Raw genomic sequence first — 72,089 nt, 5'->3', positions numbered from 1 at the left:
TATTGTTATAATGCAACTTGAATAAAAAGTTTAATACACTTTTTTTTTTTAAAGAATTTATTTGTTTCTTTGGATTAGGATTGACAACAACGGTAACACCTCACTGATGTTTACAATGAAGCAAAGAAAAGACTGGAAAATAGATTTGCCAAAGATACTAATGTGGTTATGAGCAGTTTTAATTTTATACACAACAGCAAAAATTAGACAAATCAGTGGATGATTCTGTTTCTAGGCTGAAGAAATTTTGGATCAAATGTCCGTTTGGTGGAATGGCTGATGAGCTGATGCGTCACCAGTTAATTGTACATTATAGAAGCAAGAAAGGCTTTGGGCAGCTAAAAATCACTTTTTAAAGGACGTCATTGTAATTGTAATTGTAACAGTATTTATTGAGCGCGGTTGCTGCCCGCAGGCGTCCAAGCGCTGGATAGAGGGAAAGTGACTGAGGGAGCTTAAGGTACATAGGATTGAACAAACAACAGTGTCTTTAGGTTTTTCCGGAATGCAAGAAGGTCAGGGTTGGAGCGGAGTGTGATGGGAAGAGCATTCCATAGCCTAGCGGTGTTCAAAGAAAACAGCCTGCCTCCAGACCTAGCTCGCTTCACCCTAGGTACAACGGCCAGGAATGCCTCCGAAGACCGGAGGTTCCTTTTAGGATGGTAGGGGGTAACCAAGCCAGTGTTTATGGCAGGTCCCGTCTTCCAAAAGGTGCGATGTGCCAAGCATAGCGCCTTGAAGGACACTCTCTGCTTCACTGGCAGCCAGTGGAGGCTCTTCAGAGCAGGTCTGGCCGACTGGGTCCGTGGAATTTTCAGCAAAGTGCGTGCTGCACAGTTCTGAACAATTTGCAATTTCCTGAGGGTCATCTCCGGGGCCCCCAAGTATAAAGCGTTATTTGAGTCCAGGCGAGATTGAATCAGACCTTGGACTGCCACCTTTTTGGCCTCTAGGGGAAGTAACGGGAGCACCTTCCTCAGAATTCTGAGTAGGCCAAGGCAGGTGGCGGACAGCTTCTTGGCCTGGGTGGAGAAGGAAAGTTTGTTATCTAGCCATACTCCCAGGCTTTTAACACTTTCTTTGTGAGTGGGCGGGGGACCCAGGGCACTGGGCCATAGGGAGGTGAAAGACACAGGAGAAGTTGGTCCCAGGAGCATGAGCTCCGTCTTTTCACCATTCAGCTTAAGGGAGGAGTTGGTCATCCATCCCTTCACGTCCACTAGGCAGTTTAACAGGTCTGCTGCGGAGTGAGTATTGTTCTCCGTTGCCAGCGAGACCACAAGCTGGGTGTCGTCGGCATATGACACGATTTTAATGTCATACGGTTCGACAACACCCGCCAGCGGCCTCATGTAGACGTTGAACAACACAGGGCTCAAGGAAGAGCCCTGTGGCACTCCGCAGCTCAAGGGTTTCCTGGAGGATACTGTCTTTCCATCGAAGATCTGAAACGACCTCCCAGACAGAAAGGACTCGAACCACCTTAAGGCGTCACCTGAGACCCCGATGTTATAGAGACGGTCTAGCAAGGTGGTATGGCTGACCGTATCGAAGGCGGCACTTAGGTCAAGGAGGATCACTGCCACTGATCCTCCCTGGTCTAGTATCCTTCTGGTTTCTTCGGTGACTGCCAATAAGGCGGTTTCAGTACCATGCTTTGGTCTGAAGCCTGTCTGGGAAGTATGTAGTAGAGAGTGGTCCTCTAGGAACTGGACCAGCTGCGCGTTTATGTGTTTCTCTAACACCTTGCTAACCCAAGGGAGAAGTGAAATGGGGCGATAACTGGCGTGGTCGTCTGGGTCTAGGCTGGGTTTTTTTAGCAGTGCCCGCACCATGGCCTGTTTCCAAGCCATGGGGACTGAACAAGCAGATATGGAGGTGTTGAGGAGGTCTAGAATTGCGGGCAGGGTGGTTTTGCTGGCTCCCATAAGGATCTCTGGGGGGGCAGGATCACAAGGGGAACCCGACTTGACTTGTTGGGCCACCTTGCTTAAGGTGTCCAGATCCAGAGGATGGAAGTACTCAAGGGAGGGCTGGTCTGGGTGAGGGGGCGGTCTAGGGGGAGGTGAGATGCTCGAGTCCAGGGATGTGGCTGCGATAGGGAATGTAGAGTAAATTTTTTGAACCTTTTCGTAGAAGAAGTCCGCGAGCTCGTTGCATTGGTCCTGGGTTTTAATGGGTGGAGGGGCCGTATTGACATTGGAGCACTGTTTTATAATTTGAAAGATTTCTTTTGGCTTGGATTTTGCTTCTAATATTTTCTCGGAGTAATGGGTTGCCTGGGCTGACCTGATTGCTTCTTTGTAGGATCTGATCGCCTCTTTGTAGGCAGTCTTCTTATCTGGGAGGAAGTCTAGGCGCCAAGCTCTCTCTCGTTGTCTGCAAATGCGTTTTGATTGTCTTAGAGAGTCGGAAAACCAGGGAGCGGATTTCTGTGATCTCTTCGCGAAGGACTTACGATGCGGAAGGATCGCGTCTAGCGAATGAGTGATCCAGCTCACATAGTGGGTGTTTGCCACGTTGGGGTCTGGACAGGGTAGCGGGCGCGTGGAGTCTAGGTTGTTCATCCAGAGCTCTAGTGGGAGTTTTGACCAGTTCCTCCTGGTGGTGGTTTGGGGAGGTAGCTGGGGGGTCTTGTGTTTTACCCAGGAGAAAGGAATTAAGAAATGGTCTGACCATGGGAGGGGGATGGGTGGATCCACAGTTAGATTCAGACAGTTACTGAATATGGGGTCGAGTAAATTGCCTTTATCATGGGTCGGGGCAGCAACCAGTTGGAGCAGTTGGAGAGCTTCCAGGTCCTCTTGTAGTTCGTGAGCAATGTGGTCTGAGGGGGAGTTAAAGTGAAGGTTGAAATCACCCAAGATTGTGTGATTGGCAGAGGAAAGGATTCTTTGCGTTGTAATTTCTGGAAGAGACCTGTGAAACTCTTTTGCAGGCTCGGGGGGGCGATAGATTAGGGTGCCAGAAAAAGTGCTGTTGGCATGAAACTCTATACAGAATTCTGCACTCTCGCACTCAGGGATGGTTCCTGCTGTAAAACGGCATCGGTACTGGTCTTTTAAGATGATCGCCTACCTCCGCCTCTCCCTAGCGGTCTATCCACTCTGAGGATATAATATCCTACGGGTAAGGCTTTTACCACGTCTGGCTCGGAGTGGGCAGTGAGCCACGTTTCTGTTAGGAATACCGCGTCCGCTCTTTCCTCCTCCAACAGCATGGAGATCTGTGTGCTGTGTTTAGGTAGGGAGCGGCAGTTGAGCGCGTACATACGGTACGTTAGAGCCGCGGTCAAGGGGGTTTCGTAGAAAGAGTGTTTGCACCCTGAACATCGGGCAGGTAGCTCTGTGGGTCTGAAGGTATGAGGGCACTGGGGAGTGATAGTCCTGCCTATGCTATGTAAGGTCGTCGAGCTGTAGATTCTGCTCTGGATAAGGCAGGAGCCAGGGGTCATGGCCCCGGGTCCCGGCTGGTCGCGGACGGGCGCAGACGGGCTTGCCTTAGGCGCGCCTTCGGCGCGCAAACGGCGCTCCCGCTGCGCTCGTCCGCTGCGCTTCCTGTGGATGCACATATTTGACCAGAGGGGGGTGTGGCCTAAGTGGGCGTGGTCAGCGTGCACGCCTCGTCTGATGGCGGCCGCTGGGGCTGATGAGGAGCGTCAACAGCGTTTAGAGCAGCTGTGCGCTAATTTCCATCAAGTCCTGGCGTTGGTGCAGTTTAAAAGCAGCACGTTTAAGTGACACCACACAATTGTAAAAGTAAGCTTTTGTATTTAAAAACAATCAAGTATTTCTCAACACTCGTACCTCCAGCTCCCGGCTTTCCGCCTCAGGAACTGGGTCAACAGTCTGCCGGTGCGCTGGAGCTCAGCATTTATATAGTGCGATCGAGGGGGCGTGGCCTAAGTGGGCGTGGTCAGCGTGCACGCCTCGTCTGATGGCGGCCGCTGGGGCTGATGAGGAGCGTCAACAGCGTTTAGAGCAGCTGTGCGCTAATTTCCATCAAGTCCTGGCGTTGGTGCAGTTTAAAAGCCGCACGTTTAAGTGACACCACACAATTGTAAAAGTAAGCTTTTGTATTTAAAAACAATCAAGTATTTCTCAACACTCGTACCTCCAGCTCCCGGCTTTCCGCCTCAGGAACTGGGTCAACAGTCTGCCGGTGCGCTGGAGCTCAGCGTTTATATAGTGCGATCGAGGGGGCGTGGCCTAAGTGGGCGTGGTCAGCGTGCACGCCTCGTCTGATGGCGGCCGCTGGGGCTGATGAGGAGCGTCAACAGCGTTTAGAGCAGCTGTGCGCTAATTTCCATCAAGTCCTGGCGTTGGTGCAGTTTAAAAGCAGCACGTTTAAGTGACACCACACAATTGTAAAAGTAAGCTTTTGTATTTAAAAACAATCAAGTATTTCTCAACACTCGTACCTCCAGCTCCCGGCTTTCCGCCTCAGGAACTGGGTCAACAGTCTGCCGGTGCGCTGGAGCTCAGCGTTTATATAGTGCGATCGAGGGGGCGTGGCCTAAGTGGGCGTGGTCAGCGTGCACGCCTCGTCTGATGGCGGCCGCTGGGGCTGATGAGGAGCGTCAACAGCGTTTAGAGCAGCTGTGCGCTAATTTCCATCAAGTCCTGGCGTTGGTGCAGTTTAAAAGCAGCACGTTTAAGTGACACCACACAATTGTAAAAGTAAGCTTTTGTATTTAAAAACAATCAAGTATTTCTCAACACTCGTACCTCCAGCTCCCGGCTTTCCGCCTCAGGAACTGGGTCAACAGTTGAACTAGCTAAAGTAGTTTAGTACTCAGAATTCTAAATGAAGGAGATGGAGAAAAGAAACAACAGGTCTGGGGAAGTTACTTTCATAGAGAAAGATGGTGCAGACCTTATGGTAGCAACGAATCATTATAATGTCTCTATCAAAACTGTAGTTTCTCACAAGCTGTGTAATAAATGTTGCACTAGGTGTGGGAGTAACTTTCATAACTCAAAGTTTAAAGCATATTTCACTGTGGGAAAAGACTGCAGATAATTTGGTCGCGAAGATCACTTTGTGCGAATGTCTTAAATTAATCTCAAACCTAAAGTTGCTGTGATACAAGACGGCAAAGAGGATGTGAGTGTGATGTGTGAAAAGGAAGACAGAATGCTATGTGTTCATGACATTAAAAAAAAAATACTGGAAGACTTTTTAGGCCAAAAGCGGATTTCAGAATCAAAGGTAGAACTATTCAGCTAATGGTAGATTTGGGCTAACTTTATATTATAATACCTAAAAGTATGTTTTTGCAGGAGTGGCCAAATGTTTGTTTACTACCAAAAGATACAAATCCTGTAGGGTATCAAGGAGAAAAAATGTATAATATTGGGTACATGTTCACTAAACTTTAGTTTCAAGACAGACTAATTGAAGGAAAGTTACATGTGGCAGAAAATGGACCTCCAATTTTTGGGAACGATCTCCACATGATTATTAATCCACGGGCTCCAATCCATGTTATAGTAGTTGATGACATTTCTGTGGACGGATTTATTGAATGTGCCAAACTGTGTTTTGCTGACAGATTGGGAGAATAGAAGGGGAATGTGCATACGATTCAACTGAAACCTGATGCAGTCCCAGTCCAACATAAATTAAGGAGGGTACCCATTGTTGCTAAGAGTGAGGTTAAAAAAAACGTTATGATGTGTTGAGTTAGGGAGTCATTGAGCTGATAGAGGCCTCTGATTGGTTTTCTCTTCTTGTAATTACAGAGAAATCAGTAGTAGTGGTCAGAAAGGTATTAACTCAGGTCCATGCCAGTGGTGTATGCTTCTGGGAGGGAGGCCAAGTCTGCAGCTTGGGGAATGGAGTATTTTTGTATGTATGTTTGGGTTATTCAAATAATACTTCACACATAACAACCCTTTGTTTAAGATACTTTTACCAGGGGGTACAGAGATGGGGTATGCACGATTGGCGCAGTTAGCATCTCACTTCAGGAGTATTGCTACTTCATTGAATATATTCAAGGCTGGAGTAACATTCAAGCTGATTGATTGTCGTGTTTGCCATTAGATTGGCAAACAGTGGCTAAGATTAATGTGAAATGTGGAGAAAAGAATGTGCTGTGGCAAGTGTTGAAGATGTGTTTGATTGCACTCAGGGTGCTGTGTCAAAGGAAAAGTGGTCTCAAGGAAAGGTGGATGATGCCAATATGAGGGACGTTGCTCTTTTAAGAAGGGAAGCAGGAGGAAGAGTTTGGTGAGTGTGCAGGTTTAGCCGGATGTAAAATTGTGGGTGAGTTGGCTGGAAATCAAACAGTAGATTTGTAGAACGCTTCTCGTCACCCATGAGGGTATCAAGGTACTGACAGGGTCCAGCTGATTTGCCGAACAGCCAGGTCTTCATGGACTTTCAGAACTCTGGAAGAGATGGGGAGGTTCAGAGAAAAAAATGGTAGTTTGTCCTGTGTCTTTGCTGCTAGGTAGAAGGAGCGACCTAAGCAGCTGCTACGGCAGAGAATGGAATTGGAGCAGAGGTGTCTGGTGGGAAGATGGAAGTTCATGCGGTGGCTCAAGTAGGCGGGTCTGCATTTGTGTAGGGCCTTGTATGCATGGGCCAAAAGCTTGAACTGGCATCTTTTCTGTACAGGGAGGCAGTGCAGTTCGCTGAGGTAGGGGGTGATATGGGCTATTCAAGGGAGATCTAAGACGAGCCTGGCTGTCGCGTTCTGTATGGTCTGTAGTTTGAGGAGGTGAGCTACGATCCCTGCGTAGAAAGCATTGCCGTGGAGATGAGGTCCTGGGTGATGGTGCGTCCTGAGCTTTGGGGTCGTTATTTGAAAATCTTATGGAGGATGAAAAGCAGGAGGAGAAGACGGAGTTAACCTGAGTTGTTATGGTTAGCTTGTTGTCCAGAATGATGCCTAGGTTCCCAGCGTGGTCAGTAGGGGTACGAGTAGGTCAGAGTTCTGAAAGCCACCAGGATGCTTCCCATTGGGGGCTTTCCTTTCTGAAGATCAGTACCTTTGTCTTATCCATGTGGAGCTTCAGGCATTTGTCGTTCATCCAGTTGGAAAAGTCTGTCATGCAGTGGTGGAAGTTGGTCTTGGTGGTGTCTTTGGAGAGGGAGAGGATGAGTTGTGTGTCATTGGTGTAGAATATGATGTTGAGTACATGGGCTTGATAATGCTAGCCAGAGGTGTCATATAAGTGTTGGAGGGGGTGGGGCAGAATGAGGATCTTTGTGGCACTCCACAGATGATTTCCTTAGGCGCTGAGGTGAAGGCGGACTTTTTACATTCTTCCGGTGAGGAAAGAGCGAATCATCCGACAGCAGCTCCTTGGATCCCTTTTTTGTGCAGCCTTGTGATCAGTGTGAGGTGGGAGACCATATCGAAAGATGCTGAGAGGTCTAGGATAACAGCTGCTGTCTCTCCTCGGTCAAGTAGGGCTCAGTTGTCATTGGTAGCCGCTATGAGGGTTGTCTGTGTACTGTGGTTGGGAGGAGTCAAGTAGAAGGTTCTGTTCCAGATATGAGGAGAGTTGTTGGTTGATGGCTTTTTCTAATATTTTGGCTGGCAATGGGAGCAGTAGTTGTTGGGGTCTACTGATGGTTTCTTTAGTAGGGTGTTCACTTCTGCAGGTTTCCAATCTTTGGGGAAGGTGGCCATGGCAAATGAGGTGTTGAAAAGGTGGTGAGTACATGGCTGATTCTGGCTTCGCCTAGGCTGAAGATATGATGGGGCATGGGTTGGTTGGGGCCTCTGAGTGGACTGAGTTCATGATGGAGGCAGCGTCCTGTGGAACAAGCTGGCTCCATTCGGTTAGTCAGAAGTCTGTGGTGGTAGCGGAGTTGGTCTATTGCTTGAAGAAGTCGGCGCCATGGGCTGGGGTTTGAAGTTTCTGTAGATGTTGGTGATCTTGTTGTGGAAGCAGTTTGCAAAGTTGTTGCAGAGTTCCTGTGAGGGGGTAATGTTGTTAGTTACAGCTGGAGATTAGAGAACCTTTTGATGATGCTGAAGATTTCTTTGTTGTTATTGGAGCTTGATTAGATGCATCAGGCTAAGGGGTTTTTCCTGTAATTCCCTCAACTGTCTGTAGTTGAGGTTGAGGGCTATCTTGAAGGCGGTCTTGTCGTATGTGTCCTTGATGGTGCACTACCTCCTTTCCAGTTGTTTACAGTGTTGTTTAGCAGTTCTGACGTCTTCAGTGTACCAGCTAGCCTGCGAGGTGGACCTTCTGTGGATGTCTTTTCCAATGGGAGGGATGCTGTCAGTACATTTGGTGATCCAATTATTTACATTCTGGTCTATTTTGTTGGAGGAAATGGAGTGGGTGGTGCTGAAGGCATTGATCCATGTATCCTTTGAGACTTTTCCTCAAGATATAACCAGCTGGGATGAAATCTTTATTGAGCAATGAGGATGAAGATCAGTCTCCCAGAGAGGACAGGTTAGAGAAAATTTGTGTGGAAGATTATATAAAAGTAAGGTCGGACTAGGTGGAAGATGGTTTTAAAATGTTTTGTGGACCTTTCAAGATCAAATAGATGCATCAATATTTGGCAGTGTTGGAGAATGATGAACAGTGGAATTGGAGAAAAGAGGCACAGTATGGTGAGGCACGTCATGTGAAGGTTGGAGAGGAGGATGGTTGTATTAGCTTTGTGTTAATGGAGGATGATGCTGTACTGGGTAGGTGTAGTAGAGAGCGCCCCAGAGCAATTGGGTTTGGGAATAATGTGGGTAGAGAAGAAAATGGAAGAGGTGAAAGCCGCGAGGAGCAGCTGGAGATGGTGCTTGTAAAGCTAACACATGAACAAAGAAGGACACATAGATTTTGCAGGGCTCCTGAATATTTGAAATATTATGTCAAATGATTTTATATTTTTATTTTGTATTATTACTTCTTTATTACTGTATTTTTGTTTCATATCGTCTTGGTTTATAAGGGGAAAAGATGTTATAACCTGAGCTGGAGTAGGTTCATTCAAACTCAAGAATGTTATTTATGCCATATGGAATGGTATTGGATTATGCCTTGCGGGGGAGTACCACACGAGTCAGTTGGTGGAGGACTACGTTGAGGCTGCTTCCTTGAAAGAAACTTAAGTGTTCATACTACATATTGTGGAGAGGTTGTTCACAAGAGTTGTCAGCACTGATGTTCTAACTGCTGGGACCGTATTGGGGAGAGTGGGGCTGGTTCAGGACAGGCATGATACAGTTCTTTTAGCAAAGCTTTTCCTTCAAATTTCAAAGGCTGCACTAAATATTAAGTGTTCTCGAAAAAAGAGAAACGATGTACCATTTTTGAGCTGCTATGCTTCTGGTTTTAGTCTGTATAATCCCAAGCAAGTTCTCCAACCCTTTCACTGTGTCTAGTGCACATGTTACTTTTTTAGATCGTTGACTGGTGGGCGGAGGGAGTACATGGATTTGGTGATTAAAGAACATACTATGGAAATGGTGCATCTGTATGAATAATGTTACCTTGTGCTTTTTTCTGTGTCATACCTCAGTCTTCTTTTCTTGAGTGAAAGCAGGTGGCCAAATGTAAGTTTCTGAGACAGATTACTAATGGCTGCCAGTGGTAAGTCTTCAATGCCCCCATGAAGACAAAATTTCTCCCTCTACCAAACTGGTCATCCAAGGAATAAAGGTGCTTCTAGATGCTGTGCACTGGTACAATAGTATAACACTGTGGATAGTAGTACAAAATATCATGCACTTATTCAACTGATAATCTGTTTCGGCTGCATTAACAAAAGTTAATTAAAAGCGAGTTAAAATACCTAATACAACTTACAGTGTGTCTTGCTATGATCAAGTAGATGTAACTTGTACATGGAAAGTTACTGCCAAACTGAGAAATTCCTTCATATCGCAATTTAGTAATAACCAAAGGACCTAGATCTAAAGAAAACCAAATTTGTAGGTGGTACAAAACAAAGATCACCGAACAGCCTTCTACTAAATGAAAACACAGTCTTCCAAAAACGGCATAATTTTCCCTAATTCCCAGTTAATGTTGGTGGATTCTTTAAGCAGTGCATCCGCAGTTGCTGATCTCTGTGAGCGATTCATAAGCCGTCAGTATGCAACCCTGAGGTAAGGCTGCAACCAAGGACATCCTAGCTGGAAATCGGGAGCTGAAGAGGCCGCCGAGGAGGAAAGGTATAGGCTTGGGAAGCAAAATATCCCCATCCCCTGAGAAACAGTGTCTCATCCTAGGCACAAGTAAAAAAAAAAAAAGAAATGGGGGGACTAACCAAGTTAGCAAGTGACATCATGGCATGACATCACTGTGTGTGACATCACAGAAAGTAATAACCTATGCCTCACAGGAAGCAACATCAGATCTTAACACCCTAGACATAAGTTTAGCAGTTCCATCACGGGTACATCTGAGCGCATTACAAGATTTATCAAGTGAGATTTTGCGTTGGGGTTGTGTAAAAAAAGTGACGAAACCCCAAAACAAAATCTGTGCCTCAATATCTTATAGGGTTAAAGCACCTGCTGCATAGATCTCTGTGTTCCCAGTAAATGTCAGGGAATAGTAATACTGTAAGATAACTGTGAAAGTTAACGCATTTGCTGGAGACATCTGTGGTTTGGCTACTCCCAGTTTTGAATCAAAGTAGCATAGAGGGTTAATGTGTTGCTTGCAAAGCACATCATGTAACATGCAGATGACACATTTTTATTTTTATGTATCTGAGTAAGTGGGTTACTGCTTTCAATACAAAGATCCATTTGTTACTCGCAGTTCATAAATTGTAATCCTTATAATATAGCACAGTGAACTGTGAAGGGCATGTGACTCCTACATCTTTTAACCCTCACTGTCTCATATAACACATCCTGTACATTGATTTACACACATACGCGTCATTGTCAATGTATGTTTACGTATAATGTAAAGTGCTCTGACACACTGCATTGGGATGATTAGTGCTATAAACTATAAAAGAAATAAAACAAAATAGTGGTATTAAAATTATTTGTGTAAATACTGCGAGAGACCAACATATTTGACATTCGTACAGTGCATGCATATTTCTTATGTGGGACCAAACAAAGTCAAAAGCAAGCCTCTTGAGTCCCTGTGAAGTGGCCTTTGTTTTCCTCCATTAATTACATTTAGGTGTGATGTTTCAGATAGCTCCTAGTCAGGATACTGGGAAAAAAGGAGGCCTGATGGCCCCTTAACTTCAGCCTTTGTCATGGACCAGCAGGAATTTAAAATAGGAAAGCCCCCTCCCTGGCTGCACCTTAGTGTTGTGAAGGAAAGCAGAGTATGCGCAGTCGCTGCTGAATGTGACATGGTGTCTGAAGCCTACACCGGAAGAATTCAGCATACTTTGGTAGGGCCCAACTTCTTGGCAGGGTGGACGGCATGCACCCTGTTGAAAATAGTAGGACAACGCTATTGTAAAACTACCCATGACTGGTGCCCTGGGCTCATACTTCAGTTAGGAGCAAACCACACTTAAGAAGCAGTTGATGCCGAGTGACACCGCATTGTCAACAATAGGGTTGCCACCTGCCTGAGCTACGACTAGAAGATAGGATCAGCTGCTGCTGACGTGGTAGCCACACTTGCTCCTACACAGCAGCGCTTAGGAACATGCTGCAAAACCAGCTTCTGAAAAGCAGTGGGCGAAGGAGTCAAGTCGCGCACCATAGTAACACGGTAAAGTCGCGAGACTTCTATTTGCAGGTTTATATAGCGCGAACATGACTCGAAGGTATCAGAGAGCGTTACATGCACACCACTTGCATTACAGATGGACACATTCATTACTAAGCACAGGGCGATTAAGTGATTTGACCAGCATCACAGTATGTTTGAGCTGCCCCTCAGACTTCAAAGGAACGCGTACGTTAAGCGGCTTAGGTCGGATAGGTGTCGATAGCGGAAGTCTATTTTCTGTAGCAGCGGCGCTGAGTACAGTCCGGGTGGCTGTCGTCGGCGGAAGTTTTACTCTCCAACTCCGCGCTGTATGCGTGAGTGCTGGAAGCGGCCACAGGAAGCGACACTCTTGTGACGAAGGCCAGGCGGAAGTCTGCTCACAAGAGTTGCGGTGCAGGGGGTTGAAGTGGTGGTGGGGGATACTGTAAGAGACGCACGATTAATACCGGGTGGCATTCGTTGGCGTCAGTCTTTTAACACCGGTATCGTTTGCATGCCCGAGTCAAAGGGATTCCTTGCTGACAGAAACGGACAGAAGACTGGATGCAAAGCAGGTAAATTTTTTGCCAGTGGTAGCCCTGTCAAGAAGGGAGGAACCTAGGGTGGTCACGCGCCAGAAAAGAAACCGCAGTTAGCTCTCCCACACAACACTGCAACAGGCCAGATCTTAGCAGCGGCTGCACTGATGTGAGGGAGTGCTCTGCACCGCACCGTATGGGCCGAGCCGATGTCTGTGTTATGCGGTGCATGCTGAGCAAGTGACTACGCCGGCTTCTCCTGGGGGTCTGTCACAGGTCAGCTGTGTGACTGTGACATATCAATCATTTGCCCTTGCTCCTCCGGTGGTATGTATAATTGTTTGCACTCATGGCAATATGTAAGTAAGTCTCTCTCTGGACACCTCATGAACTGTGCCACTGCTCTTTAATACCAAACATCCCAATCCGAGAGGTGTACTTAAACCAACACAGCTCAGCTCACCCACCGCCACCCAATGGTCGGCCTATCATTCCAAACCCCATTAGGACTGCCTGAAGAAACTTTTGTCCTTGTACATTCCATCATATACACTGGAGACACACAGAACGAGTCAGGACCACAACATTTTTACACAATGCAGAATTACAACTTTTCAACCCCACTTTTTAAAAAATAATTTAGGAGTTTTAGCAGTGCTCTAATTAATCTAGAACCGCAGTTAGAAAATGTTTTGGAGTTAAAGTAGTACATTTGCTTCCTAGCTCAACAAAACCATTTGATGGTTCTCATGGCACAATTTATGCCAAGATTCTGCAACGTGAAAGTCTGTTACTTCTTGATTTCCCGGAGTAAAGAGTTTTCATACCACATAATTCTTATTACAAACAACATATACATTCTGGGTTGTTTTTCAATCAAACACACACAAATGTAATGGGAGGAATGGTTGCAGTAAGTCTAACCACTGGCAATCTCTCAGGGTAGCTCTCCAACTCACCGTTCTGGTGCTCACGGCCACCTCAGTTTAAACCCAGCCATGTGCAAATCAGCCTTGACCCTGCTTTAACATGAATAATCCAGCCCTAACAGCCAGAACCGGAACACAAGAAATGTAAGACCAGTTTCGTCCTGATTGGTGCTCTTCAGTCGGGTGTAGTTTAGTTCCAGTGGCACACTGTGCAGGGGACGCACATCTGGGCATAGCCTTCCATTTAGGGCATTACATCAAACACACAAAGGGTGAGGAAATATGGCGGGTACAAACTGATGGGGCATGGTGGGATAAAGAATGTTGGGTTGGAATGCGACCAGAGTGATAGCTAGTGGTTAGACACACGCAAGCGTTTCTCCCATCACCTTTTGTGTGTTTGCTGTATGTTTTTCAATCAAAGAGCACAAAGGAGTGTTTCCACTATAGTGCATTTGATCATTTCCTGTAAAAAAGTGTCTACTGAATCTTACAGATGTTTGTGTCTCCTGCACAATATGTGAGGCTTGATTTTTCTGCAGCCTAATTAAGAAAGCTGATCGATCAAGTAAATAAAGTAAGGACCTCACCAGCAGCATGTGTAACACCAGGCTGAGCCCTCATCCGACTTGCTAAACGCCTCCCAAGGATCCCCATCATCTATGATATTGCACATAACCTGACTAGCCGAACAGCACACACCTTCCTCCATTCAAAGAAGAAAAGAGGAATGGACCACATAAAGTGAATAATCAATCAATCAATAATCTTTATTCTTGATCATCAAAGATACAAATATATAACAATTGTTTAAAAATAAAATTTTTCAATACACTAGACAAGTTCATTTACAATTGAGTTTTGAACAGAAAAAAGCCCATGGGTGGAACATTAAGGAAAACAAGAATTAATAAACCAGTATCTTAAGGATCATACAGTACCCCCCACTTTCAGAATGCGAGACCGAACATGCCACATGGCCGTTAGATACTTTGCCACAGCGAAAACAGTCGGGGGTGACAGGTCAGTTTTAAGGATTCTGAATGCAGGGCGGTAGTTCCTAAAGCCCATGTTCTTAAGGATAGGCAAGAGCCAGTACCTCCTTGCTCTTCGATAGGCTTTGCAAAAAAGGGCCACGTGCAAATCACTCTCCCGGGAATGTATACAGGCAGGGCACTGGTCTGTTGTAGAAGTGCAGGACCAGGAACTGGTAAAGGCCCTCAGAGGTAGGGAACCATACCTCCACTGTAAGTAAAGTTTTCTTGTCAACACAGGACCCATACCATCTAATACAGTTTCCAAATGATAAGAATCTTTCAGTTGAATAAATGTATGGGTCAAAGATCCCGCACGTGTATTTGCTATGTCAGTGGTCAACTTTGATTGAAAGTAGAGTTGTGTAAGTGCCTTTCGAGAGATCCTCCTACTGGAATTAGCAGGGTCAGTCCATAGTTCCGGGAGGCCTAAACCTTCACAGGTGCTCCTTATATGTTTTAGCCAGGGAATGTTGTTGGCATTTGGTGAGGCCAGGAACTCCTGGAGCTCGCATCTGTAGTCGCTGAGGTCCTGGCTACTCCATATTCGTCGCCAGAAAGCTAGGGGCTTCAAACTTAAGACCTCAGCGATTGGCCTTAGACCTAGATATAATCTCAGGGGAAACAGTGGGGTGCTAGAGGGAAGGGCCACTAGTTGCCTGAGAAATTTATTCTCTGTTGTTGTTAGATTTTTTGCAGGAACATGGCCCCAAAGCTCCGCCCCATAGACAACTGATCCCGAGCCAAAGATTTATAAATCTGTATTATTGGGCCTAGTGGGCGATATATGGATTTGCCCATCATCCTTGAGATGCCCCCCACTTTCTGTGTTAGTTTCAGGTTTGCCTTAGTCGTGTGTGAACTCCAAGTCATCTTCTCGTTCAGGGTTACCCCAAGGTATTCAAATGTGGAGACCCTCTCCAGTCGCACCGTACCCAGCAGAGGGTTTGGGCGTGATGAGGGGGTAGGGTTTAGAATCATAAACTTTGTCTTGGAGGCGTTAATTTCTAAGCCCCTCTCAGTACAAAATTCCAAGAACCCATCCACTATCCTTTGGATACCCATGGGGGATTTGGACAGCAGCAGGGTGTCATCCGCAAACATTATGGCGGGCACCCTGCTGCCATTCAATTTGGGGGCATCAATGTCTTTGAGCTTAGACAGATGAGCGACTACCCCGTTGACAAAGAGGCAGAACAGGGTAGGCGCAAGTACACAACCCTGCCTCACCCCCCTGTCAACGGGGAATCTTTCAGTTAAACCCCCCGCCCTGCCACATCTGACCCTCGCAAAGTTATCCTGGTGCAGTTTGATCAAAATAGCCAGGATCTCTGGTGGAACACCCAGGTCACACAGAACGCTCCAAAGTTTGGATCTGGGCACCAAGTCGAAGGCGGCCCGCAGGTCCACAAATACTGTGTACAAGCTGCCGCCCTCGACAAATGCTGTCCTCCAATAAATAAGATTGAGGCGGAAAATTTGATCCGTGGTGGAGACACCTTTCCTAAAGCCTGCCTGGTAGGGACTCATGACAGCAGCTTCGTCTATCCAGTTCTGTAAACGATCTAAAATGAGCCTCCCGAAGAGTTTCTGCGACACGTCTATTAGGCTGATGGGCCTGTAGTTGGATGGGAGCAGGGGCGAGCCTTTTTTAAAGATCGGGACCACCTCTGCGCCAAGCCAAGTACAGGGGACCTCCATGCCCCCTAGAATCGCATTGAATAACATCAGGAGATAAGGGGCCCATATGTCCGGCTCCTGTTTGTAAAGATCGCCAGGAAGGCCGTCCAGACCGGGCGCCTTTCCCGTTGACAAGCCTATTATGGCCGCCCGGACTTCTCTAAGTGAGAAAGGGTCCCCTTCCACAGAGTGTGTCGATGAAATTGTTTCAGAACTCCCGTGGCCTGGCTCCTCTGTATACAGAGACTGGAAATGTTCCTGCCAAGCCTTTGCAGCAATATTTGGCTCTATTGCCGGGGCAAGTTCCCCGGAGCCTAGGTTGACAGTTCGCCAGAACTTCCGTGAGTCCATAGACGCTAGGGAGCTGGCAAGTTCCTCCCACTTGTTCTGCTCCCAATCTGTTTTTGCATTGACGATCAGCTTTTTAAATTCGCGTCGCCTAGCTCGGATTTCCAGCCTATTTTTACCGTTCTTAATACTCAATAATAGTTCACTCCTGGCTTTGCGGCACGCCGCGTTGTACCATGTGCACTGATTCCTTCCACCCCCCCTCCGTGGGCCATTAATAAATAAGTCTATAGACAGACTCTTTACGACTTCCTCATGGTTCAACCAGATTTGGTTATGGGTATCCCCTCTGGTTGGTTCATCATTTAAAAACGCCATGTTCTCTAAAATAGGGATAACATTTTTATAAAACTGCGGGAGCTTGGTTGAACTTGCTGCGATTTTTTCCCACTTGATTCTTCTCCTATTGCTTTCGAGGACTAGATCGGGATTTGTTTTGGATGGTTCTAATTCCCCGAGATCTAGTCCAGGATGGAGAAAATCCAATTCCAGGGCATTATGGTCACTGTCTTCTCTGTCGGTGACCCTGAAATCTATGACATGTGTCCAAGATGATAATTGCACTAGAATATAATCTAATCTTGATTCGCTGCCTTTGCGGTTGAACGTGGGTTTGCTCGGAGTGTCAGAATTGGTTCGCCCATTGCAAGCCCTAACCCATATCTCAGAGTTAAGGCTGTAATCTGTACTGCCAGTGGAGTCCAAGCTTTGGGCGGTGGGGATACTAACGGTGATACTCGCCATCTTATCTCTTCCTCTAAGAGATCCCCGTCTAGGAGACCTGGCAGGGGCTCAAAATGAGAATTCAAGTCCCCACCCACTAAAAAAGGGAGACCCTTGGGAAGTTCGGACAATAGATCCGCTAGTTCATCGATGGTGGATGACTCCTGTGAGATGGTAACCGGTCTCGAGTATACATTTACCAGCGCTAGTCTACAGCTACGAGACCATTCCAGTAGAACCACAAGTATGTCTTCTGATGCTACTGGAAAGCGCGTAGCTTTACATCCCAGGTGGACTGCAACCCAGGTTTCAAGTCCACCGGATGGGCGTCCCCTTCCTCGCCATTTCGCGGGAATGGAGAACACAGCGAATCCCTGCCTAGCGTGTTCCTCCCTCTCCCAAGTCTCCTGGAACATGCATAGGTCTTTGGAGTCGGTGTATTCAGTCCATTCCTGGTGTTCAGATTTGTTTCCCAAACCTGCCACGTTCCATGACAATATTTTAAGCATGGGTGGCCTATCATTCATGATGGTGGTTATTGTGCGGGCGTTCTCTTTATTGCTAGTCACGATCTCTAAGCATGTTGGGGGGATGGTTTCGTCCCCCACAATCTGACCTGCTCTGGCGATGGGGATGGTCAAGAACCCATGATGTTCTAGACTATAGGGAAGCTTTATTCCAAGGCTAGTTCGATACGCAGACTCCCGCGTTGGTTTGTGTCCTGGTTTGCCAATGGAATCACTCCAGCCCTCTTGATGTTTGGGGGTATTGGACGAGTTTGCTTCTAAGCTAGTTTCGTCCACAACCTCCCATGCTAGAGGGTTGGACTTCCTGCCTGTGGGAATAGGTAGTCAATCTATCATATCTAATTGACTATACCTATTATGTGTTGGAAAATAAAATTGCTGGCATTGCTGAAGGGGTTTCCGGGGATAATAGTTTTGCCCACCTGCACCCCACTTGACACTTTTCCTTCGGCAGACTTCCCATCCTCCATCGTCCAGGTTGGAGGTATAGTGGGCTAGCTCCTGTCTTTGAGGCATAAGTGGTTCTCTCCTTCCTCTTGACAGCCCTCCATCCAATCTATCGAAATATGTATGTTGTTCTTGGGTTTCCGAATGCCCTTGTTGTAGAAATCGAGGGTAATGGTGATTTTCCCCTCTTTTGGGGTCTCCCCACCCGGGTGGTCTTAGTGGCTGATCCTCCCAATTCTCATCCTCTCTGCCATGTACTATGGGAGGGTAAAAGAAAGAGAGGGGTAGAGATTGGACAGAGGTCACTTCTTGCTCTGGGATCCATCCACATATGTGCTGGACAGTCCTGCGGTGCTTAAAATTGACTATAATACAGTCACCGTTTATAGATTTAATAGTGTTACCCAGCCATGAAACCCTTCGTACCATGAGAACAGGGCTCAATACACCTTCAGGAAGTGGTCTATGTGTACAAAGCCAGTTTATGACCTTGTTTTTGAGAGAAGCAGTAGATTCTTCGGGGGCGGAATTCAATTCTGGTACCCCCGCCAGGATGACAGTGTAAGGGGCTGCTTCTGGTGGAAGGTGTATTGGTCCAGGGTCTAGTCTCTTGCTCACACCCCCCGTCGGAAACTCCCCCTTTTTCGTGCATTGGTTGAGGCACAGTCACTCAGCCCTGCAGGATTTACCCTGTTTTGGAGGGGAGAGGAGTGAATCGAGTGTGCTACATGATTTTGTGGGACGTTTACCTTCGGCTGAGTGTTAGTACTTGGGGGTGGAGTAGATGATACCTGGTGCACTATATGTATAGCATTTTTAGTGCCGTTTGCGGGCTGAGAGGGTCCCCTTTTTGTTGACCTGTCTGGAGCCTCAGTCCCACCATTATTCATTATTTTCTGGCTATCAGCTAGTTGGACTGATGATTTTTCTATGGCCGTGAGCCTAGCTTCTATTTTAATAAGCCTTTTTTCCAGAGGACTTAGGAGGTTACTTATAAGAGTGCCTATGTCTGCCAGGGTGACATCCTCCTCATTATTATCGGGGAGGTTTGCATTAATTTGAATACTTGCCCCCCCCGGTAGATTGGGGCTCGGGGTCTTAGTTCTGCCTTTTTGCGTCGTTTCCCTAACATTTGGGCATGGAGTCTTTTGCAGGGGATTCAGGGGGGGATTTGAGTGATTTAACTCTCTCTTGTTCCTGTTCGTGTTCCCTCCTCTTTTTTTCGGGATAGCTCCCTCTCTAGTGTCCTTTCGATGCGTCGTTTTAGGGCTTGTGGAGTTATCATTGTCAAGATCTGGGGTAGGATTTAAAATAGGCATGGGGTGGGGTTGTGCAGGGGGGAGAGTTAACATACTACAATCAGCAAAATCATTAAAATCCTTCCTATTTGACTGGGAAATACAGATTGATATGTCCATTGCCTCAGAGGGATTTGTTGAGCCATCCACCCCTGTGTCCAACATAGGGAAATCTGTGCTTACCACGGGTGACTTTGCCAGAGCCAGAGGGCCCATGGATGATCTCCGCACCCAGTCCAGTTCTTGGGATATTCGTCTTTCTAGAAGCGTTATATCCTCGATTAGCAGAGACCCAGCTTTCACGAAATAATTGTCCAATGTTCCCTTTGATGTAGGTTCACGGGCCATAGCACTTTTGCTCCTTGTTTCTCTTGAGGACATTTCTAGGAATGAGCGCGAGTGATAGACCTCACACTTCGCCACAGTTTGTCACAATTTTTGGAAGACCCAAGGGGTAGGCCCGGGCCCGGCCTCTCCTGTCCTCGAACGGCCTCAAACGGCCCGCTCTTTGCCCGGTCTTCGCCCCGCGCTTCGTTCCGCGCGCGTTCCGCTAGCGCGAGTGCGGTCGGCGAAATATGAATGGAAAAGGGAAAAAGGACTTCGGGGGGAGTGGCCGAGAAGAGGACCCAGCTGCGGCGATGTTGCTCCGGCCGCGGGTAAAGCTGGTCCTCGCAGTCCCGCCCTCCCGTTAAAATGCAGGTTTAAAACTGATGGCGTGGAGGGAGGAATCCGCAGCAGTCAGGGCACACAGATTGTTCCTGCAATTGGAGCTTTATACTCCGAGCGGCTCCCGCGCAGCGGGGGCCGCGAGTCGTGGCGTCGATCCGGGGGAGGGGCCGAGAAGAGGACCCAGCTGCGGCGATGTTGCTCCGGCCGCGGGTAAAGCTGGTCCTCGCAGTCCCGCCCTCCCGTTAAAATGCAGGTTTAAAACTGATGGCGTGGAGGGAGGAATCCGCAGCAGTCAGGGCACACAGATTGTTCCTGCAATTGGAGCTTTATACTCCGAGCGGCTCCCGCGCAGCGGGGGCCGCGAGTCGTGGCGTCGATCCGGGGGAGGGGCCGAGAAGAGGACCCAGCTGCGGCGATGTTGCTCCGGCCGCGGGTAAAGCTGGTCCTCGCAGTCCCGCCCTCCCGTTAAAATGCAGGTTTAAAACTAATGGCGTGGAGGGAGGAATCCGCAGCAGTCAGGGCATAATCAACTTAAGTACACTTTAACCTCCCACTCAACCTACAATATGACTAAACAGATGCTTACATATAAGCATGTATACAACGCCAAAGCAACACTGAAAAAGCTCATCCAGAACAACTAGACAGACTACAATTGCACAGACTAAAGAGGTACACTGTACTACATACACCTTTTTCTCAACCTCCACACCAACATGAAATCGCTATGTTACAAATACACATTGGTCTCACACTCCATCACCAGTCTGCGCCAGTTGGCCAGGCCAACACTTCATGTTGAGAGTGCCTGTAAACCAATAGAAATGTAACAGCATGCAGATAACTTGCCAAAAGGTTTATCAACCTGCAACCACTGTATTATCTTTCAGATGTGACAGTGAACAGTGTCTTTCAACACCATATATATATAACTTCTGTGAAAACATGACAGTAATGGATGTCTGCCATTCACTGCCATACTGTAACGCTTGAAAACGTGACAGTGTTTGGAGTCTTTTAACTCCACACATAATGTGTCTTGCAAATTTCCCAATATTTGCAACAGGCTTTTTTTCATTTTACCCACGCTCTACCACACATAGTATTTGATTCATCCTCGTCGCCATTGTCGCGAAGTGTATTGATGGGAAGAACAAGCAGGCATATTGCTAGTTTAGGAGAGGGAATAATTGTATTGAATTGTATAGAGGGATGACTCCCAACAGGAGCAGATATAGTAAAACATTTTGTTGCATTCATATCAAGAATTTTCAATCCTGTAAAGGGCACATATGCAAGGGTTATGCTTCTTTCTTTACTGACTCAGAGTAGCCAGTTCAGCTTCAACAGTAATAAGTCTGCAAATTACATGAACACAAAGTATAAACATTTCCATCTAACAGAACAAGCATTTTCAATGCAATAGGTCTCGCATTTGCGAGAGTTTAAGCTATTGACATTGCAAATGACAATGCTTTTTATTTATCTGTTTTAAAAACACATAAATAAAAGGCATTGGCATTTACAATGCCAATAGGTCAAACTCTCGTAATTGCGAGACCTATTGCATTGCAAATGTTTGTTAATGTTTATTTCCCTCAAATTACCACAAACATTATTTATGTACTCTAAAGTCCATATGTAATGTAACTGATTCTATGGTAAAGCACTCTGACGCCTTCGGTTAAAGTTTGCGCTATATAAAAACACATAAGAAAAAATCCTTGGGAGGCCCCAGCCTGTCCTCGTTGTCCTCCCTGCTGTACACTGCATTTTCATTTACTGTTCCTTGCGTACATTCCCATCACTCTGTCGGACTCCTTCATATACCAAGCATTTCCAATGCAATAGGTCTCACGTTTGCGAAAGATTGAGCTTTTGGCATTTTAACCCCTTCAGCGCTCATGACGGAACCACTCCGTCATGAGCCACGGGTGCCGTGTGCTCATGACGGAGTGGTTCCGTCATGCTGCGGCCGTTGGCCGCCGCTCCTCCCACGCTGCGCTGATTCCCCGCCTGTGCGGGCGATTAGCGCAGTGGGCGGAGTCATGACGGAACCACTCCGTCATGAGCACAGCGCCACCGCGCTGCCACCAAACCCCCCCCCCCCCCCCCCAGCGCTGCGGCGGAATTCCTGCCGCAGCCAAGGGGTTAAAAGGTGATGCCTTTTATTTACGTATTGGTTTTCAAAACAGATAAATAAAAGGCATTGTCATTTACAATGACATTCGCTTAAACTCTCGCATATGCAAGACATTTTTCATTGCAAATACAAGCACTTGCAATGCAATAGGTATCAATCAATCAAAATAAGCTTTATTCGATTGTAGAAAAAACAATCATAAAAGCTCAATAAAAAACAATTACAGAAGCAATTATTACAACAATTTCATAGCAATTCAATTTCACAGTTTTTATAAAATTACCATTTAATAAAACTCTACTAAAACGAACAGGACCCCCTTATGCCAAATATAAAATACGAGCTAATGCTGGATCAGATCAGTTGTAAAGTTCATGCAAAAAAACAATTGTTAATATGAAGAATTAATACCCATATCACCGGTCACCAACCAACCTTCTCTGCTCCTTACTATCTCCTCACAATCTTATCCTGATTCGGAGCACTCTTTTAATGTACACAGCAATCCTCCAGGCAATATGTGCATTTTCTAGGCATTGCAAACGAGTTAGCGCTATACGACACTGTCTTAAACCATACGCCCTTAATACAAGTACAAGTAATGCTTTTCTTTGTGTCGCATAAAATTTACAGAAAAACATCATATGTAATGTTGTCTGAGTTGATTGGGAATCACACGGGCAGGCTAGTAAATTGTGCGACCAGTCATTCATTGTAGGAAATAACAATAGTCTATGAATGGATCCTAACCTGAATCTAAAAAGCAGCATTCTATCTAACCCACTAGATACAAAAGACAGGTATGGCTCCATCCCTCCAGTTGTGAGTGTTAACTGATGTTTCAACAAACTGGGTTTCGCAAGCTCACCTGATGCTCTCTCTTCAGCTAGGTACACAAGGCCCCTAGATTTCAACTCCTTTCTAGAGATACCAATCGTTGAACTGGGCTTTGAATAAAACTCTGAGTTACCTAATAGTGAAAACAAGCATTTGCAATGCAATAGGTCTCGCAGTTACACGAGTTAAAGCTATTGGCATTGTAAATTACAATGCCTTTTATTTATGTTTTTAAAACGAAAACAAAAATAAAAGGCATTGTTATTTGCAATGTCAATAGCTCAAAGTCACGTAAATGTGAGACCTATTGCATTGCAAATGCTTGTTTATAGGGTAGTCAAAGAATCTATTTAGTTGCCCATAAATAGTGATTTACAGTTGAGGGCCACCTTATTGACATCCAGAACGTCACCTAATTTGGTCACAAGATTGTCCCCGTTTGAGATGTTACGGGGTAGGAAGCCAGGGGCTAAACTTATGCAGTGGTGGTTGACTAAATAGTATGATCCAGTGAAGTTGGTTGAAATTTTAAGTAGAGCGGTAAGAGTAGACCGAGGTAGAATATGGAACTTCAGTCCAATTTCTGTGTGTAAGGTGTTTCGGTGAAATTAAATTGATTGACAGACGTGGTGAATGGCATCACGTGCTTATGACGATTATGGCAAAGTGGTGGATGACAGTAGTACCAGGTAGGGAATATAGGTGGAGTGAGTCTAGGGATGCTGGTGAGCTAGTTGCAGACCCCAGTGGTGTGAGTGATGGTTTAGGACTACAAGTAGTGTTGAACTTGAAGGAGTGCGAGATGCCTAGAACACATGGTACGATTCAAAGTACTAGTGTCGAGGAAACCAGTTGATCACTATACAATCAAGGAAAAACAAGATGTGGAGGTGTGGAAAAGTACCCAAGTAAAGAACAATCCCAAGAAATTGAAGGATTGTGTGCAGTATTAAGGAATCCTTTATATGCATATTAATTTCTTTAGATTGTATTTGTAAATAGTCATATTCAGAATTCTTTTTGTTTCTACAGGGGAAGGCGTGTAGTGTTCCTAAAGGAATGTTGGTGGATGGCAGCGGTTTTGGGGGTTACGTGAGGCTTCTCGGCAGGGGCAGTTATCAGCTGTTGGGAGCTAGCCGGGTGAGCGTCAAGCGGTCTACCCTAAACAGACTTAATTTACCCCACATTGTAGGGACCACTTTTTTGCTACACTATCCACTGAATGAGGTTAAACAGAACCTAGTGTGAACGGGGGTCAGCGTGCTCATTTTGAAATTGCACTCTAGCTGTTGAGCTAGGCTATGTGAAGCAGGAGATTTTACGACAAACTACGTGTTTATCCCATCACAACACTTCTATCCCACCTACTGGGGTTGGCTCAGATTGTTAGTCTGTCATATTTGAGGAACTCAGGGGCATATTATCAAGATAGGCGATAAAATTATCGCCGCTTTAGGTTAGATGTCCTTCACATCTAACATGGGCTTCAATTGGAATTCCATAGAGCATAATATCAAGCCCATTTTCGCCGTTTTAGCAGCAGTTTTCTGCCGCTAAAGCGGCGATAATTTTATCGCCTGTCTTGATAATATGCCCCTAAATATGTTGCCCCTCTACCTCTAGAATATTCTCTGTCCGTGTTTTCTGTCAACATAACACATACTTGAGATTCCTGCCCACTCTTGGGACTCATCTTAAATACTCACTCACAAGAAGTGTAGTCTTAGGCCAGGCAATCTCAACACGAGCTTGTCTCCATATTGGGACTTAGAAGAGCCAACCTGCCGTTCTTGTCACTTCAAATAGAAACCCCATGTGGGGCCGCTGTTAAATCGCTCTATCACACCTTTCTCGCAGCTAAAGATTTTTCTTTGAGCTATTTAACTTGGGAAACCGCATACCTTGTCTCGCACAGCCTATACTTGGCTTTATCAGTCTCCAGGGCCTTCTTGGATTCCTGTTCTTTAGGTTTTAGGGGTTCCCCCCTCATGAGCTGGCCTCGCTCTAAACTGAAGAGTCTGCAGTCACAAGACAAGGAGTCTTTCACTTCACATTCTAGTTAAAGCAGTATCTATTTTGAAAATGTTGTTCAAAACAGGCACACTGAAGACCTATACCCTTCCGCTCCGTTTAAAAGCAACCTATGCGGATTCCTGGAAACACTTAAGGTTGCTATCATATTGCGAATTTGGAGACACTTTAAGTATGTCCCCAAATTACCTATCGGTCTCTCGGCACCTATGAAATTCTCAGGTTAACGCTCAAGCTGCTGGACAGTTTATTGTCCCCTCACGCGGGAAACAGTTCAAGGCCTCGCAAACGTGCAATTTTCTTGACTGTAAATAAACACCACTTGTCACTAGCAGCCGGCTTTCTCTAGACTCTTAGTTGGAAAGATTAATCCGTATGTGCTGCGTTTAGTATGCACTCAAAATGGCATGCTTACTGTTTATTAAGCAATTCACCAACGACCCCTTTGAAAAGTTTGACTTGCTCACGAAACGGACGCCGAAATACTAATCCGCTGATGAAACGGTAATAACCACCGGTTAAGAGAGGTTGAATCACTGCTCAGCCTTTCGTTCTTCAAAAGAAGTTTACACTTCGAAAACTGGTTCACATGCGTAGTATGCATTTAATCTGTTTTTAAAATGTTTCCCTACGTTTGAGAGTATCAGATTTTGAGACTGTCAGATATTAAGTAAAATTAAATTACAAACGCTTGATCTATATTAAAAAAAAATAATAATTAAAACAAGAAATCCTAAATTGAGGCAATAATTCTCCATAGAAAATAACACACAAATAACTACACACAGCTCCCCTTAAATTCAATAAAGCGAACACCACTAGAACTCAGTTTAGCATTAACTGGAAGTACTAAATATCGTAACAAGACAAAAACATTAAACAGTTCCATTTTCTTGCAAAATTAGGAAAGGCCCAGCAGGCTCCTTCATAGGGACACAAAGAATTAACAGTAGGCGTCCATTATAATATATATTATAATTATATATATAATATATATATATATATTTTTTTTCTTGTAGCCAAATGCACGATATATCCTCCCAGTTCAGTTAGAGGTTCACAAACAAGTGCCTTACCTCCTGCCCGGAGGTCGTAAAACCTGAATTCCTCTGCTTTTCTTTGAACTTCAACCAATTTCAACAAGCAAAGACAAAGAAAACGGAAAATACACGCAAATTTTATAGTGATTGACAGACTTGGGGACCAAACTAGAAGTTTCTTAGTGTTTGTGCTTCCCCGCGAATCCTGCGATTGGTTACAATAAATGCCCGTCCAGGAAAAGAAATCCCACCTGTGCTGAAAGAGACCGCCCCCTCTCCCGGAAGTGATTGTTCGGCCTTGCGTGGGCTGTCGCTCTAGGCAGGGGCGTGTTTAAATACTCACTCCCGTGCTGTAAATCTAGATAATTTCCGTCGCCAAGAACCTCTGCTCTATGGGTTGGATAATAAGATTACGAGGCCGACGCAGTCTACAGAGGAGACCTGTGACTGGTTGGCAAATAGAGGTCTCCGCGTTTTCTTTCGGGCCTTCGTCGTTTTTAGGTGTCGGACCGTGGGTAAGTGGACAAAAAGGGGGACGTTTCAGTTTGCTTCACGAGGTCCCTTGATTATACGCTGCTCACAGTGCAATGGGAGGCATACACTGCACAAATACCAATTACAATTATTTTAATAGATGTCAAGACCCCCAACGCTTTTTTTATGTTTATGTGTAAACAGTGGGGTTTGCGGATCCATATGGCCTCTGCTGCAACTGATTAGACGCACTGATGCTGCAGGAGTTTTTAATGGTTTTCTCATACATGGGATTTTGCAATCTCTGTATAAAACAAGCGCGTCCACAGGCCCCGATCGCTGCGCGTGCCCCGGTCTGTCTCCCTTGAGAGGCATCACGGCAAAACAAGCGCGTCTCAGAAGCGCGTCCACAGACCCCGATCGCTGCGCGTGCCCCGGTCTGTCTCCCTTCAGAGGCATCACGGCAACAATAGTTCTCGTTGGCGGCAGCGCTTTGCGCTGCAACGCCAGCGAGACCTAAAAAGGACTCCACATACTTCAGCCAGGGGATCATACGAACCCCATCAAGTCTCATTACATCCGACATAATAGTTCTGTTCAGTGCCGTCTGTTCCTTTGTCCATATCCTGTGCCAGAGGAGTATGGGTTCTATTTTAATAAGATCCGTTACATAAGCAAGACCCAAAACTTCATGGCAGGCAAAGGTAGACTTGCTTTCAGGAGCCGACAAGATAAAGCGCAGGAAGGCATTTTCCACCAATTGTATCTGAGGTGTATTCATGAACCCCCATACCCCTGCGCCATATATGGCCACTGAGAGACATTTGGCCGTATAAATTTGTAGGATCTCACCTGGTGGCTTACGCCCCAGTTTCCTACAAAAAGTGCGCTAGTGGTTCTCATAAATGCAAGCTTTTTTCGCAGTTATGGATTTTGTCCAGGTATCATCATCATCATTAAATAGAATACCCAAATATGAAAAACTTGTCATTTGGGATACCTTATTGCCTTCCAGAAAAATATCCCTTAATAGGCCTCTATACTTCTTATTTCCACAATTCATAATAAAGGTTTTAAAAACATTAATAGATAAGCCCAGATTCTTCATAAAAACATTAAAACTATCTAAATTCCTTTGTAAACCATTTTGCGTGAATGCCATCAGAACTGCGTCGTCCGCATACAGTAAGGTAGGTATCTGGTGACCACCTACTCGTGGGAAATCTTGACCGCTCTTAAGCAGCTCATCTCCTAGTGCATTTATATACAGGTAGAAAAGGAGGGGGCATTTTAAATGGTGATGCCTTTTATTTACGTATTGGTTTTCAAAACAGATAAATAAAAGGCATTGTCGTTTACAATGACACTAGCTTAAACTCTCGCATATGCGAGACCTTTTGCATTGCAAATAAAAGCACTTGCAATGCAATAGGTATCACATTTGCGAGTGTTTAAGCTACTAGCATTTTAAAAGACACTGATTTTTATTTATGTTTTAAAAACCAAAACATAAATAAACTGCATTGCCATTTCAATGCCAATAGCTCAAACTCGCATAAACAGCTAGACCTATTGCATTGCAAATGCTTATTTTTTTTGCATGCCTGGTCACTTTCTGGCGTTACTAGATTCGTCATTTCTGCAAGCCATTCTTCCATGTGCCAGTGTCTCAAACCGTGTTTTTTGCACAGCAAGCATTTGCTTTTGTGTCTTACATTTTCCACGGTAACACATTCACTTCATTGAGACAGCGTTTCTTTAAGATCTTATCCTGCAGTCAAATAATTGGTCAAATGATTACAAACTGAAATATTGTGTTCCGTACCTGATCTCATTACACTATACGGACACAACTATTTGCAGAATATTCATTAGTAAGCAAAGCCGTCAAGATAGCAAATCAACTAAACATTGAAAAAAATCCCTGGTAACGTAGTAGAAAGTGCTTATTCCCCATCACCTGCATACCAAACACACCTTGCAGTCAATGGATCTTAAGCAGAATAGAATTAACCCGTGCTGGTGGCTCGAGAGTGGCGTGAAATCCCTTGTTAAATGTGTAGAGGTGTGGGAGTACCGGTGTGCAGTTTTTGTGGAATGCGCTTTTGTCTCACAGAAGTGTGGTAGTGTGAAGAACATCTCTGAGGCCTGTTCTTCGTTTCTTAAACGACTCTAAATTATCATACCGCGTCATCATGGAATCCATCCGCCGTTAAGTATAATCTTCCTCAGAGCTTTAAATGGGCCGGGACTGAGTACCGCCACTTTTTTTTTATTTTGAGAGGGAGAGTACCGGCACTTCTGAAGACTAAGATGGAAAGTACCAGCACATCTTAGAATCAACCTGCACTTCTTCTATTTTTCCATTTCAAGCCCTGGTCTTCCTTTGTGTGTGCGCGTGGAGTTATGCCCGTTTTCTGTGGCCTTGTCAAGTGAATACCACCCTTCAGCCTTCTACTTGGCAAATATATATATATACAACGGTTTCATTTCTAACAGAAATAGCAGTTTGTGTACTTTATCGCGAATTGCTTTTTCATAATCATGCCGTACAAGACATCGTTGGGAGCATTTGTAAAGGAGAGGCACCAAAACAAAATGCCTTTTATTTCTTCTGCTGTCCGTGTTGATATTGGCCTACATGTCTTCCTCAAATGAAACATTCCAATACAAAGCAGTTCCTTTAATTTTTCTGGGCTCGGTTTCTTTTTATGGCATCTCACGCTGTGCAGGAAGGTCAGGGTAAGGAAAGAGCGAAGAAAACGAGATGCGGGAGCTGCTGGTGTGCGCGCGCGGTTGCGAGCAGCAGCATATGTTTCCAATCATCGAGCCCGTGTCTGGGCACGATAATTGGACACATATGCTGCTGCTGCGTGTATCAGACACCAATAGGCCATGGGCGGAGCAATGCGCCCGCCTTTGGCCAATTGCGTGCTGTCTTTGTAAAAAAGACACACGCAAAGACCAATAGTGTGGCCCAAAAGGAAAAGCACGCGCACAAGCTTGTGCGATTCCTAGTTCAGTTTCCAAACTCCCTACAAGAGGTCTCTCGCTGCGCGAGCAGTGCTGCGCACTGCAGCGCTAATCGCAAGACCTAAAAAATGCACAAAACCTTTAAACTTGCCTGCGTCTTAATTTTTTTTTCTTTTAATTCTTGCCTGTATTTGAGTTTGAGTTTCCCCAAAACGCCAAGAGCTAATTCTGTTGGTTGGAGGGGGTTTAGTGGATGTAGTCAGTCGGCGCTCATGCCATGCATAAGTCTGCGCCCGGACAGGGGCCAGCCACTCTACTTGTAAGCTTGTCTATTCTGCAGGTGAGGTTATGATTCTTTCATCGGGCGGGTAGCGACTTGACCCTTACATTTTAATACTCAACACATTAGGAACTATTAACCCAAACTTTGCACCCTTACAAGTGCCCCCTCCGCCATTAGTGATTCCCATTGAAAAGGCATTGGAGCCTAAGCAGAGGCGAATTAACATTCCTACTGTGGTGCAGCACAAGGAGAACTCAAAATCATTTTAACATCACATATCTTAATACTCGACCATTTGTAAAACACCAACTATGAGAATTACTCATATCTGAGTCCCCTGATAGTCTACTGATAACAGAAACATGGCTAAATGATGATTCTGTACCAGATGTTCTTGCTTCCCTCCCTGAAAATTATTACTTGATTAATTCCAACAGACATTAGGATAAAAAGGGAGGTGGTGTGGCAGCTATTATAAAAAAGCACCTGATTTTTAACAAACTTACCAGTACCCACGGTGGACAACCTACTTATAAAATCGGTATCTCCAGCATCCCCCTACTAATCATCCTCCTGTACAGACCCCCTGGCCGTATGCTTCAATTTCCCAAATGTTTAGTTGAATCTCCAGCCCCACTGCTATTTGATTATGAAGATATTTTACTTCTAAGAAACTTAAATTATTGGGTGGATGAGGAAGCAGGGGGCCATACTGCTAAAGAATTAGCAGGCATTCTCCAGCATTAACCTTACTCAACGTGAATGAGGCTACACATGAGAGGGGTCACATCTTAGAGCAAGTTTGGTCATCTAATTCTATCATCTCAGACCTCACAGTCTTACCCTGCACATTGTCAGACCATCACTTTATTAGATTTTCACTGAAGGATTCCTATTGGTGTAAATCTCTCCCTCGCGAAGCGCCCTTTCTAGAAATTGGAATATAATAAATATGAAGTAATTCTGTGATACCTTGGCACTTCATCTACCCACCTCATGTGAGAACTTAAAACAATTTGAGGAGGCACTAACATTCTGCTTGACATCTGCCAGTGATACGCATACCCCTGACTAGAGATAAAAACAATCTCGATGCCATCAAGCCTTCAAATGGTTTTTGGAGACTTTAAAGCTCACTAAATTGGAACTTCGACAAGCCGAACGAAAATGGAGAAATTGCTACACGTCTGAACTGAGAAAAACGTATGTTCAGCGCTTGAAATAACTACAAAAAATCAATCTTACAGGAAAAAACGTTTTCTCTAATAAAATGATGGTATTTGAAAATAAAACCAATGTTATATTTGAAATAGTTAAGAAATTATCAAATCCTGACAGAATACTTACACCAGTGGTCCCTTCTCAAGAGCTATGTAATGCATTGAACTCCTTCTTTATAGCTAAAATAAAGATGATCAAAGTTAAACTTCATCCTAGCTCTTCGTATTTGGCTACTCCACCTGAAGATAGTAACCCTTTGGTTCTATCTGACTTTCTGGAAATAAGCAAAGACCGCTTTCAGGAACTACTAGTAAAAGATAAATCTGGTTCTTCCAATGACATCTGTACCCGTAAGATTAAAAAAGTAATCTTTTCCCACTTCCCAGATCTATCAGTCTCCTTCCTCAATGAATCCCTTACACATGGGAAGATCTCCTCCCCGTTTAAGAAGGCGGTGGTACCCCCCCCCCCCCCCCCTTCAAAAAAATGTTGGGTACAATCTTAACAATCTAAAAAAACTATAGGCCTTTTTCTTTAATACTTTCCTGGCAAAAATACCTGAGGCACATTTGGCCCAACATCTCGGTTCCTTTTTGGAGTAGTCTGCCTTTTTTGATCATCATCAGGCATGATTCCGTCCTGTTCATTCAACTGAGGCAGTCATCCTATTAGTCCATGATGATTTAAGGGACGGAGTGGACAAAGATATTACTCAGGTGCTGGTCCTTTTGGATCTTTCCGCAGCTTTTGACATGGTTGACCATTCCATTCTGATCGACCGTGTTGGAGCTTCCAGTTTGCATAATACTGCCCATGAGTGGATGAAGTCCTTTATGGAAAACCCCAGCCAGGTAGTCTGTCTCTTCCCTTTTTGTTCGTCGAATGTTCAACTGGGATGTGGAGTACCCCAGGGTTCTTCCCTTTCTTCTATCCTTTTTAATCTTCATATTCGGCCTCTGATACACACTCTTGAGCAAAGAAATGTGAGGATCTACAACTATGCTGATGACATGCAGCTGACCTTCACAATTGAATCAAATTTTTTTTTCAAAGCACCTTGGGTTATATACGGGATTGGATGGACAATAATCAATTGAAACTGAACGTGGATAAAACTGAGTTCGTGATGATAAAGAATAAACATCAACTTTGAAACCTGCTTTTTGGCCATCAGAGGTGTGGACTCCTCCTTCCCGCAAAAAAGAGGTGAAAAGTCTTGGCATCTTCATAGATGACGATTTAACCAAGGAGTGCTCCACTTTCTCGCATTTGTGATTTACTAAGAAGCCTCAGATAAGTGCAGTGACCTCACCTTGCTTTCAGCAGCTTTGGAAAGTAAAGAAAATAAGAAGGAACTTAACTTTTGAGGCGATCGTCCAAATCATAATCGCCTTAGTAATGTCCTGTATTGATTTTGACAATGCTGTATATATGGGTCTTCCCTTTGGCCTGGTGCACAGATTGAAGATTATACAAAATCAGGCAGCTAGGCTGATATTTCATCAGCCAAGATACTGTCATATCAAACTCCCTGAGAAATAACTGCACAGGCTTCCAGTACTCCAGAGGTCCTTTTTTAAAACAGCGTGCCTTATTTTTAAAGCTTTTCACTGAAATCTTCAAACATTCAGCCCTATATTCCTAACTGCCAGCTTAGATCAGCACACCTCAACCTACTGGCTGTTCCCAGAAGCAAAAGAAAGAGATTAGGAAGAGCCAGGGTTTCTGTGGTTGCTTCTCATACATGGAAAGCTTTCCCACTTGAACTACGAGAATTTCAGGGAAAAATTGAAAACTCAGTTGTTCAAACAAGCCTATGTATAAATTGATATGCAGTGACCGCTTTCTACCTCAGCACCAAGCGATCTTTCTGGTATACGTGTGCTCAATTAATAAACATTCACATAATAGAACAGTCATCACTCACCATTAATCCTAATAAGTGTAGACATCGTATTGACTGCCTCTTTCTTTGCAGTGATCGGTCCTTAATGCCCAATCAATAACATAACTTCAAACTGTCCAAGGCACCCGGCAAATCCACCATTCCCACGTCATCCACAGATTCATTCTTGCTTCTGTTTGTTCCTTGCAACAGAAAAAGCACAAGATATACTCTGTTTCTTAATTGTACATCACACAAGGCAATACATTATAAACATCTTTAGAATACCATAACATCTGATCATTGTCCACATCATTTCACTTTGTGGGATAATCCGTACCTCATTGTCCTTAATAGAATTGAAAATTGTTTACGCAAATACTAGAATTATTTTTTTCTTTGATAATACCAGAGTCTCGATTATGCTTGCTCAACGCCTTCCCAACACTACTTAAGTGACATAAACAATGTATTTAAAACTGAACTGTTTAAAAGTTGACATCAAAGGCAAATTGGGGACCATCATAATGCCTTCAAGCCTACACCCCATGCATAAGAAGCTCTTAGGGCTGAATGAGCTCCAAACGTATCCACCTCAATACCTACATCAGACATAAGCCATTTTACCACCCCCCTTGAAATCATGTATGGAGTCACTGGTCGAAATGGCATTGAAGGGCAATAAGCAATTGCCTTTTAGAATAAGATCTAAACTCTGGTACAGTCTTCATATGCTTTCGGACATTGAACTACAAACATCTTTGGGGTATCTGGGGTATGAAATGAATTTACAATGTGTCTTGGATTGTCTAGAAATCTGGATAGTAACTCCTTCATGAGAAAATGCTCTAATAATTCCAAGACTTTTTACATCAGACACTAGTCTACATGAGATCAAGCATACCTGCATTGTAAAATTAATCAAACGTTGTTTGTGGGACAAATGGTGATTATCCAGCCTTCTTTCAAGAAATCTCAAAATAGCATTTACATCCCAAAGACTATAATATTTAGGAACAGGTGGATTAGATAATACGATACATTTCATTACCTTACATACTATTGGATGTAAACGTACTAGTTTGCCAGCCGCTGGCAAGTGAGCTGCAGATAAATCTGAAAGCAGAATGAAAATTATCTACTGACCTGTAACACAATGCTCCTGCAGCTAATTGAGACAAAAAAAATAATCACACATTTTCTATCCACTTCCAAGGGATCCACACATTGTTCGTTGCAACAACCGGCCCATCTCTTCCAGATCGAAGAATATTGTTTCGGTCAGGGCCACTGAATTATGTGGCAGTGGATGGCTGAATTATGTGGCAGTGGATGGCTAAATTATGCGGCAGGGTTAAGTAAATTATGCCTAGAAACGAGGAAGAGGGCCCCTGTTAAGACTGATACCAAAGCAGAAAACCGGGGACAAACTGAACAACAAAGCGAAACAAGCATTGGCATAGCCAATAGGTCTCGCCTTTGGGACGTTATAAGTGTTTAGCCATGCAACAGTTGCATAACTAAATACTTATAAGGTCCCAAAAGCGAGACCTATTGGCTATGCAAAGCGGCCGCGAAAGTGAAAGTGATCGCGATCCGATCACGATCAAATATCAAAGCGGCCGAGCGGCCGTAAGTGAAAGTAATCCCGGTAAAACGCGGCGCGCGCGCCCGCGCACATGTACTGTAGCTCTAGGCTGGCCTGGTAGCACTTTTTGGAGCCCTCTCAATAAGTCTCGCCAGACCAGCGCATGCGCTGGGTCAGGCGAGACCTAAAAAGGACCTACCTGGTCTATTTTATTGGTCTAATATCTCACCGCACCTTAGGGACGATAAAAAAAAAATTGGTCATCTTGGAGTCATAGTATATGTATGTATGTGTGTGTGTGTGTGTGTGTATATATATATATATATATGTCCTCCAACTGTATATCCCTTTGCTTGGAGACGCACTCAATGAACCAAGCAGGACGCCATCATTTCTAACGAAGTCCTTTATTTAAAGCACAAAGGGCATCTTGTTTACTTGCCCCCTGGTGGGCGGGCTCCGGTGCCAATCACAAGGCATGCTGGGACTTGAAGTGTTTTCACATGTTAATCATCCCCTCCAGTGGGATTCCACCATGTCCCGTTCATTTTGTTACTAAATACGCGCCAGTGGGTCTTTGAAAGAGAAAATGGTTGCCAATGTCGCTCAAAACTTGTCACTCTGCCCACCAGGGGGCAGGTAAATGCTGTTTAAAAATGGAGACTTGACTTCAACATGAATCCGCCGTAATCCTGCCTTGCCAGTGATCAAGGTGCAGGAGCACTGAAACGCGTAGGGCAACGAGGGCAACGAAAGCAGTTTTGAAACAAGATGCCGGTTGTGCTTTAAGTAAAGGACTTCGTTAGAAATGATGGCGTAGTGCTTGGTTCATTGAGTGCGTCTCCAAGCAAAGGGATATACAGTTGGAGGACATATATATATATATATATATATATATATATATATATATATATATATATATATATATATATATATATATATTAGATTCTAATAACTCAGAAACATCAACAAAAATCAGTTTCAATATCAATTTTTTAATCAAAAAATACTATTTATTGTAATTGTATTCATATAAGTGTAGGCGCACATAAATATATACGCTGTTGGCATCAAATCGCCAAATATCACACACATGTACATCAAAGGACTTGTTCTTTGATGTATATGGGTTTGAGATATTTGGCGATTTGATGCCAACAGTGTGTTTATATATATGTATGTGTACCAATGTTTCTTTGCTTGCAAGAACCTCCGCATTCCCTCCCATATGTGACTCCTCTTAGATGAACTTCCATCCTGAGAGTGTTGTGATCATAGCCCATCTACAGCTTGTTTCGTCTGAGTGCTGGAAGAAGTATATTCTATCCAGGTTTTGGAATCTCTTACCCTGCCTGACTGGTCACACGTCCCACACCAGTAGGTCTGAGCAGTAGCCAGATCCGGAGCACAACGTCATGGTCTAGGTATATTGTCTGCCCATTCTTCCTTGTGAGCTCACTTAACACTTGCACTTAAGGCCCATAGTTCATCTTGATCCCCCTATCCCATTTACCAGCAAGATTTCATGCCTGACTACAGTCCTTGTATTGCTGTTGTTGCCATGTATAGGTCCAAGATGCTTGTGTTATTGGTCCCCAAAGTAATGCTAACCCAAAACTAGTAGGCATCCCTGGTCTTGGTTACTGAACCAGTTTTTTGGGGGCAACACAATCCTAACTAATAATTCAATAGATACAGACTTTTAAAAGTATAAATCTTAGTTGTTTGCTTGCCAGAAATACCCATGGACCTGCAGAGTTGCAATTCAACAGTGAGCAGTAGATCCCAGGATATCTGTACTAGAAATTAAGGTCTCCTAGGGGGACGGAATAAAAACTCAAAAACAAATATCAGAGACTGAGGAATAGTCCTCATTAATTAGGTTTATTAAGTGCAATACACATTTTATATTTTGTTAGTTTTATTGCTTACAGATTGAACTTGTCTTTGAAAGATTAAAATAAATACATGATCATACAAAATAAAACCACTGAAATTCACCATTTATGGCTGGGTAAACTAGCAATAACTCGCGCCTACCACAGGCAATGCTTATGACCTTACAAATGACATCACTTATAACATATTGAATGACATCATTGATGACCTCACAAACGACATCGTTGACATCACTGACCTCAACTATGACAGTGTTGATGGCATTAGGCTGAAGTATATTTTTTATATTTTTTTCAATGAAAGGAAAAAAGGGGCCTACAGCCATGAGGAATAGGGGTTCTTAAGGCTATGGATATTTGGGTTGACTGAAGGCCAAAGTATGTGATCATTGGGAGTTGCCTGCTCACAAATGTTTCTATGGAAGACCTGGTGAAAGCCAGCCGCAGCTGCCCACAACCAAAGGCTCTGTGTAAAGATCGACTCCAATGCAAAATGTGAAGATGGATATCTTTTATTGTAGTAGAAAGATGCAGGTACCTCCAGCTCAGCTTCACAGCCTCAACCACTCTTTTCCTTCAAAGAGTAACCGGTCTAACATTCCATTCCTAATGAGATAACTCCACACATCTCCCCTTAAATACAGTGAAGAAAATGTTACCCCTTTAACAGTATATAGAAGCCCACAAAACATTAATCATTAAGAACTGGCTGGGGAGCACGACATTTACAAACATTCCCAGTACTCCAAGCAGAACCATCGGTTAAGATGAGAATATTTTTCTTCACAGTTCTCACCTGCATTGGTTTAGAAAATTTGCTGTATCCTTTAGTGACAATTCCTCCTCTTTTTACAACCACCCAGTCTCCATCCTTTATAACAGGAACCTTTACACCATTCCTAGCATTTTAATACCTCGTTGCAGCCAACTGTCGCTGGGCCACACAATTTTCCACAGCAGCCCAATCAGCCCATACACAATATTTATCTTTTAGCCATCCAGGGACTTCCATCACACCAGGCTAACGCCCCTTAAGAGAAACAAATGGCGAGACCCCAGACACCGAGTGCGGTGTCACCCTATATGACCACACTAGCTTCTTGAGTTCTTCACCCCATAACAGCCCATTGGAAACTTAGAGTTGAATTTTTTCGACTATTAAGCGGTTAATTCTCTCAATTAAGCCATTTGCTTGAGGCCTGAACATGGCAACCCTTTTGTGCAGCATTTTCCTTTATACCAGTTGTACCCCATTGTCGGATTCCGAAATCTTAGGAATCTCTTCGTTCAAGAACATTCTTTCCATGAATGCAATCACCCTCTCAGTATTAATACAATCAGTAGTTTTGACCACAAACCATTTGGAGTGGTAGTCTACCAGAACCCTCAAGTACTTACTGCGTGATCCAAGTTTAGAAATTGGACCCAAGAAATCAATTGCCACCCTTTTCTCATGGACGCTTGGGAAATGCCACACATGCTAGAGGGGGTTGCCTTACTACTTTAGTGTTATCAGCTTCAGCACACGCATGGCATTCCTTCACCTCTTCCTCAATGTCACCATCCATGCCGGGCCACCAATATGACTGCCACACTCTTTTTTTTTTTTTTTTTTTTTTAAGTCCTGTTTCTTCCCAAATGGCCCTCATGAGCAATGTGCACAATTCTCTTCCTAAGTCCAACCGGTGGTACCAACTGGCTCCTTCTCAATAATCTCCCTTCACACACACTCAACTCAGCTTCCACGTGATGGTAACCTTTAAAGCGAACATCTTCAGTGAGATCCTCCTTCCATCCTTCTGATACACATCTTACGATGTGTTGTAAGACATCATCATTTGACATGGCACTCGTCCATTCCTATTTGTCAAACGCTGCTTCTTCACTACCGCCCTTAATCACCACCTCAACAGCATCATCCACATCTGCATCAATCTCATCCACCAGCATACTTGATAAGTAATCAGCTACAACATTCTTTAAACCTCTGACATACTCGACCACAAAACTATACACAAGAACTGACAACATCCACCTGGAAATTCTGGGAGTAACAGCACCCTCCATACCCCTTAAATAAATGAACAAGAGGTTTGTGATCTGTGCAGACTTTAAATGGCAATCCCCAAACAAAATGCTAGGGCCTCTTTTTCAAATGCGGAATATGATAATTCCGCATCTCGAAGCCTCCTAGATGCAAATCCGATAATTTTCACACACTTGGGTCAGGACTGCGCCGATCCTGACTGCACTGGCATCAGTTGTAATAAAGGTTTTAGGTTTGACATTGAAATGACCAAGGGTCGGGGCCCGCACAAAACTACTCAGAACCTCATTGAACGCTCTGTCACAGATGTCATTCCATTCAAACACAACACCTTTCTTCATCAGCAGCCTCAGAGGTTCAACTATTTCTGTGAACCCTTTCACAAACTTTGAGCAATACTCTGCTAAGCCAAGAAAGGACTTTAACTGCTCCTTGTTATGAGGAGTTGAAGCATCTTTGATGACCGAAACAATACTTTACTTGGGCTTTGTTAGACTTGGCATCATTGGCGTGTGTCCCCCCTTCCATTTTTTTGCTGTTGCCTCGTATGTTTTTGCTGGTCTAGATGCTTTGGGCACTATGCCACTGCTGTTCAGTGCCAAAGTGCAAGTGCTCCCATTGTAAATTGTTGTTATGGATTAGTGATTCTATGATTGGTTTATTTGATTCACTTTTCAGACCCTAGTACAGTGCACTACGCCTGCCCAGGGCTTATTAATCAAATGCTGCTGGTGGGCCTGCAGCACGAATTGTGTCACGCACGGAAGCAGCTCGTAAAATGCGGCTCAGGCCTGCCAACGCAGTGCCTGCGTGCAGTCCGGGACTGCCGTGTCGACGTGGCAAGTGTACACACTTGCCAGTCCCAAAACCTTCCCTTTTCTCCATGTTAGTCACCCCTAATGCAGGGTGCATTGTATGTGAAAGGTAGGACATGCCTGATGTGCATGGCGTGTCCTGATAGTGAAATACTGCCAATTTCGTTTTTCATTTTTGCAAGGCTATCTGTTCCCATTGGACAGAATGGGTTGTTTCTTTATAACATTTTATAAACCTAACTGACCCTGGAAACAAGATGGAAAAGAAAAGTTTAGTTGCTTGAACTCAGAATATTAAAATTAGTGTTTTAGTGAGGGTGGTTTTTACATTCTGTGTTTGAAAATACCACTTTTAGAAAGTGGGTATTTTCTTGCCTAACCATCCAGTGTGCCTCTGCTAGGTTTGTGAATTGCATGTCTAGCTTTTAGATGACAGGGGGCTAGAGAGGGCTGTGGCTCCAGAAGTCAGGGCTGGGCTGAATGGACCTAGGATGCATTTAGAGTAGGGGGAGGAGATTCCCTTTTCACCTGAATGGGCCTGGTCTACCTTCAACAATACTGTCTCCACCTCCTGCAAGGAAGCTGCACCAGTGAGGACAGAACTGGTTTTGGCTGGGCACGGACACTCTCTGCCTTCAGAGTACAAAGGATTTGTGTGTTAAAAAGTGGGACCCAGGCCCCAGATTTTAGATCACTTCTGGGAAATCAAGAGGAAACCTTTGCCAAGGCGAAGAGCCAGAGAAGCCTAGGAGGAATACTGCCCCTGTGCTGTTTGCTGTCTGGGGTTGGCCTGCAGTGGCTGCTTGCTGCCAAGGAAAGGAGAAGAAGGACTTTGCTGTTTTGCTTTGTCACCTGCTTGAAGAAAAGACCTCCAAGGGCTTGAAACTGAGCTTGCCTCCTGTTCTGAAGTCTCAGGAACACAAAGACTTCACCCCTTCTGTCTGCCTGCATCTGGAACTGCTGTTTCAGCTGCTATAGAAGGAAATTGCAACGCCGGTGAGCGACGCCATAACCTGCACCGAAGCCCTGAGTGCTGCTCCGTCTTGCGGCCTAGGCCTGACGGCCGCTGCTGTGCCACATCGACTCTGAAGCCGACTTCATCATTGCAGAACCAATCCTCGGTGTGGGTGACCGCGAATCCATCCACATTGCGACATTGTAAGGAACAGTGGTTTCGGCGCCATCGTGATGTCACCTCACCAATGCAGAAAGGAACAGTCGTCTCAACTCCCCTGCGCTGCAGTTAGGAACAGAGTCTACACCTCCCCTGGGGTCGTAAGAACACACACCGCGCTGCGCCAACAAAGCCGCACCTCCCCGACGCTGTGAACTGTCTTTGCTTTCATCAATACCAAGGTACTGTTCTTTGTGGATCTGCTTGACTCTGGGTCCGACGCTGCGCACTTCGCGGTCGGCGCCGTACTTTGGGATTTCCACCGGTCACCACGTCTTTATAACTGCAAGTGGAGTTTATTTAAGTGACTAACCTATTTTTGAAGCTAACTTGACAACTGTACTGTGGATTTTTGTTGTTTGGTCTTGTTTAGATAAAGATTATTTATTTTTCTAAACTGGTGTGGTGTCCAGTTGTAGTAGTGTTTTCACTTTATTACTGTATGTGTTCACATATGCTTTACATACTGCCTCTGAGATAAGTCTGTCTGCTCGTGCCAAGCTACCAAGGGGGTGAGCAGGGGTTATTTTAGGAGTGTATCCCCCTTACCCTGACTAGAAGCAAGGGCCCCTATTTGGACAACGGTACCTACCTCTGCCAACTAGAGACCACCATTTCTAACAGGCTAGATACCAGCACTACATATTTCGTGCCCCAGATATTTTACACAGCTTTTCTTTAATTGGCACTTTTCTTTTTTTATGGTCAATCCATTACTCTCCATTCACCTCAGAACCTCATTCATTACCACATCATGATGTACATTGTCCTTCCCCACAACCAACACATTATCTTGGAAACACAGGACATCGTCCATACCAACAAAAAGTTGTTGCATCACCCTTTGAAACACCGCTGAGGCAGATGCTAAGCCATACGGCATCCTACAGTACAGAAATGCACCCAGCGGTGTAACAAACAAAGTGAGGTATCTTGATCCCTCATCTAAAGCAATCTGGTGATGTGCTGCAGACATGTCGATCACACTAAAGATAGCACCCCTACCCATGGCCGTTAACATCTCAGAGATATTGGGTGGAGGATTGCCTATCTACCCGAATATTCTTATTCAGGCCACACAAATCAACACATTAGCAAATCTTACCTCCATTCTTGGGTGCAACTACTATGGGAGCCAACCACTCTGAGGCCTCAATGGGCTCTATAATCCCTTGCCCTAACAACTTTTTGAGCTCATCTTGGAGAGGGCCCCTAATAAAATACAGTAAATTCCTTACTTTATGTATCACTGGCACCGCATTTTTCTTTAAGATACTTGTATGTGAGAAATTCTTGATCTTACCCACCCTATCAGAGAAAACCTCAGACTACTTCTCCATTATAGTTGTCTCATACATCGTATCGATGTCATGCACTATAGTACACATAACTGTCTCATTAGCATTGGGATTGAGCATTATACCGAGATCCTTTTGATGACGCCACCCTAGTAAGTTGGAGCCTTGTTTTGTTAAATATACTCAACCATACACCTTCTTACCATTAAAGGAAATCGCCATCCACTTGGGTCCTAAGATATCAATTGTTTTACCACCATAACCAACAGCCTTGATATCAGACTTGGTCCAAGACTCAATATCACTCTCAGTTCCCCACGTCTTGGAATACATTTCCTTGGACAATAGCGTATACAAACTTACCGAGTCAACCAGCATCATGACATCACGCTCGTCCAAATTTATTATACAGTGAGGTTTCTCTAACTTGGTTGTACTTTCTCTAATAATGCTACAATCCAAGACAGTATGGTTGCAGCATGGTTCACCAGAAACACCGGAACCATCTACACACAACATCAACTCATGAACACCCTCACATGTATCATCCACTTCCTGTACCAAATTAAGTTCTGGTCCTGCAAACTTTGGCAAGATGCCCTCTCTTACCACACGCTCTACATAATACATTGTTGGCCATACATTTGACACTGGAAGCTATGTGCCCTGGAGTAACACAGCAATAGCATTTATTTACTCTTGCATTAATCCCTGGAGTAGCAGTGGTTGCTCGAGGAATATCATTAAATTTGTTAGAAGGCTTAATTTGGAATTTCATAGTTTGTTTCATTGTCGCACACATGAACAATTGAAATCTGTTGAAAAATAATCTGAGCTATATTCTGCGAATGTGATGCTAGGGCAAGGATTTATTTCAAGGAGATTGGGTCACACTTTGGGGCATGGTATATTACAGCTCTGATGAAAGGCCTATCAAATAATACATATGACAAGTCTGGAGGAATGATCAGTACTACTCATGCCTCCTCTTCTAGTGGTTCTATTTTTGTGTAGGAGTTTAAAAGCTGGGTGTTGCAAAGTCATCCTGTACCCTGGGCATCCCCTAACTTTTTTGGTGACTGATACTGGTGGTAACTGACCCTGACTGTCCCTGGGCTGTGTCTAACCAGGCCCAGTGCAATGCTGAAAAGACACTTAGAATACAGTAAAAACACCTACACACACTAGGGTACCCTATGGGTTAAGGTACCCCTATGATTGGCATAACCTCCCTATAATGCCCTAGTACACAATAGGGCAGAGGGGTTGAAACTACCTTTATGTCCCTAATATATAATAGGGTGTGGCAGTTTAGTGGCCAGCAGCCCTTTCTGCACTTGCATGTGTGCACTGTTGAAGCCTGGGGGTACGTTTAAAAGCCACCATGTGTTGCAGGGCTGATTTTAAAAATGCAGATTGTGCCCAAACTCGACTTTGGTGTTTGGGGCATTTCAAAAATGATAAAGTGTTTCCCAAAATCAACTTTTGTGCTAAAAGCACCGTGGAATGAGAATCTGCAATATTTTGAAATATTCAGAACCCCTTAAGTCTCTCCTAGGTATCCCAGGGGTGTGGGGCGCTGTAGATTTAGACAGGGTCTTTATAATAGATGTTTTTATAAACCCTGGTGTTGGAAAATGGTCATTTTTCCTATTGCAGATCCCCAGCCACATAGGTTAACATGGCAAGAAGTTATTAAATAATAACTAAACGTGCAGGAGGTCATACAAATATAATTCAAGGACTGCTTAGAATGGTATTGATAAATACAGCAATAGGCTAATGTTGAATTTATCCTCAAATGTACAGACAAGAATTTATAAGACCTTCTTTTCTGTAAGCTTAAATTCAGCCTTCCAGTGGTCTGTCTCGCTTTGTCAGAGTTAAGTGGATTAACTAGGCTCCTTTGATAAGGTTATAAGTAGTCCAGGGCACCATCCTGGGTTCTGCTACATAGGAATGCTATGGCAGGCGTAGGGTTCACAAAACATCATCTTCACAGAGAGGAGGGGGGACAGACAGTGTAGATCGGATCCAGTTACAGCCCTACCCTTTGAACCCAGCCAGATGGCAGGCTTAAGGCTGGAATTTCCAAATGCAAGGGGGAGGGAGCATATGTAGATGAGCCATCCTGTATGCGCTATAGGTTTTCAGGGCTCGAAAAATACACTCGCATTTGCTAGGCAGATTTAATTAGGAGGAGCTATTTTTAGGTCCTACTCGCCCTTACTGGCAAGTAGGAAGACAAATTGACTTTTGACCTCTGCCCCTGAAATCAGAGCAAATATGACAAGATAGCAAGATTTAAAGGCATCTTTATTGCTCACAAAATGAATGCAATAAAAATGCCTTTAATTCTTGTTAACTTGTAACATTTGATCGGCTTTCAGAGACCGATGTCAAGTGCAGTTAGGTCAAGTAGATATTTCAATTTACTAGACCTGCAGGTCTAGAGAAATCTTTATGATCTTTCAAGCCCTGGTTTCGATGTGCTATATAGTGCTAAATCTTTAAGAAATTCATATCTCCAGTTCCCTACATTGGACTTGTTTTGTTTTGGTGTTACTTTTAAAGATACAATATTTCCTATTTTTATAAATTGGTGTTGGATTTTTATTGTGTGTTGTGTCTTAATTATTTACTGAATTGGTGTTTTGCTTTACATACCTCTTTGAAGATCAGCCTGCCTGCTTGCTGCCAAACTTGAGCATGGGAATCATTATCTAAGACCTTTCCCGAGCCCTATATTGTGTTAGTGGTCTATTGCCAGTGGTAGATAGATATTTACCACTACTATTAACCCACTTTCCAACGCAGGGGGAATGAGATCGACCAAGATATTCTGTATAAGCTATTTCTTGTGAGAGCAAACGATTGGCATCCCTCTTCAGCTTTGTGTGCTATTGTGTGGAGGTTATATTATTGGGTAGATTGTGAGATAATGAAGCCATTTATTCCATTGATTGGTTAGTTACCTGCTGGGAGTTTGGGCTAGAGAGTAATTGGGTTTAAGTCTCTGCATTGCAGGTTTCTGGCAAGATTGCAATCTACATTGTTATGGATGAGGTTCAGGGTGGTGGTGCTATTTTTAGCAATCAAGCAGTTTTTGTTTTGCTTTGATTGTGGACTGGTGTACAGATGTAGAGTAAAATATGCTGTGCCTGCAGTAGGGTGAGGATGGGATGTAATTTTGTGGTATTCAGGATGATAAAGATAGGAAATCTAGAATGTGATCAGGGTTTTCGATGCAGGTGTGTGGAATTTATTAAAATATCTACTTTCCAAGAGATGAGATGCCTCAGAAATATAATTGTTCTGTTGTGGTGTAGAGGTGAAGGACGACAAGATGCAAGTTCAGGTAAGAGGTTTATTCTTAACACCTCGTCCAACAGCAATGGCACAGCAACTGTCAACTCTCAGAATTCTGTCACATGAAGGGTCTACTGTAAGAGTTCTGACAGTGACTTCATCAGAGATGAGGTTCCACGCCACACTTCTCCCTCTCATACAACAAAGAGCACTGCAGTGCATAATAAATAAATATGAACAGGTAACAAATATGAAATATACAAAGTTAAGCATCTGAAGACATGTAAAACAAAGTCATTAAAACAAGAAGCAAATCTTACACAACAAAATCCTTGAAATAAGCAGGTTTCCTGATCTCCCTAACGCTTCTCCTGTGAACTGGGGTAGCACTCCTAGAAGAACCCTGCGAACCTGAATCACAGACCCAACTTACTCCCGGTTGGGAGTTAAAATTTGAGCTGTCAGAAAAAACGTGGTTGTCGTATAACAGCAACCCTACTCTTGTTCCAAATGCGACCATCATGTGTCTTAATGGCATTCTTGAAACATTTGATTACTTGTAACTCTCTAGGGAATTTTTGACCAATCAGCACACCCACTAGGTGCTTTAATTTTGACAAAATCACCCACACCGACTTCAACATTTCTCACACACTTGTGGGAGTCAAGATCTTCTTTCCTCTTGCGTTGAATGGAAATCTCTTTCTCTCTCCATTCACCAGGGGTATTGTCAATGCAGCCTTTGCTCCAGCACGTCTAACCAGGACATACACACGTAGACGGGGGATCTTCCTTTGAACAATTCAAAAGGAGTCTTCCCGGTGGAGCCATGCGGTGAAAAACGATAGCCTAACAGTCTACTTGACAACTCTTTCTTCCAATCCAAACCATTCACTCTTGCTAGTTGAATGCGTTCCTTTAAAGTTTTAATGACTCTCTCAATGGCACCATTAGTCTCTGGGTGATAAAGAGACGATTTTTTGTGAACAATTCCACACCTCTGCAAATACGAGACTGTCTCACGAGAGCAGAATTGTACCCCATTGTCCGTAAGTAGGTACCTGGGAAAACTCTCTCTCTTAAACACACCCTCTAAAAACCTGATCACTGCCGAAGATTAAGTATCCTGCACACATGATACTTCAACCCACCTGGAGTACAAGTCCATCAGGACAATGACATAGGGAGTAGCATGTTCAGTTCTTATGGGCCCCCAAATATCCATCGCAACTTCTTCCCAAGTACGTTTGTGCAGTGTTCTGCATACCATAGACAACTGACTAGTTTTAAGCCCCTTGTCACAGACTATACATTCAACGCAATCTCTTATCAAACACTCAACATCATGATCGAGTGAAGGCCACCAAAAATTTCTCCGAAGCCTCCCTTTAGCCTGAACAATACTCATGTGATCCTCATGGGCTAAATGTAATATTTTACCTCTTAACTTCTCTGGAGGGATTAGTCTTGTGCCTCCTAACAAAAACCCTTTGGCCAAAGCAAGTTCATCCACAATCTTCTCCCATCCTCCTACACAATCCTTTAGCTGGGCTTTACACCTCATTCCCAAACTGATTATATCCCTAATCTTACACAAGGTCACATCATTCTAAAGTTCAGTTAACCACTCCTGTTCACCAATGGATCCTTCAGTCACTTCACACACACACTGACTTCTTCCTCCTCGTCCAGTACTTCGCTACCATCAGGCTGTGAATTTTCAATGTCCACAAGCCTAGATAGGCAGTCAGCAGACTAGTTGCTCGCTCCTGCAACATACGGGATAGTAAAAGACAAGTCTTGCAACCCCACAACCCATCTCCGCATGCGAGATGATATCGAATCAAGTCCCTTCTTGGCGATAACCTCAACTAAGGGTTTATGATCAGTCTGTACGCCAAATTTGATACCCTATAGAAATTGGTAAAATCTCCTAATGGACCAAAACACCGCTAACGACTCGCTCAATTACAGAATAGTTGCGTTCTGCGTCCCTGAGAGTTCTCGAGATGCATGCAATGAGGTTTTCCTTGCCATCTCTTGTTTGAATGAGCAGTGCACCCAACCCTTTTCCGCTTGCATCGCACACACTTTTTGTCACAGATGAAGCCTCAAAGGACTGCAGTGAAGGTGCATTACTCAACTCCTGCTTTACATCTGAGCATTCCTGGGAACATTCAACACCCCACACAAAATCAGTAATTTTTTTTTAACAGTTTCCTCATGTTAAATGTTTTGCTAGCAAAGTCTTTTATGAAACGGCTATAATACTCAACCATTCCCAGAAAAGATGAAAGTTCCTCATTGGTTTTAGGTTCTTTCAGGGCTCCTATTGTGTCCACTAGTTCTTTATTGGGTCTAATCCCTGTAGAAGTAACTTTTTGTATCCTAAATAGCTTACTTCACCGATGCCAAACCTGCACTTCTCAGCTTTTTGTCAAACCTGCCAGTTGAAGCTTCTGTAACGCCTGGCGAACACGCAGGTCGTGCTCTTCAATATCAGATCCAAAAACAATTATGGCCTCTTGATAGCACTTTACTTTTTACGGCTGATCTTTCAAAATGACCGACCTAATCCTCTGAAAGACTGCAGCAGCAGAAATTAAGCCAAATGGCATCCTTTTAAAATGAAAAATGCCAAAAGGAGTAGGAAAGGCGGTCAGATCCTGCGAGCTCTCATGTAATTCGACCTGGTGATAGGCCGACGTAAGATCTAATGTGCTAAATACCTTAGCACCAGTAAAGGTTGTGATCATTTCCTCAATGTTGGGCAACGGGAATCTGTCAACCACTACCTCTTTGTTTAGCGCCCTCAAGTCCACGCAAAGGCGAATGTCTCCATTGCCCTTGCGAGCAACGACAATGGGAGCCAACCAATCTGTAGCTTCAACTCCTTCAATGACCCCACACTCTACCAACCTCTTGAGTTCATTGTCCACTGCCTTTTGCAAATGCATGGGAATCCTTCTTACCTTTGCCCCAACAGGGGTTGCGTGGTCTCTTAGTCTGATCTTGTGTTTGTAACCAACCAACTTGCCAAGTTTGTTTTGGAACACGACATCGAACTCCTTGACAAACTTGTTTTGGTTACATTCAATCTCATCAACTTGTACTTGTGGGGTTTTACTTGGATGCAATCTGACACCCAACTCCTTCCGCTGGCTCCAACCTAAAAGATCATCACCTTTACATGAAACATAAATTTTACCACAAGTGCTTTTCCCACACACACCTATGGTAGCTTCAAAATATCCTAACATTTCAATCCTGCTCCCACCATAGCCTCCAGGTTGTAAGTCTATTTTAGTGAGTGACTTATTACCTGGAAACAACCTCAACAACATTTGCTTAAAGATAATCGTGATGTGAGAACAAGAATCAAATTTCATCAAGGTCTCTTTGCCATCAATGGTAACAACTTCAGAAGGGAATATCTTTTTGGACTCCTTAACTTGTAACACAATCTCCTGACACGGTTCCTTGTTCCCACCCTTGTTGTATCTTTTATGTCTGTTCCTACAACATTTACTGAAATGACCCTTGATACCACAGGAGTTGCAAACCTGGGATAAAGCGGGACAGAATTCATCATTGGCCTTATGGCCTACAAACCCACAGCTGTAGCAAGTACCAATGAGATTCTATTCCCTTATCCTGGCACCTTTGACCTCAGAGGTCTGTTTCGCCTCTGGAACACTTAGAGACTTATCCGCAGTAATCACTGTGACATTTTCTGTTCCTGAATCATGAGAATTATGTACTTCATACCCTGCCTTTAGCTCACCCACACACTTCATCATGTTCTCAACTTGTTTTGCGACAATGAGAACCTCATCAAGAGGTGGCTCATCTTTCATCCAAAGTTCCTCCCGTAATTTGTCACTGTTGCACCGCAGCACAAACTGATCTCTAATCCTCTCTTCTATCACCCCCCCAAATTTGCATTTTGAGCCCAACTTCCTCAAAGCAGTCACAAACTCCTCCACCTACTCATCCTAACCCTGACACCTCAAACTAAAATCTTTCTAACATGGTGCTTACATGTGGCAAATAATGTCGATCTAACTTTGCAATGGCAATTTCATACTCATTAAATCACGTGCTTCAGAGTGCAGGAGCTCAGGTAAATTTTCCAACACGTCCTGGCCCTCCGCCCCCAAACAATGTAAAAGCAATGCATGTTTGCGTTCAGCACTCAAACTAGTGCCACAAACCCGAGCATAATTCCAAAATACTTTTTTCCACTTTGACCCCCCAATTAATGGTTCACCTGGAGAAGACAGAAAAAAGGGTGGATATTTAACGTTTTGCATTTGTATGACTTTCTGAATTCTAAATTGTGCTTGGTGAAATATTGATAAAGTAAGATGCTACTATCATAAAATCTAGTGCAGGATGCCACCACATGTTAACAAAGCTAAACATTTTGAATCATGGATGTGCAATTAGTAATTCCAGAGACAAGGATAATGAATTAATAACAGCCCATTATGAACACGAGAAATAAAAAGGAAGTCTATGTCTCCTGAATATTCCTTGCATCCGACGATTTGGTTGACCTTTTTTTTTTTTGTATGAAAAAACAATGATAAATTCAAGTTTTGACGTTTTTTAACTAGGATTGTAAACCTCCAAAAAAACCTGGAGAGCGAAGAAGACGTTCCTCCGCCATTCCTACATAAGAGGCTGAACTGAGAGGCGGTGCAAACCCAATAAACAAGCCATCACAAACTCTAAAAAAATAAATAAAAAAAAATCAAGCCAGACTAGAGTTGGAGGGCGAATAGCAGTTCCTCCGAACCCAACCGCCTGATCGCTCTAGTTGACAAGTAAAATGAGACAAACCCTTCTTGCGAGCTGACGCATGCGAAGAGCGGCAAAAAAAATGAGTAGCGAGTTAGAGGGCGAATGGTCGTTCCTCCAAACTCCCTTTGCTCAACTTAAGAATGAAAGTGAAACAGCAGGGGCTAGAGGGCGTATAGCCGTTCCTCTGAGCCGAGGGGTAACAAAAGTTCACTTACCTCACAGCGACGTTGGTACCGCTAAGGAAAGCGCGTACCTTACTTCCAACAGCAGCGTTCGGATCTCGCAGGACTGCGCAGACTCCCAAGCAGGGGCAGACTCTCAGAGTCTGAGACACCCCAACAACTTGACTCCCTGGACCAAACCTGAAGAAAAGGAAAGATCGGGTTCCCTTAGGTGAAGAGTCTTGCCAGGAACAACCTCCAGCTCCGTTTTCCAAATTTGACAGCGGTGATACAGAGCTGCCTCTCGCCTTGTTGAGGTGTTTTATAGTGATCTGCACAGCGTGGCTCCAGATCCCGTCCAGCGTCGTCAGAAATTGTGGTGTAGTGGTGAAGGACGACAAGATGCCAGTTCAGGTAAGATGGCAGAGCAACTGTCAACTCTCAGAATTCTCTCACATGAAGGGTCTACTGTAAGAGTTCCGACAGTGACCTCATCAGAGATGAGGTTCCACACCACATCTGTCACACGGATTCTCCATTTATAATCACTTTTTTGGCATGCATCAAAAACGTTTTACTAAATAATGCTGCAGAGAAAGAATTTCTAAAGCTGCACAGTAGTTTATAAAAACCTTTTTTTCCCAAGTTTAAATTTCTTTTATACATTTTATAACACGCCCTGGGCATCAAATGATTGGAATTCCACAACTCTACTTTTTTGAGGAATTCTCGGGAAGCTGTTCGTGTGATGGTGGGTGGTTTCTTAGGCTTCAGTCATTGACCTGGAGCACTACTTTGCTGTCTGTGCTGTGTATGAATATGCCGCAAGGACCTCTAAGCATCTTTTCTAGGTAGCAATATATTGTGTTATTTTTTATTTTAAGGAAGTTGATTTTTTAAATGTAATGGAGGAACTCGTTGTGTCGTTGGGCAGTGGTTAGAGACTCCTGTAGATGCTATAGAAGTCTGGCATCGGATAGTTTCTAGAAGGAAGGAAAATTACAGCTGAGCCACTTCATGGTAAAATGTGTTCCTGAAGGATGAAAAGCACTGGGAAAACTGCTTATCATCTGGCCTAAATCTTGTCATGGTGCCTGAGGGATTTTCCATAATCTGTATTCTATAGCATCTGGTGACCTTTACCAGTACAGTAGCTTTCTGTGGAGAGTCTGTGACGCACCTGGGTCCTCAGGTTCTATTTTTAGGACGTTTGCAGATTTAGCAGCATTTTGTTGTTACATTTGAGCAATTAGATCTCAAATATTAAAAATAGGTGGCTGATCTAGAAAAAGGTTACAAAATGTTTTTACACATTTCGACTGAATCTATTGCAAAATAAAAATGGCATTTACTTCAGACCATTGAACAAGTTCCTCTAGTAACAAATATGTATATTTCCATTTTTTGCAGGATTCTAATGTAAGACCAAGATGGCTAGACCTAACCACAGCAGCTATGTCCTTCAGCAGCTGAACAACCAAAGGGAATGGGGTTTCCTCTGTGACTGCTGCATTGCTATTGACGACATATATTTCCAAGCACACAAGGCTGTTCTTGCTGCTTGCAGCTCCTATTTTAGAATGTTTTTCATGAACCACCAACACACGTCCGCTCCTCTTAAGCTTAGCAACATGCAGATAAATGCAGAATGTTTCGATCTCATCTTGCAGTTTATGTACTTGGGAAAAATTATGACTGCGCCCAAAAATATTGAGGAATTTAAAGTGGCAATTAATTACTTACAACTCTATAATTTACCTGAATGTTTGGAAGATATTAAGGATGGCGAGTTATCGAGTACAAAGAGCTCTGCTTCGGCTTCTGACATCCATGGAAATAAAATGGTATTTGGTGTAAAAATGTATGAAGAGCCAATGCTCCGAAATGGCGAAGAAACTAGCATTCGGCATCCTGAAGCAATTAAATCGGTGAATCCATTACAAGAGAAGAACACTAAGAAAGAGGTTTTACAGGCAGGAAGAAATCATGAACCCCTTCTTGAAGTGTGCAAGAAAAATACTGTGCCCAAATTATCCAACACCAAAGAACGTGTAGCACGTCGCTTTGGAAGAAGCTATACCTGTGATAGCTGTGGATTTGTTTTTAGCTGTGAAAAACTATTAGGTGAGCATGCTTTAACTTGCACCAATAGGCATATGTACCAGGCTGCAAAATCCTACAGCAGTGAAGAAAATGATTCTAGCGAAAAAGACTCTTCAGTTTCTAAGCTGTCACCCAAACAAACCGAAAGATTTAAAATGGAAGCCAGTCAATCTCTTGATAGTTCGTCTTCTGAGGCGCCAGCCATGGGAAGCACCAAGAATGCTACAGGCTTGATGGAAAAGTCAGATGGGGTGGGCAACACATTGATTGAAGGGAACTCAATCATCATTAAAATTGAGACCGATGACAGTCCTGCTGTTGAAATGGAAGACATTAATATTGTCAAAATTTCAGATAAAGATTTCATTGACTCATCTGAAAGTGACGAATTGGATGATGAAACGGATGAGCCCCTTTGCAGTTATTATGTGGAAGAAAATGTTGATGGCAATCAAATTACAGAACATATTTTGAAAGCTCAGCCTCCAATGCCTCTCCATCCCAGAGGAAGAAACTGTATAAAAACTGAAAGATTCAGTAATAGTACAAAAAGCACAGGGCTGGATGTTGAGGAAAACAGAACCTGTGAGCTGTGTGGTCTAACAATAACCGAGGAAGACTTGTCAGCTCATTATTTATCTAAACATATTGAAAATATATGTGCTTGTGGCAAATGTGGCCAAATACTGGTTAAAGGCAGGCAGCTCCAAGAACACGCAGAGAGATGTGGGGCACCCCAAGATCCTATTGTAAATGGATTAGAAAACACTGAAGAAAAAGGTAATTTTGGAGACACCACAGAAGAAACAACCAATATGTTTGTAGAGATGTTGGACGACTTGCATGATGAAAATTTTCAGCAAAATAGTCTTTCAGATAAGCAGACATATAACCATTCTGCCTGTCCTTATGGTTGTCCTAATTGTGGACAGCGCTTTGAAACTGAGAGCCTTGTGCTTGAGCATATGTCTCACTGCCTCGAACATGATCTGTTTAAGAATACGATCATGGAGGAAAATGATAATGATCATCGAAGGAAGCACTTCTGTAACCTCTGCGGTAAAGGATTTTACCAGCGCTGTCACTTGAGGGAACACTTCACGGTTCACACAAAGGAAAAACAATTTGTTTGCCAGACTTGTGGGAAGCAGTTTCTTCGAGAGCGACAGCTACGACTTCATAATGATATGCATAAAGGAATGGCACGATATGTATGTTCTGTGTGTGATCAAGGAAACTTCCGGAAGCATGACCACGTGCGTCACATGATCTGTCATCTCTCTGTTGGTGAGACAATGTGCCAGGTCTGTTTTCAGATATTCCAAACCAACGATCTTCTGGAGAAACACATGGACGTTCATTTGTACACCTGTGGTGTTTGTGGAGCCAAATTTAATTTGAGAAAAGATATGCGGTCTCATTATAATTTAAAGCATTTTAAACGAACATAAATACACAGTTTTAAAATGACAAAAAGCAAAACACCAAAGCTAGAGGGAATAGCACACCTTTTTTGATTTAATTTAATTAAAACCTCTTCTGGGAGATTTTGTATGAGGTGAATGACATTGTTTGAATTTTTCTAAAGTTAATTTCAGCCTTTTTTATCCTTTCAAGGAACACAAGTCTATATCAAAAACCAAAACATATGACGCCATTTGCACCTTGAAGCATTTAAGTGCTATTTTGTACAATTAGTGGGGATTTCATATACATCTGTGAAATGTTTTCACATGCCTTAGAATCTGCTCATAATCAAACACATTTTAATTTGTATTTATATTACTTTGCTAAGTAGATCTAGAACATGACTATCAATTATCTTAGCATCAAAAGTATATTGCACTTCTACCAAAATATATTATATTGCCCTTAGAGAGATTATTTAGGGATGTCCCTTTGTTGTGCCTTTTATGCAGGGGTAAAGATAAATGTAACATTATGCAAATATCTTGCTTTTAAAACTAATTTGAAATCGGAAGAAAGCAAGCCCTCATTCTTCACACTTCTTTCAACCCCAGTTGTGACTGTGAGTTTGTAGCTATCACCTTATAAGATGTCACCAATGTTTCACTTTTGATAAGACAGACTTGTGGGGAATCGCTAGACAATCGTAGATTGCATATAAATATGCAAAAGAATTTCAATCAGTTGTGGGTAGTTGTTAATCGACATAGACATTTTGACTTGGAAGATCCACTTTTCGAGGTTAAGAGTATTTATTATGAATTGGGTAAACAAGTTGATGTACTAGCTACAAATGTAAAACCTAGGAAACATTAGAGAGTTGAAAGGAACACCCAAAAATACCATAATACTCCAAGCAAATTTTGTGCCATACTCATTATGCTTACATTTCTATATAATTCAGTATGCCGAAGTGAAGGCATAACTTCATTAGCGCCAAATGCCAAGTCCTCAAAGAGGGGATACTGAGTTGTGGTTCAAAAAGAACTGGCATGCGAACAAGATTTTACTTGCTCTTAGCCACAAGTAGACTGTTATGAAATGCGAAAAGTAGGCGGCAGATGTCTGTTAGCACTTGTTTACGTTTACCTCTTTGAATGCAATAATGGTGCATATGAACCGTGGAGAGGTACTAGTCAAAGTGATATTATCAGCTCCAGACTATGTAGATCATGAGAGAGGTTTTTCCCTTTAACCTTTGCAAAACACATTACACGTGCCCTGAGTAGACAGTTTTTCTGATAGGTTTTTTTCACTCCTGAATTATTGAAAATAAAAATGTAAAGGTCAAAGACAAACCGCTTGACAGTCTAATGTACCAAAATATAAGTAAGTCAACCACTTATTTCCGAGAAATATATGTATTGCGCATCCATTGGATCGATCAAGACAATGGAGAGTAGGAAACAGAGTACCGAGGTAGTATCTGAGCACATATAATCTGTGTTTTACCGTGTAGAGTCCAATCCGGAAAAGAATAGCATTTGATACAAGTATAGACATCAAGGGCAGGGACTTCAAATGCGTGAAATGAAAAGGGAATGAAAGTATAGAGCAGGTAAAAGGAGATTTCTGTCACATTGGTTACTTGTAGTCAATAGCTCCCTGTGACAATGGAGCTTTTTTCTCTTGTACTGCATGCTTCTAAGGTTGATTGTGCCTAGTGCCTGCAGGGCCTGCATTGGCTCCCGCCATTGGAAAAACATCCTCACTCCCCAGAGCCTACTCATTCGCAGCATCGAAGAAAACAGGAGCATGCATGTTTCCTTCTTCCTGACTCCCTCGCTGTTTTCAGTTAACGTCTGTATATGTATTCAACAATATATCGTTCTTCTCACTGCAACCAACCTGCTGCATTAAAACGCAGCCATTTCTTAAAAGCTTGTAATACAACAACGTCATTGTGCAGAATCCAGTGTTTCACAAGAGTGGTTAATGCGGGTAACAAATGTGGACGCGGTCCTGAGCTCCTAAATGAGGGGGTTTTTTTTGTTTTGTTTTTTGCATCGATAGCTATACTGTTGCTAGCAAGTTTTTTATTTTACTTATTTCTTATTTTTTCTTTTTTACTTGTGTGTGCAATGCGTTTTAGAGTGGCAGTGTGTCTGGACTGTTACACTGCGGATGTCTAAATCTAGGGATTAACCCAGACTGCTCCACTGCCACTTCTGCTTCCAATAAGCACTGTTTCTATGGGAAACTCTATTCTTCTATCTTTGGTTTCCAGAGATGTCTTGTTAATGGCCAAGATGCTGCACCGGAGTCTCAGAATTATTTCTGCACATCTTCTTCTATAAATGAATAGGTTTGTAAAAATGGCACATTTCTGTGGATGCTGTGTAGCCACGGTTCCTATTGATCAGGTGTAGTTGCCTCATGGCTATTGCGTAAAATAGGTTTTGGTGTACTAATGTTCTCCCCACAGAACTTCCTGGCTGCTTTAAAATAGTCATGAATCTCAAATTAAACAGATGCATGTATTATTATTTTTTAGCTGGAAGGAGGTGATGATCCAAGCGGGCATATGGTGGCAATGTTGATTATTGCAATTTTGGAGGGGTTCTTTAAAGTCAAAGAGGAACACCAAGAAATAAATGTGTATTATTATACCTAAGTTTGTGGGTCATTTTGAGGTAAAATGAATGCATCTCTTTGTTGGGCTACTTTCATTACCAATAAGTCTGAAATAAAATAGCAATGACTAACATTTTCATAACTACACGTTGTATAAAAGAATGTTAACAACACTGACAAATATGGTATTACTCTGAATATGCAGACAACCTTTCTTATTCCTGGTTGTGTAGTTTATTTATCATAAATCAGCAATCATTTTCCACAGTGCAAAATTAGTAAATCTTTTACAAGGAACCCTTCCTTTGTAATATGTGGACTGTTAAGTCACACGCATATCAGTATATGTAGGTGAACATCTTGCAGTCATTTAAAACCACCTACAACTTGTATTATCTAAAAACATAGAGCTATTGCGGTCCTCTTCATATTTTGTCTATTCTGTCTTGAGGGTCCATGTTTTTCAGGTTTTGCCACCAGGGAAGGACCGTAGTTTTTCAGTACTTTATAGTGCTTCTTTACTTTTCATTGTTCAGATCTATGGTCCTCTATATTCTTCTTTGCCATGTTTTTCAAACAGAATTATGATGTGTAGTGAAGTTTAAAATTTTGTCTTTAGTCGCTTGGCAAATGTAGCCTTAAGCTGATTAATATGCTTCCTCTAAAAAACATTAACGAAAAGACGAGAACAAATACATACATATTTGTTGTAAATTATACATTTTTGACGGCCAAAACACGAACAATGAGTAGCTGGAACCTAAGAACGAATGAACTGTCGGACAATGTTTGTAGTCTAATCTTGACCAACAGGAATAATATAAGAAATCTGTGTTTCATGAACAATGTCCTCAACGTGCTGTTTTCCTTCTTCTGCTTGCCAGAGATGTAGGATTGTATATTAACAGTGTGAATTTAATACCCAGTCTAGGTGTATTCGGATAGTTTGCGAGTATCTGACTCTGACTACTTTTATTGCTATTTGCACTGTGTGTATTGAGTGCATTTAGATTATTTAATTTGTCATGTAGGGTTCCCAGCAGACAACACTCCACTGTTGCCTCAAATGTTTTATTTAACAACTCCTTCATAAACAGCCTCCCCTTCGACCACTTGGAGGGTACTTCTCAGCACTTCCACCACATGTATAATGGCTCCTTTCATCATACTCTCTACAGCAAAATGGATCCACCCCATGTCCAAGGAAGAAGATCAGGCGATAGAAGTATTTTCAATAAAATATATTCTGGAATCCTATTGTTTTGAGAACATTGAGCATCTTCTGAGAACGTTTCAAGCATGTGTCACGTTGCATGAGATTATTAGTTGATAAAAATCTTGTATAACTTTGTGGATGTGAACATAAAACTGAAACATTTACAAACTAAATTAAGGATTATTGCTCTTATAAATAGCCATGGTCTCTACTGCCCTTCCCTTTGTAACCCTTATGTAGTGTTATAAAGGGATGCTAGGGCGAAAAGCAAAAAACAAATGGCATGCATAATTAGAGAGTCTCTGACAAAACACTTCATTTTCTTTCACCTTTTTCGAATCCGCTGACAGTGAATTGTCAGTTCGGTTATTTTATCGTGGTTCCCTCTTCCTTGGCCTATAATAGGTCAACTAATGACCTGTATTGGCATCTTCTTTGAATTTATTCACTGAATCCAGAACCCGCCACCTATGCATTTATACCAGGCTTCTTTAGATTAAATAGGAAATCTTTGATATTTGTTCTATGACTCGTAATCTAAATATATAGTGGTACATGCTAATTTGCATTTTATACATAAACCCCAGAAAGGCTATCATTTTATTTACTGCAATTCTTTTAAATATTTTATTAATATGAGATCCAGTCTCTAAACCTTTGTCTCTCAAACTGAAATAATAGAAAGCCCTTCGTAAAAGTACCTCTGCTATCCAGTAGTGAACATTTTAGGTGTTCCATTGCTCTGTTTTAGTGCTGGTCACAAGGGTAAGAAAAGTGACTCCATAATGCCTGTCCTGGAATCTTTGTAGGACCATCCATTAAAAAGATTTTTTTTAAACTATTTAAGTTGCTATTCATGGGGTGTTTTTTTTTTTTTTTATTATTCCCATTGCTCCTCAAATTATATAAAGAGCGCATAGAAATTCATGTTTCTCCTGGCACCTTAGCTTGCCACAGGAGGTGCGGTTTAGTCCTCCATTACATAGTTAACACTGCCCAACCGCTTCTCTTTGTCAGAGACTGAGTGTTCCTTGGAAGCAGCATGGTATAATCCGTGTGTTGGCTTTGCCATAGACTACTGAAATACTGAAAAGCTAAGTCTCAAGTCAGGGGAACAGAATTGGGAAAGAGGTACACATGGAAATAAAAATTCAGCATTGGCTGTTTTATAGATTCACGTGCTTTTATTATTCATTGTCAAGATGGGAACCTTTGTTAATCTATGTTAATATAGTGTTAGACATGTATATTTCACCAAAATCGAAACGGACAGACTACACATAGTTTATTCACGTCCTTTTAGGGCATGAACTCTGATATGGTGGAGTGAGACTGATGTGCCGTCTCGCAGAGGCTAGTGCACAGTTGATTAATAGATTGTAAACCTCCCCAAGTGTTTATTTTTCCTCTACTTTTTTACATTTTTTATTTTTTCATCATCACCCCCTTTTTGGAAAAGGTAAGTTGTGTTTTTTCCTTTTCTCTGTGCACTGAGTCAGGTTCCAGCAGACTCTCTCTCAAACATGATTTTTATGATGGGCTGTTTGCGCTGGTTCCACACACTACATATTATTGGCATCAGCTGTCCACTTTGACATTGTCTTTTCAGATGCAGCCAGTGATCCCTGTTCAGCCTTTACTTACCTTTTTAACTTGCCTCAGCCGCTGGCTGCTCTATTTGCTTCTATACGGTCACCAGCTCTGATATTGTTGTAACCCCACTCAGGCTACAGTTTCCGAGCCCCATGGCAAATATCTGCCTGTAATCGCTAGCATTTCCAATCCAAGAAGGCTAAAGGGCAAAGCTCAAATTCAGAGCTTTGCCCTTTCAGCCGCAAGTTGGCTTCTTGAGATTTCACTAAGTGGGTGGCTCTGGCGACAACCAATCCACACATCTGAGTGTATAAGTTTTCCACACTTGGAAGATTGTCTCATCAAAGCTCCTGTGAGGATGGAGATACACTGTTGCGGTGCAGACAACACTCAAATTTCTGAATCGACTCAGACCGACATTGAATACAGAGAAGTCCATAGTTTCTACCACCTAAAATTATTTCCATCTCATGAATGTGGTGAACGAGGTATTGCTTTAGCCTAGAGTATTTAATCAAGTTCATGGGTTACAGCCCACAAGTACAAATACTCTCTGGGCATGATTTAGTTGTGCATCTTTTATTTTCTCACTGTTGCTTGCAAAGGCGGCTCTTACAAGAACAGGTGGATCTCAACTGACGGCAAATTTTCGATCACTCGCACAGCCCTTTTGTATCACTTTGGCTCTCAAACTAGCACTTGTATGGTGAATGCTAGACAAGCGTGTATTAAGGCTTACAAGTTTAGCATTCATACCCTCACTTAACTACAGAAGTCTTCTTGAAGGGATGAGGCTCTCTTTTTCTTAAACTAACTCCAAACCACCTCTGGATCCTGTAGGGGTACCACATAAACCTGTTAAAATTGAGGGTGGCCAGATTTGTGATAAAAGCATCTGAGCCATGCACCCATTATCTAGAAGTCCTGATAATAATAGATGTTATCATCACTCTACGTTACATTGTCACGGAGTGAAGGAAAGCATCGGATGCTACATCATAGTGTTGATTTCTTGGTAGAGCATGTGCCAGACGTGTGGATGGGCACCTTCAGCAGGAAATGTATTGTTTGTCATGTTTCAGAAATAGATTCAAGCCAACTTAATCTAGTGTTTCAGAAGTGAGCAACTCCATTGCAGTACCCCCTTGCAACACCCAAGAACACAAATGACAAATCCTTGCCAACAATTGGTGGTGTTCATGGACTGGAGGAGAAGCCCTTTTTATGTCATGGTCCATACTCTTTACCTTCTCTTTTCTGCCAATTTCCCCATGTCCACGAAGTTCTTTTGCACACCAAATGGGAGCTCCGTTCAATAATTCTGCTTGTTCACTGTTGTCCAGGCTTTGCTGATTTACATACATTTGGGGCCTATAAGTGTATACAGCGCTCCAGTTCAAAGCAAATCTTCTCCTCCAGACGAAAGAGTACAGTTAAGTGCTGCCTCCGTGCAGGCTGCTTCAGGCATATTCTGTGTCTTCAATTATACCTCTCAACTGCCACATAAAGGTGCAAGAACCTGCAGTTGGTTCCACTTATAATGCTTACCAGCTGAAATGCAAAGGAATTTGCGTAAAGCATAATGTCAACGGGCACCAAATGAGCCCTCGAGATCCTACCTTACTTCCTTCAATCAATCGAATCTGGACAATCATATTCTTCAGTGAGAGTACATTGAACAACTATGTGCAGGCACGGTCCCCTACCATACCCCTTTTGTTCTCTTCCGGAAGTGAGGCTTCATGAGGTTGTTGCCTAGTACCTTCCCACTTTGTTCCAAATAACCTCCACTTTGGGAACTTAATGCAGTGTTGTGGGTTCTCATGAGATGCTCATTAACAGCTATTGAAAAGTCCTCTTTGCACATACTTTTGTGGAAAAACGTTTCTTCTTGCATTTATGTAGCCCGACGCGTGGTAGTGATTCAAGCTTTTTCAGAACTGGCACCCTTCGTGTACTTTACAGACGACAAAGACATGCTAACCACAAACCCACGCTCCATTCTAAAGGCGTTTTTCTTTCCATCTCACAACCGCTAAAACAGTTTTTTGCAGGCACGCCCTTACAGATATGTAGAAGCTGCAACATGGTCATCCACTAACTTGCTTGCAAAGCATTACTGCCTAATCCCCACGTGTTTCCAGACACGAGGTTTCCAGTCAGAACGTGGAAGGTCGCATATAGTTTAAAAGGTTAATTCAACCACATTTTCTTCAATAATAATAGGCCAAGGTTATTGGAAGTCAGATCTGCAGTCTCTAGGCTTTATTTCGTAGCTGATATATGGGTGCGTAGGATGCTGTTGAGGGAGGGTTGTATTGTTTTGGTTGTAGGGATCAACAACGTATTGACATTTATTAGGTTGTCGTGGTGTAACCCCATGCCAGAACCACAAAACTGTTTTTTTCCTTGCTGCTCCCTAAAATAAATATATTAAACACACCTTTCTAGTTTTCTATGCGATAATCCTGTTGCAATAACTGTGTTTTTTTTAATCATTAATCTAGCAGTTGAACAAGTGTTTTTAAAAAATATATATTGCATTGTTTAGGTCTCACGCATTAAGAGCCTTTGTAATAGGACTTTTTGGTTAACCGTATCCTCCGGCGAAGACACAATATTACAGGCGCTAGTAATGTCAAGAGAGAACTCTTATTTCTGTTATGAGATTGTCTGTTTTGGAGTAGACGGCGGTGAATTCCAGATTTTCGTTCTAGGACTCATGTGGGTTGCCAGAAGTAATCTGGTTGGGGACATATTCCTGTATTGTTACATGAGACGATCTCAGTCTATCCGCAGTACACCAGAGAGCTGAAGATGTACAGGTTCGTCATGCATATAAAGACAATCCAGTGTGCCAAGGAAGGTGGAAGTCTTTGATGTCCACTGGGAAGCCGTATTCTGGGTAGGGACTATCATTTCACGATTTGACTTTACATTGAGGAGGTCAGAGTTAAGACTTTCTGGACAAACAAGGAGGTGAAGATGTCTGTCAGTTTGGTTCTTAAAAATGTGTCCGGTTTGTGACGAGAGGTGTAGTGATTGATTCGTTCCCTTTATTTGAAGAGGGATAGTGTGAAAAAGAAAGGGTGTGGGGATTCAAACTCCTCCATCATCATAAATGTATTTTGAAAAGATTCCATAGAATTGTCAATCTAAAAAAAAAAAAAAAGCCCAGCTAAATTATGCTCTACAAATTATAAAATAACTCATCCAGCGTTTTATGATTGTTACTTCATATGTACATGTGCCTTATATGAATATTCACCAATCAGTAAACATCTCAAACTGTCGCCTCAAACCAATAAATATATTAATTTAAAATGCAATTTTCATATAGAAAAGTCTACACATAACCCTCATGCTATTTTACAGAAAATGGAGTTTGAATTCTTTTAACATCGTCCTCAGGTGCTTTTTCCTTGGCTCGGCATATGAAGTACAAAGAAATGAACTTATTCTTACACCTACCATCACAGTTAGGTGAACTCTGTTAATTCTGCTTTGCAGTAAAACTGCTTACCGTAAGTGCCTATCCTAACTTCATGTGTATAGCTCGTTCATACAGTCAAATAGCCCAATCGAGGAATTTTTTTAACACTTTTTCTCATTGTACTGTCATGTATTCTGGATCTGATGACGATGTAATCCTTTCTTATTGATTTCTAATCTTAACCTGTTGCCAGAATCTACCCTTTAGAATTACTTCATCTTCTCTATTTGTTTCATGCAGGTCATACCATAGATGAACTTAAATTAAAATCTTCTGTTGTGGTGTAAACAGTGTACCAAGTGCAAGGGCCTGGCTGTAGGGAACTGCTGCTGCCTTTGGGTACAGTGCTGGTGGGCTCAGGTGCTTAGGAGTCCCAGAGTCGGATTGGGACCAAAAATTGGCCCGGGAGCCCAAAGAAATGTGGCCTGCATTTGTGGATCGTGACCTTTCGCAAAGTATTGTTTGGTTGTACTGGAACTAATTTTGGGGGAAATTTGTGATGCGTGAATCAATTTACAGCTTGTGAGGGCAGGAACATTGGTCAAGTCTGGAAACTCCACCATTCCACTGCAGCTCATTCATAGCTATCCTGCAGATTATCTTTAGGTCTATGAATCTCCTTCAACCTTGCTCACCCACAGATGCTTGAGTCCACTCCCTGCCAGTAGTATGCCCTTAAGCTTCTGCTCATTCATGGGAATTCTCTGTCCGTTTGCCAACAGGTCCTCAAAGTATCATGTTTGCTTGTAGGTCTGGCTTCTATTTACGTTCAAGAAACTTTGTGTCCTGCTTATCCTAAGATATTGAGGCTCTTTCTCATCATCGCTGGGTCCCAAACGACCTGTTTTCCCCTCACAATCCTTAGGCTCATTACTACTCTCAGGTCCCCGAGTATCCTACACAGACTCACATCCCAACTCGTGATAGGGCGGTCAGACCGCTGGTGCGGCAGTGGCTGGACTGCCACAGCTGCACCACCACGCTTCTGAGCATGTGAAGAAAGTAATTTTAGATGAAACCAAGACAAAATGTCTCTTATCTGACATTGGGCAACGAAATCTTAATGCGTTTGCTTCAACACCAACACTGCTGTTTCGTTTCCTGGTATATTTAGGCTATGTGGCTCAGGCAGGAGAGCACAGGAAGAGTTCAAACAATGGACCTTGGAAAGTCAATATGGTCTTTGCTCAGTCTCTGCATTGATCTGATTCTGTCGCGGGCGCTAGGCTCAGCAACACTATTGGGCTCTCCACCCTCCTGCCATCTTAATGTAAAGTAGCACAAGAGCGGAGCATGCTACAGTAACAAAGCTCCCTCCAGCACGGTATATTTTATGCTATAAATGATATGTGAAGGGAGGGGCACAACTAGAGTTGCTTAGTGGAGGTGGCAGAATAACGGGTGCTCTGGGGGAAGGGGATTAGGAGGGCAAACAGTACATGGGTAGGGGAGCAAAAAGTTGCTTTGGAGGGAGGAGCTGGATGATGAGTGGCACCTCGGGGTGAGGACAGAACAACGGCTGCTGCAGGAGGACAAGTGGCACCAGGGCAGGGGGATTAGAAAGAGTTGCTGAGAGGAGCATGAAAAACATTGCCAGATAGATGGACCGGAACATTGACTTACCAGCATACATGTTTTCACCACCTTGCTGGAGTTCTCCGCGTTCACAGGAGGAGAGAAAGGAAGACATCTCTCCAACCAGCCATCGTTATATTTACCATTCAGCAGGACAGGATCAATAAAAGGAATATTGAGCCTGGGTTTTCTATTTAGAGCTTGCTAAAGGTACTAATTTCGTTTTTTTTATTGCTTTTATTTTGCAAATAACAATGTTCTGGATGCTCTGAGCAGGAGATTTATTACCAAATTAATTTCTTTCCATTTTTGGCTTACAAACGTTAAGCAGTGTGCAAGAAAGAGCACATTTTGTAAAGTGTCCTCTGAATCACAAGTTCCTAGTTAACCCCCAATTCTGAGACGTACAAATAAAGACTCTTCAGAAACTCTGTGCCTTATGCACTTTTCAAAAATACATGTTTCCTTCATACCCATGTTAGATTTTACCACATGAATTGCTGCATGGTCAGTTCAGGATGAAAAATCATTATAATTTGCAGCTCAATTGGCTTATGGGTATCGCATGTTTGTAGACGACCCACAAACAATGAATATTCCTGCGAACAAAAGGGTCTGATTGACTTAACGGTACATTACTTTTATAAATCTGACATTGGAGCAAAAATTACAAATAAAAAAAGTCACCAGTTGCTGTTTTTTTCAATGTATTTAATTATTTCTGATTTTAACAATTAGTTTCGTTGGGAAAAGCATGAGCAATCTACATAAATAACCCTGTGCTGAATTCAGAATTTTGTGTAGCTGTCAGAAATGTCTACATTCCTGGTTTTACTCATTGATTACTCACCTGTTTCCACCACAAATTAAGAGCAAGTATGTTACAATCACAAAAATAGGGCGAATCAGACAAATCCAAGAACTGTGGTTAAAAATTGGTTTTCTTTTACAAATCTTCTTGTTCCTGAAAGCTGGGATTTGTCATAGAAAAATATATGCTTTCTTGTACAGCCCTTTTCCCCCACATTTTTCTATATTTTAGCTATTTTCTTGTTGCTTCTCTGGGAATCCACATACCCTGGGTCCCTTTAGAACGCAAATTTGGCCTGTGCCCCAAACATCAAAGAAGGACTCCGCACTGGGGTGAGTAAAGCCTCCGCAAATAACGTGATAAAATCACGAATAGCAGGTCAGTATTGCGGAATATAAACATACTTTACTCCAGATGTATCTAAGAAGTGAGAAAAAGGCTACCATACAGGAAAATATTACTTCTTTGAGTGCAGAGTTTGAAGCCTACATAGAACCTTCACCCATCAAATGAGACAAGCAGTATGCAGATGTGGTTAAATATACCTTGGACATTTGTTTTGAGCAGGGAAGTACCAACACCATCAAAATTAAATCCTAAGGCTGATCTCTTCCGCAATAAGGCGAGCATCCACCCCACCAGTCAAATCTCTCGACCAATGGCATCAAAGTGAATAACTGCAGACTTCAGCTTCTCATGCACAAATAAAACAGAATCCAACAAGCTTTGTATTATTGATGTACCCTGCTCACTTGTGCGGCCATAGATGTTAGGAGACTTCCGCCAATGAGAACTATTAGGCACACCTGCTTCAGTGAAATGACAGGGAGGTGAAGTGTCAGAGACCTTCAAGCCCTGCCCCTTGCACCAACTAGTTCAACGTACCCTTGTAATAAACTGCAAAACATGATCAAACACTCAATGCAACTTGTTTATTCACTCTCTATGGCAGCAATTGTTATTTGCCTTGTTTCATTCTTTTAGGGGCACTAATAATATTCTCATTCGAGGGAATAATATACTTCTCCACAGCCTGTTCCTGGACACCTGAGTTTGAGCGCAGTACTTGGTTTGGGGCTCATCCCCATGTAGAATAAACGTCAAAACAGAGCTTTTTAAAAACAAGCATTTGCAATGCAATGGGTCTCGCTATTACGCGAGTTTAAGCTATTAGCAATGTAAATGACAATGCCTATTATCTATATTTTAAAAACGAAAACAAACATAAAAGGCATTGTTATTTGCAATGTCAATAGCTCAAACTTGCGTAAATGCGAGACCTATTGCATTGCAAATGCTTGAGGGGCATTGCTTTGGGCTCCCTTACAAATAAATGACGCGCAAAGCAAGAATTCTGGGCACAAATGTTTTGTAGACTGTTTTTTCACTTTGACGCACAATTACGTAACGAGCGGAAACAGCGTTCTCCCCAGGATTTTGCACTGGCAATTTTCTAATGCTCCTGCATGGTCAAATTGCGCAGGTAAAACAGTGTAGAAGTGATGCCGTTAGCAAAAACCAGATGCAGAGCTCATGTTCACAACTTATCCAACATTAAACCTCCAAAAATTGCAAGAGTATTTCACCGGGCAGATGTTGCAGCCATCGTCATTGTGGCACTCGGAAATAGTTTATTCATTTACACACATTTCAGTCAAGGCGCTACAGTCATGCAGAAACAAACCTCATCAGCCCAGCTTTATTTTGTGAAGGGGAACCCAAGTTGGAAGCAAGCTTCTCTGTGATGGTGAACGTCCCTTTGCATCACAGACCATCTTTGCAAGAACAATAGAGTCCATTCTTCTTGTAAAGATGGGCTCTGATGCCAAGGGACGTACACCACTGAAAAGACGTTTCAGAGCTTTCATTTTTATTTTGTAAGTTTCATGAACAAATTAGCGATGTTGCATGCTACCAACAGAAGCCTTTGATGAAAATAACTGCAGAATATAACTGTTGTCGCGAAACACCATAATCGCAAGAGCTAAATAATAGTGGCATTAGTAATTTCATATAAATATATTAAAAAATCAAAACAAAAACGTGCTGTATCACAAAAGGAAATTTACTCGCGTTATTATCACCTCGATTTCAAGCATCACACAGTAATGCCTAGCCTTCCCTAGAAAAAGAAAAGTGTGTTTTTGAAAATTGTTTTCCAGTGTAATGGATTTATATATTCAATCATTGTTTATAAGTGGATCGGCATAGTGAGACGTTTCAACAAATCTGTGATTGGATGCTGGAGGCGGAGCCATATTGAAGACCCCAAGCACCCTCACGTATAGAGATACCCCAAGCGTTTCCTCGGCTTTGGAAAGATAAAAAGAAGACCCTTCGCTGTGTGTACACTGTTTTGCCCCCTGTGTGCTTTGAAATTGGATCATCTGCAGGTCCCTTAAACTCCTTCTGCAACCTAAGCACAAAGGACCCAGGCAGTTCATCCCACTGACTCTGTCCCTACAGATGCCCTCCCTCGGCCCCAGTACCATTCATGCCAGCCATGGCGCTGTTACAGAGGGGCCGCGCCACACCTGCAGGAACAAGAGACCCACTAGCAGCTGAGCAGTGGCGATGGTGTTGTGTGCGGCAGGCCTGGGCTTCCTTCACTTCCTCCTGTGCAGTAGCAGCGATGGCGGCCCCTGTGCAGCCAGGCCCCTCCCTTCCAGTCACAGGCCCTCCGACCACTACACTTTCGTTTTCTGCTTCTGCGGCTTCTGTTTTCAAGTTGTTGTCGCCAATAGGTAGGGAACAAGCATTTGCAACGCAATAGGACTCGCATTTATGCGAGACTTATTGCATTACAAATGGGAGTTTGGGCGGGGGAGCTGGAAAAAATAGTGCTTCGTACGGTACAGTGTGACACTCGAAGTAAAGGGGCCAGTAGCCACAGAAGGATACAAATGACGACATGGCATAATAAGGCTGGACTAACAAGCCTAATTATCAATCAGAAGACAAAATTTACGAAGGACAAACACAGAAGCCAATGAAAAACATGGGCCGAGAGTGAAGGCTGCTTGTCTCCCCATACTGGACTACTGCATGCCTCGAAGAGTGAGCAGCGCTTGCGCGCTGCTGCTAAAGCTCGACCTGAAATGAAAGCTCAACCTAAAATGTGGAACATTGTGATTGCAAGGCTAAGTGTACCCTGCTATTTTGCAGCCAGAGTTGTCAAACTCTCCCAATGTGACTTAGATGAAGCCTGTCCTAAAAAGAGACGAGAGGCCCGGCCTCCCACCCAAATGATAAACAAAATAGCTCAACCATTGTAAAGAAAACGCAGGCTGATCTTGCTCTATAAATAAAAGGAACTTTTTCTCCTGGAACGTGGGGCAGTGGTGTGAAACTTCGTATAAAATCTACTTGCCCAAGGAACAAAATACTTTTTTTTTTAAACTCTTGTCATTTAGAGGAATCAACTTTCCCCACCAACTACTTCAATCAAATGACCCCTCTATTACAATCTTGAATATTCCCAGAATTCTACATTAAGGTATTGCACCTATTTGCCAATTCTCAACCATTCCAATCTACCCTTTAAAACGTATTTCTCTACCACATCTCTTAAACGCACTCTGTTCTGCATTGACATCCAGTGCTCATCATGCACTGTTCCTCCTCTTTTGCCCAGCCGTTTCTCTCTCTCTTCCTTATTTACCTCTGATGTGCTCTCTTCCATTTCTTGCTGGTGCTTTCTCCTCCATCCTGCCTAATGTACTCTTTGTCTCAATTTTCAGTATCCCCAAGCTCCTTCATACCCCTCAGGCATGCTCTTTGACCTCAATCAGATTCAAGTATGCAATATTACCATTCGGACTCCCCTCATCCATTCATCTACGGTATTCTTTCCTCCCGGTTTCACACACTGTGCGCTATGTTCCTCTCAATAACTCTTTGTGTTCCACCAAACTGTGTTGCTATTTCTTTACGAGTACACACAAACAATCTGTGATAGCTGTGCCTCCTTGCAAACTCGGATCTATTTATGTCAGTACCCACGTAAAAAATGTCACTTCTAGTAAAGCACCTGTCCAATCTGGCTCTATAGTTGACAGGTGACTCCCAGATCTAATAGTTGACAGGTGACTCCCAGATCCATGTGGAACACCTTCAGCCACCCCAGATTTCTTTGTTAGCAGCATGTCATATTCTTTGACTTGTCGTTTTAATGTTGACACTGCACGAATGGGCCAACAATCCCAGCATGCAGAGTACTGCTGAGATGAAGACCAAGACTGGTCGAAGGTATCGTAAATACCATGGGGCCAATTAACTAGGCCCTGCCACCACTTGCCCCACATAGGTGTCTTGCCCTCACAAGGAACTGGAGCAATGTCACGTTGTATTTATTTTAAAGCACATATGCTAAGGGTCAGTGTAAAAAGGCAGAAATATAAGTAACTGGAAATGACATGTTTCCTTAAGTCGCATTCCTGCTTTAGCGTAAATGTAATGTAAAAGAATTTATATAGCGCAAAACTGTCACCCCACGGGTATCCTGGCGCTTAGACTTATCCTGTTATCAGTGTGCATATAGAAAGACCTACCTAAAGAGTAACAGAACGATTTGTATTACTCCTCCCTCGGGAAGAGCCAGGTCTTCAGCCTCTTCCGGAATGGGAGTAGAGTTTGGATTTGTCTGATATTTATAGGGAGATCATTCCATAGCTGTGAGGCTGCTACACCAAAGGCTCTGCCACCAGTCCTAGTCTTCTTAAATATAGTAGTGATCATCAAATTTGTACTTGATGAGCGGAGATTTCTCCTGGGAGCGTACCACATGAATTATTTCGGGCCCAACCCATGTACTGCTCTAAACACCATACAACGAGATTTGAATTGTATTCTTTGACAGATTGGCAGCCAATGAAGGTCCTTCAGAGGCAGTGATGTTGAGGATCTCCGCTGCCTGTTGAGAGCCAGTTTGGCTGCTATAGTTTGAATCCTTTGCAGCTTCAGTATTGCTGAGTTTGGTGCACCCAGGTATAGTGAATTGCAGTAATCCAACCTGCTCAGTATTACACTCCTCACTACTTGTGACCTGGTAGTAGTGGGCAGCAATGGAAGGATCGTTCGTAAGGCTCTAATCAGGGAGAAACAAGTGGCCACAGTCTTATTAACTTGTGACTCCAACTGGAAGTTATCATCCAGCATAACCCCCAAATTGCATACTGTTCTAGCTGGAGTCAATAGTTTATCTGTGGGGGTGAATCTAAATTCAGAAGGAAAGGGACAGATCATTTTAGTCATGGAGCAATAAACAATCTCCATTTTGTCTCCATTAAATTGCAAGGCGTTATTTCGGAGCCATTTAGTGGTACTTTTCATACACTCCTGGAATTTATCCAGAGAGACTACCTGGTCTCCTTCTAGAGAAAACACCAATTGTGTATCATCTGCATAGTTGACTACGTCAATGTCAAAGGGCTTGATAATAGGGATAAGTAGACGCAGATAGATATTGAATAAAATAGGGCTGATTGCTGATCCCTGTGGTACCCCATGGCGCACAGGAGTCTTTGGGGATGTAAAAGGTGGAATTGTCACCGCCTGTTGCCTGCCTGTCAAATATGATCGCAGCCATTTCAGCGCCAGTCCTTTCACTCCAATATTCTCAAGTCTCTTCAACAGGATGCTATGGTTCACCGTATCAAATGCAGCCGACATGTCCAATATCACCAATACGGTTGAATTGCCATTTGTTGGCCCACATTTTAAGGTTGTCGAGTACTGTCACTAGGGCAGTTTCTGTTCCGTGCCCAGGACGAAACCTGAATTGTGCCTCATCTAGTAGATGATTTTCTTCCAGGAAGTGAGAGAGAGATTTACTAACTGCTCTCTCTAAATTTTTTACTGGATATGGCAGCAGGGAGATGGGTCTAAAACTTGATGGACAGAGAGGATCAAGTGTGGGTTTCTTAAGTAGCGGGGTCACCATCGCCTGCTTCCATGCCTCTGGGACAATTCCTTTATCCAGCGATTGGCAGCAGATTTGCCATAACCGAGAAGATAATTCTGAGTTAAATTCTTTCCATATTCTCTGCGGGAGAGGATCCAATGGCAAGCCAGAGAACACACTCAAAGCTAACTTATTAAATAATTCCTCAGTAGGAATTTGAAAAGACTCCAACATTGCGTGTTGAGGCCTGTCATTTGCCTCTTCCTGTTGCTTTTTCACCACTGTTATAGATGGGTCTTTTTCCCCATGTAAATTAGTTGTATTATTTAAATTGAGACCATCAATGATCTTATTGATCTCATCAAAATAGATTTCAATATCATCACAGAGCTTTTGTGTCGCTCTGATCTTATTGCTCACACAGGCTGGATTAGACAGGTCCTTCATTATGGTAAAGAGAGTTCTTGCACTATTAGGTGCCATCAGGATGGTTTTAGCATAATATTCGGCTTTGGACCTGGCGATCGTTTCCTTGTATAAGGTCTGTACTTGTTTTAATGTTTTTTTGTCTGATATATCATAGAGCTTTCTCCATTTCCTTTTGTCCTGTTTAAATTTCTTTCGCATCTGTTTCAGTTCTTTATTGTACCAGGGGGCTGACGGTTTCTTCCTATTCTTTAGCCTCTTAACTGGGATGATCTGATCCAGAGTATAGTTTATTTGATCACAGAAGATCTGATAGTTTTCTTCCACCGACTTACTGGGTACAAATAGATTCTGTTCTGACAGTAGCAGTGTCTGTCTATTTTTCAGTAATTTAGCTCATTCCCTTCATTGACGGAAGATTGCAGGCTGAGTCAACTTGTTGTTTATATTAGGAAAGGTTATCACAAAATGTATTAGAAAGTGATCGGTCCAGCATTGAGGAAAAACTTCAACCATCTTTACCTCCATATGGTTGGCAAATATTAAATCTAAAATGTGACCTCCTGATGAGTCGGTTGAAGTACCAGTTTATGCAAATCAAGGCTCTCACATGCTTGCGCTAAATCTCTGAGAGCTGGGCTAGAACTCCCATTATCCCAGAGATTGAAATCGCCCACTATAATCATCCTTGAGTGGGTCAATGGCATGTTAAAAAAAAATATCGATTAATGCCTGAATATGGGGGTTTTGACCTCCAGGAGGCCTATAACACACTATCCCAGACAGCACTTGCCCTCTTGCCTCATTCAATGGGAAGCCTAACAATTCTGTGCCCTCAACATCATCTATATGTAGGTGTGAGAAATTCCTCTTGTCTTTAAATATCAAGCCAACCCCCCCCCCCCCCGCCTCTCCCTACTGGCCTTGATTTGTGAAAGATTTTATTACCCTCCAGGCATGCTAACCCTAATTCAACTACAGAGACGACTCGTGTCCAAGTTTCAGTCATGAATAACACATCCAGGTCAAGGCACTCCAGCATAGTATACACTTCTTGATAATGCTTGACTAAAGATCTTGTGTTAATTAAGCCACATTTCA

The 72,089-nt window shown here is 43.1% G+C and overlaps 1 protein-coding gene across 1 annotated transcript; it reads left to right on the top strand.

The window, feature by feature from the left end:
* The first annotated feature begins 11,956 nt into the window (after positions 1 to 11,956).
* ZBTB1 (zinc finger and BTB domain containing 1) lies at positions 11,957 to 56,114 on the top strand. The gene is made up of 2 exons (XM_085626212.1): positions 11,957 to 12,226; positions 51,239 to 56,114. Exon 2 carries the CDS (start codon positions 51,259 to 51,261, stop codon positions 53,380 to 53,382), a length of 2,124 nt encoding a protein of 707 aa, XP_085482338.1. The 5' UTR covers positions 11,957 to 12,226; positions 51,239 to 51,258; the 3' UTR covers positions 53,383 to 56,114.
* The last annotated feature ends 15,975 nt before the right edge of the window (positions 56,115 to 72,089 follow it).

This window comes from Triturus cristatus, chromosome 9 (assembly GCF_964204655.1).
Source record: "Triturus cristatus chromosome 9, aTriCri1.1, whole genome shotgun sequence".
NCBI classification, from domain to species: domain Eukaryota; kingdom Metazoa; phylum Chordata; class Amphibia; order Caudata; family Salamandridae; genus Triturus; species Triturus cristatus.
Note: the sequence above shows the minus strand (reverse complement) of the source record. Positions and strands in the feature narration are given on the sequence as shown.

Bases quoted from the DNA above. Each gene is read 5' to 3' on its own strand.
- ZBTB1 (XM_085626212.1), top strand. From the start codon at position 51,259: ATGGCTAGACCTAACCACAGCAGCTATGTCCTTCAGCAGCTGAACAAC.